The sequence below is a fragment of the Epinephelus lanceolatus genome, chromosome 15 (assembly GCF_041903045.1).
Source record: "Epinephelus lanceolatus isolate andai-2023 chromosome 15, ASM4190304v1, whole genome shotgun sequence".
Lineage (NCBI taxonomy): Eukaryota > Metazoa > Chordata > Actinopteri > Perciformes > Serranidae > Epinephelus > Epinephelus lanceolatus.
The window spans coordinates 22,372,444-22,438,350 of NC_135748.1; the positions used below are offsets into that span (position 1 = coordinate 22,372,444).

The 65,907-nt window shown below is 41.6% G+C and overlaps 5 protein-coding genes across 10 annotated transcripts; 3 read left to right on the forward strand and 2 right to left on the reverse strand.

Moving 5' to 3' along the window:
• The first annotated feature begins 491 nt into the window (after positions 1–491).
• disp2 (dispatched RND transporter family member 2) lies at positions 492–20,887 on the forward strand. Its single transcript, XM_033643653.2, has 10 exons — positions 492–746; positions 7,957–8,101; positions 8,298–8,575; positions 8,710–8,739; positions 8,856–8,979; positions 10,877–10,992; positions 12,485–12,600; positions 13,410–13,507; positions 13,768–13,926; positions 16,075–20,887. The coding sequence occupies exons 1-10, from the start codon at positions 652–654 to the stop codon at positions 19,360–19,362; spliced, it is 4,449 nt and encodes a 1,482-aa protein (XP_033499544.2). The 5' UTR covers positions 492–651; the 3' UTR covers positions 19,363–20,887.
• A 46-nt stretch (positions 20,888–20,933) lies between these two features.
• Positions 20,934–27,490, reverse strand: rpusd2 (RNA pseudouridine synthase domain containing 2). Of its 2 annotated transcripts, XM_033642824.2 has the most exons (4): positions 26,271–27,490; positions 25,669–26,130; positions 23,468–23,764; positions 20,934–23,078 (listed from the first exon to the last, which is right to left on the reverse strand). In XM_033642824.2, the coding sequence occupies exons 2-4, from the start codon at positions 26,119–26,121 to the stop codon at positions 22,272–22,274; spliced, it is 1,557 nt and encodes a 518-aa protein (XP_033498715.2). In that variant the 5' UTR covers positions 26,122–26,130; positions 26,271–27,490; the 3' UTR covers positions 20,934–22,271. The 2 variants fall into 2 exon arrangements, with proteins under 2 accessions (XP_033498715.2, XP_033498714.2); XM_033642823.2 differs by having other exon boundaries at positions 25,669–27,489.
• Positions 27,491–27,741: 251 nt separating this feature from the next.
• On the reverse strand, positions 27,742–31,797 carry pcmtl (l-isoaspartyl protein carboxyl methyltransferase, like). 5 transcript variants are annotated; one of them, XM_078175062.1, is made up of 9 exons: positions 31,676–31,797; positions 31,245–31,380; positions 29,961–30,065; positions 29,798–29,829; positions 29,577–29,681; positions 29,361–29,481; positions 29,181–29,266; positions 28,666–28,835; positions 27,742–28,533 (listed from the first exon to the last, which is right to left on the reverse strand). In XM_078175062.1, exons 2-9 carry the CDS (start codon positions 31,360–31,362, stop codon positions 28,383–28,385), a joined length of 888 nt encoding a protein of 295 aa, XP_078031188.1. In that variant the 5' UTR covers positions 31,363–31,380; positions 31,676–31,797; the 3' UTR covers positions 27,742–28,382. The 5 variants fall into 5 exon arrangements, with proteins under 5 accessions (XP_078031188.1, XP_033498716.1, XP_033498719.1 ...); XM_033642825.2 differs by having other exon boundaries at positions 27,742–28,453; positions 31,676–31,795; XM_033642828.2 differs by having other exon boundaries at positions 27,742–28,489; positions 31,676–31,792.
• A 43-nt stretch (positions 31,798–31,840) lies between these two features.
• ccdc32 (coiled-coil domain containing 32) lies at positions 31,841–34,576 on the forward strand. Its single transcript, XM_033642830.2, has 4 exons — positions 31,841–31,976; positions 32,241–32,506; positions 33,173–33,326; positions 33,797–34,576. The coding sequence occupies exons 2-4, from the start codon at positions 32,254–32,256 to the stop codon at positions 33,984–33,986; spliced, it is 597 nt and encodes a 198-aa protein (XP_033498721.1). The 5' UTR covers positions 31,841–31,976; positions 32,241–32,253; the 3' UTR covers positions 33,987–34,576.
• Positions 34,577–40,579: 6,003 nt separating this feature from the next.
• On the forward strand, positions 40,580–48,214 carry prlh2r (prolactin releasing hormone 2 receptor). The gene is made up of 3 exons (XM_033643671.2): positions 40,580–40,692; positions 43,414–44,312; positions 47,538–48,214. The coding sequence occupies exons 2-3, from the start codon at positions 43,416–43,418 to the stop codon at positions 47,862–47,864; spliced, it is 1,224 nt and encodes a 407-aa protein (XP_033499562.1). The 5' UTR covers positions 40,580–40,692; positions 43,414–43,415; the 3' UTR covers positions 47,865–48,214.
• Positions 48,215–65,907: the final 17,693 nt, after the last annotated feature.

Genomic DNA, 65,907 nt, shown 5'->3' on the forward strand with positions numbered 1-65,907 from the left:
CCCAAACAGCTAGGAGAAATTAAAAATGCACACCAAATAAAAGGTCGGATCTCAGGAGAACATTGTGTCTTATTTTTTGTCATTGTAATACAACTAAACTCGATATTTTTGTGCATTTGATCTCTCCTTCTTATTGAATAATACTGATTTTAATGTCACTGGAGATGAAAGCGTTCACCTGAGTTAACCTCTTCAGCCCTGACACCAGTTACAAGAAGCTCCACCATGTTCAGCAGCATGGCTCCCAGCAGCTGCAGCTCCCAATTAAATAATTGTTTTAATTGAACCCAGCATCGCTGCCTGTGCACCTTCATAACGAACATTAACCAGCATCTGTAGCTCCTGTCCGAGCCAATTACGTGGACACTGATGCTCACCATCCGCCACTTTGTGCTCCAGCACCGCGGCCGGTTGGACAGCTACCAGGCACGTCCTCAGCATCACCACGGCTCCGCCAATCAGCACGCAGCTCGGGGGCAGATTAACCCAAACAGCCCCGGTGCTGCTGTGTAGTAGCAGCCTCAGAAACAAGCTCCTGATCCTCGTGGACTCAGCCTGGACAGATGGGGACTGTTTGGTTAACCCGATTCAGAACAACAGGAAATTGATAGTTATTTTGTGCATGTAGTTTCACAGCGGGATCGGAGGGAGATGGAGGCTTGCTCGATGATTGGAGAGAGCACGGATGCGATAGTGATGGATGATTCTCCCATAGATGAGAGGGGGATTCAGGAAGCTTGCCAAAGGTGGGTTGCTTTTCCTTGTCTGTGGATTTCTCTGGTGCTTAGTGTGGGAAAATAAATGATATTTACAGTGGACGTGGATGTGTCTTACCCTCCTGTGGACGGTGTGAGTATTGTTCATCCAGCTGTGTTTATGCTGGAGACAATGGGATTATGCACAGGATATGAATTCTGCTGCTGCTGTTATCTTTTCCATTACACTGTTATAATTGGCATCTTAACATTATTACAGCATTAATTCCTGATTATGTTGCTCTGTTTGTACTGCTGATGAAACCAAGACATGCTGCCAACTTACTTTTAGGATTTTTATGTTTGGTAATCAACATTTTCAGGTCAAATATTATTACTTAATCTATGATATCACACTGTATTTTAACAAGATGATACACAAGAGCTAGAATACTACACACACAGTCTCTGGCTCACAGCGACACTGTAGCTGACTTTACTGTAAGATCTGTTCAGTCATTAACCTCCTGCTGGGTCACGGATGTCACCCTGTCACGCTCTCTGCTGCATATTAAAAAAAATGTAAAATTTAAATTTGCCGAGGGGCTTCAAACATGAAAGTGGGGCTTCAAACAGCTGAGGCCTGTCACCCCCTTCAGCTCAGCAACAGGCCACATACACCCTCAAGTCTTTGTCCTCTTAGTAACACCCTAGAGAAGCTCTCTTTTTAGGAAGGTTAACAGTTTGCCTCCTGCGCACAGCTACAGCCTGAGCCTTTTTTCTTATGTGTGTGTGTGTGTGTGTGTGTGTGATTGGCGGTTTTGGAGATGTTTGAGGACGTGACATTGACTGGCATCCAGAGAGTTGATGTGGGAGACGTGCTGTATAAAGGGCGAGAGACAGAGACCTAAAGGCTGACGGAGCAGAGTGTACTATGAGCTGTCAGTCTCTAGCCTGTCAGATATTTTCTGATTCTCCTCGCTGGAGTCTTTCGAATACCTTAAAGCTGTCCCCAATCAATATTCTTACATCTTAGATTAGTGTCACCAGTGTTAACTCAGCCAGTCAAACTTAGCTTTGAAGGAAGTAAAATTCTAATGCATGGAGGGTTCAGGGTCAGTGAAGATACGGGGCTTAGCCCTGAAACCTTTGGTGTCTGACACTATATGTATAAAAGTCAATTATTATCATCATTATTCATCATATTATTATGTCAAATACACTCTTGCCTTCTTCAACACACCCCCTGGCCACGTTTTTGGTACACCTCTATAATTTACTGATCCAGTGTGCAGGATTTAGGGGGATATATTGGCTGAAATGGATCACAATATAATAAGTACGCTTTCTCTATTATAAAATCACCTGGAAATAACAGTCATTGTGGTTTTGTTACCTCATAATGAGCCATTTCTATCTACATAGGGAACAGGTCCTCATGCCAGCTGTCATACTGCCATGTTTCTACAGTAGCCCAGATTGGACAAACCAAACACTGGCTCTAGATAGGCCATTTGCGATTTGCTTTTTATGCATTGTTCACCCAAGTTAGCAGCCGAACAGCATTGGATAAACACTGATTTTTAAAATGAAACTGCTTTATTCAGTGTTTTTACTGGTTTAAATCAAAGTGTCCGTTTGTTTTGGAGAGGAGGAGACCGCTGCGGATAATTTGGCTCCTGGTAAAAACCTCCTGAATGTCTGGATCTTGAGTTATCAGAGAAAAAAAAGTGAGCGCCCATTAGCAGGTGCTGGGCTAGCTGCTCATCTCTGACTATCAATCAATTCAATCAATTTTATTTATAAAGCCCAATATCACAAATCACAATTTGCCTCAGAGGGCTTTACAGCATACGACATCCCTCTGTCCTTAGGACCCGCGCAGCAGATAAGGAAAAACTCCCCCCAAAAACCCTTTAACGGGGGGAAAAATGGTAAAAACCTCAGGAAGAGCAACTGAGGAGGGATCAGCATAGCCAAACAGCATCAGAGAAACACTGACTTGTTACGTGAAACAACTTTATTCAGTGTTTTTACCGGTTTAGATCACCGGGTCCCTTTGTTTTGGAGAGGAAGACACCTATGTGGATAAATCGGCTCCAGGTAAAAACCTCCTGAACAATGAACACTGAAGGAATCCTAACCGAGAGTTCACACTTGGCACATGGGAGACGTTTCAGCTGGTTGCAATCTGCAGTACTCACCACAAGATGCCACGAAATCCTACACACCGCTCCTCTAATGCCATCCAGTACAAAACATCTGCCACAATTCTACATTCAGGAAGATTATAATGTTCAGCTTTTGTTGACACTCCCAAAGAGATATTAATTCAACTATATATTTGATACTGAGGTCATAGCAAGGGCATTTTGTTTCAATATTTGGGGGAAAAATAGCCTATCAGCAGGGAGTGTGGGTGTCATCAGCCTCACGCACTTCAGTTGCTGCAGTTGCTCGGCATCAACTCATGGTGGACATCTCATATTGAACTGTACAAGTTGCTGTATCTACTTTTTGTTTTATGGCAGACTGCAACCATTGCTTTCGAGTTTGTACACCGCCACCTTCTACTCCACCAGAGGCATTGTTGCGCCCGTGAGTTGGGTTCAAGCAGTCTGTCAAAATAAATGTCCTCTACTACTCTGACATTTTTATTGTTGAACAGTATGTAGGCTAGTAGTTAAATTTAGCTCCACTGACTAACTACAACAGTAAAATGCTACATACACAGTAATACATCAGTAATGATTATCTAATATACAGTTGTGTGACATCTGTAGGGGTCATCTTGTCTGCACTGATCAGTTTTAGGTAGGACTTTTAGCCTACTTGTATTTATACTGTGTAGTTGCTATTTTTACCTACTCTATCCACCACTGTATACAGTTTAAACTAAAGCAGTCTAATACAATATTCCAGACATAAATAAAGTTTACAGCATTCAGTTTTAGATGTTGATTCAACTTTCTGGTCATTTAGGAAGCTGATGTTTGTGATGCTGTTAAATTATAGTACTTTGTAATGCAAGGTGCTTCTAACACTTTATTTCTAACCTCATATATATTGCATGGCGGCTGTATAAGAGTGAATTCATTTCACTAAGTGTACCAAATAAACTGGGAAACAACTGTATGTAAAATGAAATGACAGCGACTTTTGTTTCAGCTCCTTACGCCGTTGCTGTTTTGATGTTTCTCAGATTTATGAGGTCATTCTGACGTCAGTGGACAATTCAAGTGTTCCTTTTTATATCTCGGGTGTGGCGAGAAACTCAGTGACACCTTCCTGGATATATTTTTGTATTCATCCACTGAAATATTAATGAGCTCCACAAATTGCTCCTCTCTTGTGTGTGTGTGCGCGCTTACATTGGTAGATTGATTGTGAAAACCATCAAAGAGGAGTAATGGGCTTAATTACTCTTCATCCTGAACCCTGATGTGAGGAGGCTGCCAGGCACGAGTTACATAGTATGTACTAATTATTCGGCATCTATTTAACCTGCTCTGAGTCGTGGATGGAGTTTATCACGCTACAGAGACAGAAACAGTGTTAAATTAGTTGACAGTGTTGACTTCCAGGTGCTTTTTATGAGTGTATTTACTCACTCCGGCGCCTAAATAGGCTAAACTAGATGACAAACATGTGCTATGTGCCTAAGAGCTGCTGAGTATAATGTGGGCTATTTATTATTTAGATCATATTACAGCTTTATTGTAACACAAAGACAAAATACTGAGGTTCAGCTCCTCGCTCAGCTCCACCGTTAATACCTCTGCTACATGTATTCAACAGACTACTCATCATCTGTGTGCCTTATTATGGGATGCAAATAAAACTGTGTGAGGTCATTTAGGCTCTGTTGACTTACTCCGTCGCCATGGTGACCAGGCAGGAAGTGCGGTTGCATCCAGTCTACTGTGGAAAAACAAGCATGTGGTAGACGACACAGACCTCACGGCCCATTTACTGAGATACAACCAGGGCATTGCTTAGTAGTTCAGTTTGGCCTGTTTATTTATTTTAGCTTGAACATAATGAGACTTTAACACTTCTTAAAAGTAAAGTTCTGGAACTAGTCTAAATAAAACTACAACAAAGGATCCCATCTGACTGTTCTCAGATTTAATAGATTAAACATTGTCTAATTTAACCCTCCATATACATTCTCCCCATTTAGGTTTAAGCTTGGAAAATTGTTTTCTACGTTGTCTAACTATATTGCATACAGTATTATCTGTATCAGCTTGTTCCAGCTCCTCATTAAAGATTCATGTTTACACTGAGTGAAATACTCATCTTCATTTATGGCAGCCCAATGTGTTTGGTATCTTTAAAACTTTAGGATATCCACTTGAATTCAAAATAAAGCTCTGTATTTATATTTTACTGAGCCCAGGAGTGGTCATAGAGGAAAAATAAGAAAATCCAGGCCACGATTTATTAATTCTATGCACGAGAGATATCTTTGTTGCCTCAATTTAGCCAAATAGTTCCCATGTTTTAGGTAATTTGTGCACATGTGTTAAGTGTATATACAGAGAACCAGCACTGCTTATCCCACATACACAGTCCCTCAGCCTCACTCCCTGCTGCTATAGGGGACTACTACTCTGACAGGAGAACAGATGGCAGCTCCGTATGGAATGCCACTTGAGTCAGGAACTGTAGCAACTCGAATTCAGCCAGTGCAAAACCAAGCGCCGGGGGTCACAGTGGGCTGTTGGCCAGCAGCAGCGCTGAGTCTAACCTGTGTAACAGCAACAACAGAAAGTTTGTCCTGGCACCAGAGGTCTGATCCCAGACCACCCTGGCTCCCTTTTGGAAACCTTCTGTTGCTGCTGTTACACAGGTTACACTCAGTGCTGCCGCTGGCCAACAGCCCACTGTGACCCCCGGGAATTTGAGTTGCTGCACCCGCTGACTCCCAGTGAAATAGCCTACTAGCAGCAACAGAGTGAGGTGGAGGTGACCTGTGCTGGCTCTCTTATCTTTTGTGCATGATTTAACAGAAACTTGGTAACAATTGAATTAAATTGAGATAATTTATTATTTCCCATGTGCACAGATTGTTACCGCTCTCAGTGACAGCTTACCTACTCCTAACTGTGGTTGGGAACACGTTGGCTTACTAACATTAATTTAGCTTTGCTTGTTATTAGCTGATAACTAGCTTTTAGCGGTCCAGACCACTCCTCCGACAGAAGGATAATGAGGCATTCGGGTGTTATTTAACAACAATGGATTTATCGCAGTCTTCACAAATAAAAACAATAAACGTGGCCTTCTTGTAAGGTTGAACAGTAGCCCTAAGTTTATCTAGACACTGTTTTCTGCTCATTACTTGTTGCCGCATGCGGTCTTCACCATGACATATTTGAGAGAGAGCTGCTTCCCACACCACATACAACAAAGCACATGTCACACAGTCACAGGTTACCCACAAGGCCACTGCCCTTAAAGAGGAAAAAGGGTGAGCCCGTAACAGGATTAAAAAAATCATAGCCTCAATTTATTTATTTGTTATCTCCTTGGTTACTCCCAGGCTCTGTAGTAGTTAACTATGTGAGTATTTTGGAATATGTTAATATAATAGAAAAGGAATGGAACAGAATGCAAGAGTCTACAGCCACGATAGCAGCTCTGTTAGGTTGTGCTATGCTTATGCTAACATCAGCATGCTGACATGTCAGTGTTTATCAAGGGTAATGTTTATACCACATTCACCATCTTAGTGTAGCGTGTTAGCATGCTAAAAGTTGCTATAGGGATGTTATTAGATTTGCAGATATTTGTTAATTAACTAAGGTCCTGGGAAGTGAAGAGATAAAAGCCACAAGTTATCACATCCTGAGGGGATATATATATAAATGTCTGCACCAAGTTTCCAGCCCATAGTCTCCTAGGAATTCAGTCTATATAAAACTGATTTCACACGATAAATACATTTGGAGGGAAACGTAACACCGAGCTAATCACTTTTCTTCTAACATGTTAAGAAAATGTTGCGTAGAATTATTGACATACCTGGCAAGTCGCAAAGAGGTTGATAGAAAACATATCAGCAAAACTTTAACACGCAATGTATTTTAATTGTTTTCCACCAGAAGAGTAATCTTGCAATACAGTATCCACTTGTAGTGACTACAGCATCATATTTTATGACTTTTTTATTAACATTTAAGCAAATTAGCCCGATAACAAACATTAACCAAAGTGCATTTGTTGCCTAAACGTAAGACAAGAGACTTTGATTCTGTATGGCCGCTGTCCTCTCCAACCACCTCCTTTTGAAGCCTACAGCGTACATGAATGTTCTGTTTTGTTACCTGAAAGAAACCATATCTTATCTCTGAACATAATCCAGGCAGTGATTATGTTGCCACAATTACGTAATTAAGAACGCAATTTAGTAATTTACAAAGGTAAATTTAATAGGCAGGGTTGAAATTTCATATCAGTCCATCCAATGGTTGCTGAGACATTTCACTCAAAAATACAAATGTCAATCCCATGGTGGTGCCAATGGAAAAGTGTGAAGATCATCCACTGGGAACCATGAATGTCTGTTATACTGAAACCTGGATCTATGTGATGGACCAACATTGCCATCTCTGGAGCGAGCTGCTAAACATTGATATTTTTGCAATCAAGTTTCCTTTGCCTGCAACATGTAGAGAAGGAATGAGAAGGAATACATTACCAACTTAAATGGGAGAGGGATTTCATTACGTGTGTCACTCTAGGGTTCTTCCAACAGCTGCCATTACTCAGGAGTCGTCATCACTCAGTCTCATGTTATCTATCCTGGACAGACACTGTACCTCTCTTATGATGGGGTCTGTGACATGATTCTTCTTTCTCTCATACCCTCCTTTCTTTTTTAATTGGGCCTCCTTACTTCCAGTAGCCACAGTGTGTTACTCAGAAATCCATTCCTTACCTCATTAGCTCGTCTGGCCCGCTGGATTTTACGCTGAATATGAGATGAGTCCAAGAAAGCAGTGAGGGTACTGAGACGTCAGTCGCTGTAAAGCGGGAGAGATAGATTGTTAAGTTTTACTTACATTACCCTCTGCATATTTGCACTGTGTCATTGACTGAACTTTTGCACTTTCAGTTTAAAAGAACTTTGCTTCTTTCTTCGGTGCTTACCTGTCAATCATTTCTCCTCCCCTGCAACCATAATTTCACATTTCTTCTCTTCTTCTCTCACCCACCTTTCCCTCCTCTCCTGTCTGTCTTTTCCTCTCCTCAGCGAGATCCCGGCGGTGTCTCTGTGCCCTCCTGACAGCGAGTGTTCAATCGAGGCCCAGTTGACAGTAATCCAGTCTGAAGGGGAGCTACGTGACAGCTGCAGCAGCCTCGGCAGACCCTCTTCCTCCTGCCAGCTTTATCACCAGGTATACCTGAGCACCCACTGCACTGTGTGCTGTTTAGGACAGATATTTGGGGACTCATTAAAACAAAATGTTAGACACAGATCCAGGATTTGGGAGGCAGGGGTAAAAGTAGTCTTTGTGTCACTCAAAAGACTTGAATGATCCCAAAAAAACTTGCCTTGTTTATGTATTTTCTATCCTTATTTTCCTTTGTTAGGTCCCCCAGGGTCCTCAGGCTGGGACCTATGATTCACCACAGGTCCGCAAATGTCCCCACTGCAGCCATTACGGTCCAATCAAACCAAACACCTGCCGCAGCTGTCACACAAACACAACAGGTCCTCATGGTGAAGGTGGTGTTGTGGTGAAAGTTGGACATAACCATGGTTCTGCCCATCAGACGTCTCGTCACGGGGCGGTGAGGTGTCACTGGCTGCATGGGTCAAATGAAAGCAGGACACAGAAACCGATGCAGCGACATGTGGTGACAGTAAGGTGTGTTTAAAGGAATAGTTTGACATTTTGAGAAATATGTTTCTTTGGGTTCTGGCGCAGAGTTAGGTATCAATTTTCTATTTTGTGTGTTATCCTTCTCAAAATGTTCTAATGAAGTTTTCGACCATTAACAGGGACGGAGGACTCTACTGCATCCTCAGAAAGTAAGTACTGACTTCACTATAAAAATCCAAAGATAATGCATGTCTCCCTCTTTTCAACTGGGATTATCCCCAGTTACCCAGTGTCACATCTTCTCCTGTGATTTTCTATGTGGCAGTTACTCCCAGCTGATAGTAGACTACCCACTGGCAGTGTTAGTGAGTTGTGCCGTGCTGCTGCTGGGATGCTCACTGGCCGGACTCTTCGTCGGTCCACTGCCAGACTTCTCTGATCCGCTGCTGGTGAGTCTCAAACACACACATACACACAGTCATAAGTATAGGGTGCCAAATGTGAAAATTTGAATACAATTTTCTCGCTGACATATTTTGAATATTTACCTAATTTTCCTCACAATTGAGACAGAAATTCATGTAAAACAACATGTTGTGAGTAACTTATCAATATGTTTGTAGAATGTAAAAAATAAATATTAAATGTAAAATCAATATGAAATCTATATCAAAATTTTAAATGTAAATGTTAAATCTAAATGTTTAGAAAATATGCAGATAGCCCACATTGCGTCTATCATTGTTCCAGCCTTCTTTGATGAAACCCTGCAGTAGGCTGTTTTAATATTTTCTAAACATTGATTCAAAATTTTGATTATATTTTGCAATTAACATTTAGATTTTGTATTTAGATTTAACACTTAAATGTAATATTTAGATTTAACATTTAACATTTAGACTTAGACTTAACATTTATCATATAACATTTTAGTTTTTTTATCTGATTAAACACAAATTTGTTTCCATATTTTCTAAACATTTTGATTTAACCTTTAGATTTAATATTTAGATTTAACATTAAGATTAAACATTTAGATTTTGACAAAAAAAATTATCTTTAGATTTAACATGTAACATTTAGTTTTAGCGTTAATATCTAGATTGAACATTTAAATTTTTTTTTCCATATTTTCTACACATTTTCATTTAATCTTTAGATTTAATATTTAGGTTAAACATTTATAAATAAATAAATAAATATAACATTTTCTCTTATATACATTTCTGTCTTGAATGTGAGGAAGGTGAACTGTATATTCAAAATATATCAGCAAAAAATTGTAACCAAATATTTATATTTCCATTTTTCCCCATATTTTCTAACATAACATTTAGATCAAGGTTTAACATTTAGATTTAACATTTAGATTTTGACAACACATTTAGCTTTAGATTTAACACGTACCATTTCGTTTTAGGGCTAATATCTAGATTTAACTTTAACCCCCCCCCCATATTTTCTTGACATTTTGATTTAACCTTTAGATTTAATATTTAGATTTAGACTTAACGTTTAGCTTTAAGATTTAACCTAACCTTTAGTTTTAGTGGTTATATTTAGATTTAACATTAACATTTTCTCCATATTTTCTAAACATTTAGATTTAATATTTGGATTTAACATTTAACATGTATTCTTTTACATATGTGTATATTGTTAGCAATGAAATATAACATATTGTTTTCCATAAATTTCTGTCTTTAATGTGGAGAAAGTGAGCTACATATTCAAAATATACCAGCTAGAAAATTGTAACCAAATTTTTATATTTGGCGCCCCATACACACGTATACAGAAGCATGAAGTGTGTAAAATGTAACCCTGCAGTTTCCCTTTGTGCAGCACTTGTATATCTTCTGTCACCCATCTGTCAGGTCGACAGTACAAACCTCTGTCACCACCTTAGGCTCAGCGTTAATTACTGTCTCTGTAATGACTTATGATCTCAGCTGGATCCTTTTACATCAGTCTTATCTCAGATTCAATGCACTGCACTGAATGAGCTCCTGCTCGCTGTCATCTTAATTAAATACATCTTCTCACCTTTGATGTGCATGCTTACAGGATAAACACTGATTAAAACATTATTCTGAAAATTCAACATGTAATTCACAACAATGCATCATTAATGACAAGTCTAAACAGATTTACATGAGAATGAGATTGCTTTATACCGTGAGTGCTGGGCTCTCTTCCTTTTAAGATCACATCAAATACTCATCTGCTAAACTAATTGAGACAACATTATATGGTGCTTGTGATGCTGATTTATTCAGTAAGCTGCTGCAGTGAGCGTCCATGCTGTCTTTAGCTTTGATGTGTGTTTGTGCACTCTCTCCTCAGGGCTTTGAGCCACGGGGAACATACATCGGAGTTCGCCAGTCCAGCTTGTCTGAGCTGCAGGAGAACACTGGCCCGGGGAGAAAACTGTCTCCTTTACCACAGCAGCTCAGTAAAAGGTCAGCGGAGGGATTCAGCAGAGTGCAGGCGTAGAACATAGAAATAAAAATTAAAGCAGATCGTAACTTAATAAGGAATATTGATACACATATATTTGTAAAAGCATGTAAAGTAAAAAACATTCTAATAAAATGTAAATTAAAAAATTCTGTCATCAATATATATTTTATATAAACAGTGATCAAACGACCAACACAACAAAGGTGGTTGTGGTGACAAACAAACTGAAAACACAAAACAAAACCCCAGACTCCATAGTTTCCCCTTAGCTTTACAGTGCTTTTTTGGCATGTTGTTGTCCTTGTTTTGGTTTCACTGCCTTTGTCTTTACTGTTTTGATTTAATCTCAGCACCAGTGTTTTCAGCAGAGAAGCCTTTATGAAGTACACAACATGCCCAACACTGAATGAAAAGCAGATGAATAGAGTTAACAAATATGTGATGAACTTAGTGGAGCATTTAGCAGCTAAAGAGACAGATATTTCCCCTGAGAGTTGGTGGAGACCAAAAACAGAGCTAAAAGTAATGAGAAGAATTGGACTTACATTTCCCGGGTGGCCAGAAACACAACTCCGAATCAGTGTTGCTCTGTGTCTGCTGGATATGTAAATAATCCAAATAATTTGCGAAGAAGTTCAGCATAACAAGTTGAAAAGGTGAAAATATGTCAGTGTTGTGTTTACAGTTTGTTGCACTGCCCCCAAGTGGCCATAAAACAAACCCCAACACACAATCAGGCGGACAAAACAATTAATGCCAACCTGGACTCACTCCAAAGTTGTCAAAATTCTGTGCTTACTCAGTGACTTGCGGTGTCAGACACTGACGAAAAAAGCCATCCTCTCATTTCGGCATGATACGCCGTTACGTTATAGTTCAACGGCGCCTGGCAGCTTTAGGGGGAAACGCATTGTGACAAAAACAAAAGTCTGGTGGTCAAGTGTATAAGTATGGTGGGTGGAGTGGGTGGTGGATGAGTTCACCAACCACTGACTTTCACCCTGATTGGTGAGGGTGTTCGCTTCCTGAAAGAATGACCCTGTTCTCTTTTCCTAAACTCAACCACGTGCTTGGGTAGGCAAAACGTAACCATGTGCCTTTGTTGTTGAAAGGGAAAAAAAAACTCAATTCGCGGTGTTGTACCAATGTAGTGTGTTTATTTTGAAAGAGGCTGTATGCAAACGGTACATTTCCTGTGAAAACAGAAGTGTATTTTGAAAGAAGACAATGCATTTAACAGGCAGAAGTTGACAGGGTGTCCCAGAACGTCAACAACCAACGCATCCGAGGTACCTTTCACATTGTATCTGGACATGGAAAGTCCATGACCAAACGTCAATATGTGACAAGGACTAAATGTGAGAATGTGTTGTTAAAGCAGGTTTTAAATGATTAAGTTGTGAGACTGATCAATGTTATACTTGTCTGGAACAAAATGTGTGTTTAATGAGGCTGCAAACGTGCCTGAGTGTGCGCTTGTATCTGTGCTAGTTTTGGCGGTGCTGTCAGTGGAGACGGCAGCGGCAGCCTGGACACTTCCAGGCTTCGCTTCAAGAGGATGCTGGCTCGAGACTCGTCTCCAGACACATTTCTCTGTGATACTCCAGGTGGGTCGGCCGCAAACAGTTCATCCCTGTCAACAAACTGCTAATTTATGATGATAAATAAATCTCTCAAACTTGCTACACAGATTATAATGACAGTAAAAATACAAACATAACTCTAATTGTAGATTTTTGCACATTAACAGAACTTAAGGTTTGAGGGATGTGCAATACTGCTGGCACCAGAATCCTCAGCAGAACTGACAATGAAGTGGAAATATTATTAAAACAATGTAAATGTGATGGTGCTTATTCAGCAGTTGAGCAACTTGCAAATTCTGTGAGCTGAAGGCAAAGCCCTCCAGCTTGTTAGGGAACAATCAGCACTCCCAGCAAACTAATGAAAACAGTACAACAACAGAAAAACAAAAGTAACAGCTTACTGGTTGAATGCAAATTACCAATAAACAGTGAGATCATATGAGGACGTGAATAATAGCTTTAAGTGCGGCTTCAAAGAGAACAGTTCGAATGTATTTCCTTGAGCAGGTTATTTTCTTCTTCAAGCTCGACTTTGAAATTGCATGCTGGCAGATCAAAGACGAGGTTTGCCTTATAAATACACAGATAGCTCCCTAAATGGATTTATTAGCAATTTCAAGCCTTGAGGTTTTCGTTTTATGAAGCCAAATTTTTATTCAAAACAGACGGGGAGGATAGAACACACAAGAATTTAGTTTCTGGCCTGGATGCACCTTTGTGCATTTCAAACTTTCGACAATAGCTCAGCCGTTCTGAACATTCCTCAACCATCACAACAAAGTGATCATCGTGTCCCTGTAAGTTGAGTCCATCTGTTTCTCTCTGTGCAGGCGAGCGTTTGGCTCAGCTGGTGTTTCGATCAGAAAACTCAGCCAGTCTCTGGAGTCTGAAGGCCATCCACGCCATGTGTGAGATGGAGCAGTCCAGGGTACGCTCTGATCTACTCAGCCCTCCATCTCTCCTTTTGCTCCTCTGACTTTCCCTTCATCTGTCATCTCTTTAGTCATTGTCGTCTGTCAGCCTCACTCTGTCTCCTCTTTTTCTTTAATGCCTTGACCCACATTTAAATGCTGAAATTAAAAGCACTACTTTATGTCCATTGCCTCATCTGAAATCAATTCAGTTTTTTTTATGAATTTGTTTCTAAACTGGGCATGTGTTCAAATATCTTTTGCTGGTCTGATACAGATTCGCTCCCAGGCTCAGTTCCAGGACCTGTGCCAGCAGCATGTGAGGGGGGAGGCCGAGGGAACGTCCAGGGGCGGCTGTTGTCCGAGCTGGTCTCTGGGGAATTACTTGGCTGTCCTCTCTAATGCCTCCTGCTGCCTCAGCCTCACCTCACACCAGGTTCTGCAGCTTTCTTCTCATCTAAAAAAATAACATACAAATGATGATATAAGCTATAATTAGGTTTTTGCAAACAGTTCACTGCAGTAGCCCGTCTTGTACTGTACAGTCAGTGAACTGTCCACAGTGCATGTTCAAGAAAGGAAATCTTATTTTCTTTTTTTTTTTGTTGAGAATCACATAAGATTGATACCACTCTCGTGTCTGTAAGATGAATATAAAGCTACAGCCAGCAGCTGGTTAGCTTATGTTAGCATAAAGACTGGAAACAGGGGGGAACAGCTAGCCCAGCTCTGGGCAACAGTAACAAAAACCCCGTTTACACCAAGCAGTACGGTTCAGTTCAGTTCGGTACGCATTTTTTCCGTTTCCACTGTGAAAAGTTGTGGATGGTACCAATGGAACCATTCCATACCATTACCATTTTTGGTCCCCCCTCTGTTGGGGTAACTAGCACACAGATCTGGTACTAAAAGGTGGAGCTGTGAACACTGCAGTCTGTTGATTGGTCAATAGAGGACGGTCACTCTGCTCAGGGCTGAGTTGTGGCTGGTTTTGTGACCACTGTTCATTCAGTTGCAAGTTTTCCACGAGTAAACTATAACTATAAAAAGAAAGGATATTTTGCTGCCTGGACCGACTGCCGGCAAAATGATGGAACGTTTACTTATAATGTTACTCAATGCATGAGTTGACAATGTGAATCCATCAGCACACCTTAAATTTCAATGTGACAACTTTAACCATTACTTTAGTTTTTATATGACAAACACTTTTAGTAATGAGTGGATCTTCAAATGTTCAAAAATATATATCAATTTCGACCTGATTATGTAAACTGTGTTCATTCAAATCCTCACTTGGAGAAAAAAAAAGCATCGCAGAGTGTCCTTCCTGTGGCCTTCGGCCAACCGAAGGACTACATGCCGCTATTTTTAAATATCCCATTGAGAGAGTCTCACTGCAGCCTGTATTATTTGTTTTTAAATTTTGGTGTGCAACCTCTTTCTACGGACAATAAACGAGGTGCAGACGTTCAATCTATAAGGAAATACAGTTAGAGCTAGACAGAGCAGTGAGTGACAACAACCCTGCCCACATTTAAGAGTACTGTTTGCAGTGGAAACGCTAGGGTCTAAGTACCATGTCTGAAGGGGTACTTTTGGTTCCAAAGGTATCATATCGAAAGTGTCTGGTTGAAACAGGGCTTAAGTGACGCGTGAAGCCTAAAAGGTTTGACTTCCTGGGTGTTAAATTACCAGGATCGTCTGCTTCTTTGGGTCCATAAAACAAATGCACTTGAGACTTATACTGGCCAAGCTGGCTACCTCCGGTTTAGCACTCTGTTAACTTACATGGTGATAAACTAATTTAATCGAACTGCTCTCCTAAAAATATATATCCACTGATTTATGGACATCTCTTTAACAGTTTAAGTCTAAAGAAAAAAGTCTTTTTGGGCCTCATGGCATCTCATGACAGACCCATAACTTCACTCTTTGGCCACTCTGAAAATTGGCTTCAAACGCCTGGTGCACTTCCTGAAGGCCTGGGTTATGTGCAGGGCTATTTCCTGGCTGGGAGCAGTGACTTCTCCACAGGTTGCCTGACAACTGGTTCTGGCCAATAAATAGTAAGGACCTCCTGCACCCAACATGCTGTAAAAACTTTCATTTATAATTGCCAACACTGCCTCCATAGTTCTCAACCAGAAAAAAACGTCAGACAAGACAAAAAAATATGACCCCATATCACTGAGATGCCAATTCAGTAAGGACTAATACTATCACATGATCTCTATATTTGGTGAAATATGGTGGGTAATTTGCAGTGAAATTTTTACTTGAGAAGTTATGGACATAACAAGTTAGCACAGAGTTACCATCATAGATGACCTCTGCAATTATTATAAATTACTAAAGATCCTAAGGTAATACTAGTCCTGTGTGAATAGGGCTTATAACATTTAATTGTCATACAGATGTGAAAGTGGTACTAATCTTCTCATCTGATCTATTTCTCAAAATGTTAAATTCTTCCTTTGAGTTGAAGTTGAAGTTGCAGGTTGAGGGAAAGTGGGTAATGTCATTGACAACACTTATTTATAGCCACGTACTGACGTTTACCATTTTCTCCCTTCAACATCAGGTGTCTGAGTCTCTGAGCCTCCTCCGGAAATGTGCCCCATACTATCACGAAGGACATCTGGTGGAAGCCTGTGTCGAGAGACCCAAACACGGCGGCTGCTCCTCCGTCCCGTCCCGCTGTAAACAGTCCCGTGTGGTGTTCCAAATCCTGCACTTCCTGGTTGACAAAGACTTCCTCAGCCCGCAGACTGTTGAATACCAAATCCCAACGCTGAAGTACAGCCTTCTGTTCCTACCCGTCGACAAAGGGGAACACATGATGGAGATATACATGAACAGCCTCGAGAGCAGGGATCTGACGTACAACAACACCACTATAACTGGCATGGACTTTGGCATCAAGCAGAAGCTTTTCAAGCATTACCTGGCCAGAGATTCAGTCTACCCTGTCCTGGCTGTTGTATCACTTCTTTTCACTATGGCTCTTTATCTCCACTCTCTCTTCATAGTAGCATTATCTGTTATAGCAATCACAGGCTCCCTCCTGACCTCCTATTTCTTCTATAAAGTAGCATTTCACCTGACATTCTTCCCCCTGGTCAACCTCTCAGCAGCTCTTATTCTCTTAGGAAGCTGCTCCAATCAGGTTTTCATCTTTGCTGATTTCTGGAATCTGCAGCTATCGCAGAACCCCTCGGCCTCCCTGGAGAAGAGAGTAAACAGAGCTTTGCAGGAAGTCGGCTATTTGATTCTAGCTTCAGGGCTGACCTCCAGCGCAGCATTTTTCTCCGGTTATCTCAGCAGCATCACAGCAATCAGATGTTTTTCTGTTTTTCTAGGAACTGCCTCATTTATCAGCTCCATCTTGACGTTGGTGTGGCTGCCGTGCTCTTTCATTCTGCGCGAGCGCTACACAGAAGCATCCTCTGCATCTGCAGCGGTGCAGGGATGGAAACCATGCTGCTCCAAGAACACAGGCGGCTTCTGGGATACGAGCTCGCGCAAGAGATGCCTTTTCACTCTCGGGCAGAAGCTGAGAGAATTAAAAAGAGGTCTCAGCGATACTTCCAATTTGTTATTTCTGAAAATCCTGCCCTGCGGAGTGGTGAAGTTTAGGTACATTTGGGTGTGCTGGTTTGCAGTGCTTGCTGCCGGGGGCACGTACATGTCCTGCATTGACCCAGGCATGAAGCTGCCCACCTTAGACAGCAGGGTTGCCCAGCTTTTCCGCTCCAGTCACCCATTTGAAAGATACGATGCAGAGTATCGTCACATGTTTATGTTTGAGAGACAGAGGAATGGAGAGGATAAACCTGTTACGATAATGCTTGTTTGGGGTGTCAAACCCACTGATAACGGGGATCACTTTAACCCCAAGAGCAATGGCTCATTGGTTCTTGACCCAGATTTCAACATGAGCCGGCCAGATGCTCAGGTTTGGTTGAGAGACTTATGTGGACGGGTTCAGAACCAAAGCTTTTATTCCCCTCCGTCACCTGAGGATAAGGATGTCATGACAGACAATATCTGTCTTGTGGAGCAGCTAATACAGTGGGTGTCTGTCAGACGGTGCTCCGAGAGTGACGACTCCCTCCCTTTTTGCTGTAATGACATCCCTTTCCCCTACCCTCCCAGCGTTTTTGAGAACTGCCTCGGTATGATGCTGGCAGAGAGGTATGCTGAGGGCCATCTGGCCCACAGCGGAGGCCTGTACTTCCAGCCAGATGGCAGGGTCGCTGCCCTCGTGTTGGCATTCAAAACCACATACCTCTACAGCTTCAACTTCAGCAGAACCAGTCTTTTCTACAGAGAAACGCTGACATGGTTTAACAGAGAAATATCAGGGGCACCACAGGGGCTGGAGAACGGCTGGTTCATCAGTCATCTGTCTCTGTTTGATCTACAACAAGCCTTAAGCTCAGAGACTCTCGTAGTAGCTGGCTTCTCAGTAGCTCTCACATTTGCTTTGCTTCTCTTGACCACCTGGAATATTCCACTGAGCATATACGGGACTGTAGCTGTAGGAGGAAGTGTTTTTGTCACCATCGGCCTCCTTGTGCTTCTTGAATGGCAGCTGAGCGGCATTGAGGCTCTGTTTATATCATCAGCGGCAGGGCTGTCTGTTGACTTTATTGCCAACTACTGCATTTCCTACAGCTTGGCTCCTCATGCAGACAAAATTGGTAAAGTAGCACACTCCACTAAAAGGATGGGATGTCCCGTAGCAATAGTTTCTGGTGCATTTTTCTCCATGGGGATAATCATGCTGCCTGCCACGGTGTTGCTGTTCAGAAAACTGGGGATTTTCCTGTTTCTGGTGAAATGTGTAGCATGTGGATTCGCAACCTTCTTCTTTCAGTCCCTGTGCTGCTTTTGTGGGCCCCAGAAAAACTGCGGAAACATCATGCTGCCGTGTTTTTCAGACCACAGTGACGGCGTGCTGTCGTCTTGCTCGGCAGCAGAGCCCGGTTCATCGTCGGCGTCGGCTGCTAACGGAGCCTTTGGCAGATCTAGAGTGAGGAGGAGTTATGACAAAGAAGCAGGTGGCTACCTCTACCCCGACCACCAGCGTCAGCAGAGACATAAGCAGACCGGAGCAGGAGGCGGCGGGGGCAGAGGGCCGGAGCAGTACGAGCTGCAGCCATTGGCCTATCGACTGAGTGACAGCTTTGAAAACAGCACCTGCACCAGTAAGCTGTCCAACCGGCCCTCTGTGCTCTCTGATGAGATCGAGTACTGCGGGAGGAGCAGCATGGACGGGGACAGCGAGGAGATGTGCAGCCGTCAACACAAGGCCCTCCAGACTTCATCTCCGTACAAAGAAAACACCCTGCGACCAGTCGGCCTGGCACAAGACGACGCAGCGAAGGACAAGCTGCTGTGTAAAACATGCAGAGGCCAGTCTGGTGGTGGGGTGAAGCACTGGAGCAACACATCCTTCTCCTCATCCTCCAGCATAGAGGACACCATCATCAGCCACACACTGGAGACCACTGACCAGCCATCTCTCTGCAAAGACAAGCAAACCACAAACGAGGGCCTCCATCCCCACCATCACTCCCAGAGCTCCTGCGACTGTCTGGAGGACTCTAACGAAACATGTCTGAGTGACATTGAACCAGGGCCGTCCAACACACAGCAACAGGAAGGAGAAGAAGCTGAGTTACAGCCGGGACATCTAAACGGGAAGAGAGACACACTGCGTCTCTCACTGAAAGAAACAGTTTACGAGAGTTGTAATAAGGGTCGCACCAGTCAGAGTGAAGAAGTTGTCATCTTGCCCAACAGTAAGCCGGACCTGCCAGATGTTTGGATAAAAAGAGACGGACAACGGGAGGATGCGTGTTGAGCGAAAGTGGAGGAATATTTGCAAACACTGTGCATTAATTGCTCTAAATTTACATATAGATAAAAAGACTGTAGACAAGCATATAGAAGCTACAAAAGGAGCACTGACACTTTTGTGTTACTCACAGGAAATATAAGCCAACTGTAAATGCAACATGTGACAGCATGTTTGTCTAATGTTGCCGTTAAGGTTGTTATATGTTACAGAATCAGAGCATGAGTGTCTCTTCAGCGAAAGGTCAAATCTAAGCATGACTTCTTAAAAACCGGCATTTTCACACAGAAGACAATAAAAAAAATGTTTTTCTTACCAAAAAAAAAAGTACTGCACCTACTTGCTGCTGCAGAGTTTGCTTTGTGCCTGGGACTTTTTACCATCTTCACAGACTGGGCTGTAACAAAACACGGTGTCGTTGCTGGCCTTTCTCCATGCTGGATCTGACCTCAATGAGCCATATACATTCACAGACTTCTGAATATTAAAAGATAAATATGAGATATACAGAGAAAGAGCTGCATTTAAGTAGCAAACTGTCACTTAACAACAGTCAGTTTTGCACTCTGGCGATTATGTGTACAGTGTGTGACAATGATGTAGAAAACCAGACAGCTGCAGTTCGTAATGTGTCATTCGTAGTGTCACAGCTTGTTTGCATTTCGTGTCATGCTGTTTATTCCAGTGTCAGTGCCAAAAATGTAATGTTTACTTACTGTACTAAAAAGGCAAAAAAGGGTTTCTAATGCGGATATACGTGGGTTTATACACTGTTGGCAAATCAAGGTGCATACTACTCCAGGATAAGTGGATGTCAGTGTCTGCCTTAGCCTTTGAAGAGGAGGAGGAGGAAGCTTTCATTTCTATTTCCAAGCAGCAGTTATTATACCATCACATGCCAATGCTTCAAAAGCAAACAATTTGTACATAGACCTTTGCAGCACTGAAAATCTACGGAACAGAGAGCCTTTATCTACACCCCACCCCACCCTACTACTGAGATCACGTCAGCTGTTTTTATGTGCAGGTTACAGTATTTATGACATGAGCAGCATGTGCCAAATGTCTTTCGACAGGTTGTTTCAGTTCTGAAACAACAGAAACTGTGTGTTTTGTGCAAAGGGTGTGTCCTTTAAAAAAGTTAAATAAGAGTTTATGGTCCTTAATATGATATTAAAGTATATTAAAAAAACAGGTGCAGCAATGGTGGTTCAGCACAAAGACCTGGACAAGAAGAGACTTGTGTCTGATGTGCCTACGAGCAGCGTTATTTTCAAGCAGCGTTATTTTCAAGCTTTCTCTTTGTAAGAAGTGTTTGCTTTTGACATCTTGACTGTATCATCACAATTCTGCAACGAGCCTTCACCTTAAAAACCACTCAGCAGAAAATAACCTGCCTTAGAGACGAATGAAATTCATCGCAGGCTTTCTATGAACGGAAGAACGTACAGGTCACCACCACTATTATTTACAGGTGTCTATGTTGTTAATTTTTCACAAAACTGAAATAAAATAAAATTTTTATTTTCCTGCAGACTGGGTTTTTATTGAATTCAAATCTTGTTTGGAGTACGGGGAAATTACAGGCTTGAAGGATGAAATTAAATTTAAATTACATCTCTGATAGCACAACAGTCCCCTAGGTAAAATGAAAATGAATTCCATTTTCTACTTATGTTTAAGGCATTAAAGGATAACTTCGGTATTTTTCAACCTGGGCCCTATTTCCCCATGTGTATGTGTGCGTATGATTCATAGGTACAATTTGTTTTAAAATTGGTTCAGTATTGAGGGACGTGAATGCAGCCGGCAGCCGCGAGGTAGATATGGGGGCAAATGCGTCCCGTATAAGTTTGCGCATTGAAAGTGCTTTTTTCGCTACTGACTGGTTCAGATCGCCAGTGCTAACTCTGTAAATAGCATACTAAGCGTTTCCCTGACCGGCTGTGTGTGACGTCATCTCGCGAGAGCTTTGCTTGTTGCCGGAAGAAAACAGAGGAGCCATACTGAGCGCCGCTCAGAGTGGCGCTGGTTGTCCTGGAGTACAGTTGAAGGTTTTACTGCATCGATTGAACACAATGGTTCGTATTTTTGCTTACCCGAATTGCAAGAACAGGATGTCGTGCAACACCCCGTACAGCTTTCATAGGCTGCCTTTGTCGGACGGTGAGATGCTGAAGTTGTGGCTAGTTGTGCTACAAATGGATGCTAACACTCCTGTCCAGACACTGCGCCTGGCAGACCATCGGGTCTGCAGTGCTCACTTCTCCCAAGATGACTACTGCCAGCCGAAGAAGAGAAGACATCCAATCCCGAAACACCTCTTCCTCAAGAAAACGGCTGTCCCACAAGTAGAGAGAGCTACAGACACAGTGGAGGTAAGGTTATATAAACAATGTTCGAAACGCTTAGTATGCTATTTACAGAGATAGCACCGGTGATCTGAACTGGTCAGTGGCGAAAAAAAGCACTTTTAATGCGCAAACATATATGGGACGCATTTGCCCCCATATCTCGTATTGTGGCCCATATCTACCTCGCGGCTGCCGGCTGCATCCGCCTCCCTCAATACTGAACCAATTTTAAAACGAGTTGTACCTATGAATCATATGCACACATACACATGGGGCCCAGGCTGAAAAATACCGAAGTTATCCTTTAACAGCTCGGAGCTGGTAGGACATCATACTTCTGCAAGCTTAATTATGTGAAACCTGTTATGCTAACAAACTTTTATGCATTTTAAACCACAGTCAGAGACGTTACTCAGGAATAACCAACAGAGATTGATCACAGCAAAATCAAAACTGCCTCAGAGCAAAACTTCCTAAATGATTTCTGTTCGGACTTTTAAATGTCTAAAAAAACAAAACATCCACAAAGACATTGACCTAAAAGTGTTTATTAGGTCGGCTCTAATCAGCCTGGACCCAGTCCTCTTTGGCCCAATCAGGTAATTGTGTGGAATATTCAAAATCAGGTCCTTTGTAGCGTAAAGCGTGGAGATACATGATGAGCTCCTTCTCTGTGGGATCTGGTCGTACCACCTTACATTCACTGCACAGGTGATCTCTTGTCTCTGGAGAGGTTGTTTCCTCTGTTTCTTTCCCACTAGATTTTGTAGGTTGAGATGTGAGTGAGGCACTGTTACTGTTCGGGTCTGTGCAGCCCTGACTCACTGTCTCACTGCTTGTGCTACAGCCTGTCTGCACCTGTGTGTCAATCTGATGGCTGTCTCCACTTTCCTTAGTCTCACAGGTGCCATCTAGTGTTTCTACTTTCTCAGATGTCTTGTGTTTCTCTGCCTCTGGTTCAATCCCAATCCCGTCGTCTGGAATATCCAACAGATGAAGACTTTCCTGAGAGCGATGTTCCTCTACTAGAGCCTGCAGCAGCTCCTCAATACTCTTTTCCACCAGCCCACCCTTCCCCCTGTGAGGACCCCAGGCTGAGGCCCCATAGATGGGATCATTGAGTATGGGGAAGCCCAGGTACTGGAGGTGGACCCTGATCTGGTGTGTGCGGCCGGTGAGGGGTAAACAGCGGACCACGCTGGTTTTCCCGTTAAAGCTGAGCCTCTGGAAAACAGTCCTGCACTCCTTTCCCTTTGGGTCGACTCGGCAGAGGCCGACCTTAAAGGAGACGACCAGGATGGGCTCCTCGCAGATCAGCTCCCCCTCTGGAAACTCTCCCTCCACTCTGCACACATACTCTTTTTCAACCTGTGAGGAAGCACAAATGTAAAGGACATTTTTTAGAACTGTATGGAAAATGCAATTCTGATGCATTAAAGTGAAAACAGACATCGTCCTCTCAGAGTCTTGCGACGGAGCTCTTTGTATTTTGATGGGCAGAGTTTCCGCACCTACTTTGAATATTTCCCCCATCCACTATTTCCACTGCTTGGAATAGTAACTACAAAGAACTTACATTGATACTGTAGCTGAGGGTTATGAGTTGTGTCTATACTTAAGAAGGTTATTAAAAAAATCAGACAGAGGCTCTGTAGTCTGAACCAGGCACAACATTTAGCTCCAAATCCACAAAACCAGCCTGAAAATGAAGGAAACGATTGCATTAGAGTCAATGGAGCACAGCTGTAATGACATACCTGTCTGTCTCTCACCAACTGGTCCAGTTTCTTCGACGTCTCCAGCGTCCTGGCGAACAGCAGCACTCCAGAGGTGAGTCTGTCCAGTCTGTGGACTGTGTGCAGCTCAGAGATGCCCCGCTCTTTACCCAGGATAAAAATCACAGTGTTGTGGCGGAAACGACCACAGGGGTGGACAGGGATGGAGGCAGGTTTGTCGACCACAACCACTTCACCGTCATCCACCAGAACCTCCAGGGGCTTGCTGACTACAGGGGGCTCATGGCGGTGCACTGTGTTCCTCATGAGGTCATTATTCTGTGGATGGTAAGGGAAGAAGAATAGTTACTTATCACTTCCTGTCGCACCTGGAACCAAACAGCACTCAGTATCAGGTGACTGTTTCTCTAACATGCGTTTAATCCATCGGTTTTAGCATTTGGTTGGGTTACATCTTTAATGAGAGGAATGGCTGTTGAGCTTCTGGCTGTACTTCTGCCATGTGACAAAAGTATTCTGTATTTACAAGAAAAGCTAGAGACATATTTACAGGTCATGTAAAAGAAAATCAATCATTAACCAGCAAACATACTTATATCACTATATAGGTCCCAGTTTTATTAGATTAAACTTGAACTGATTTTAATTTAATCCTGAGTTATAGTGTCGTTAAAGGTCCAGTGTGTAGGACTTAGAGAGATATATTAGTAGAAGTGGAATATAATAAGGATATTTTCTTTGGTGTAAAACCACCAGAAAATAACAATCATAGGGAGCTATGTAGGGAGCAGGACCTCATCCAAGGAGTCCACCGCGTTATGTAGAATTGTACCTCTGCGTTGAATCGACACCGTAACTATGGCGTAGGCTCCATGTCCACGTAGAGCCTATGCTGTAACCTAAGCCATATGTGTTACCTTTGTTAAATGTTGCTGTTGTCCCTGGCTTCATATGAGTAGAGGAAAAGTCCACTGGCTGCTAGGCTAATTTATACAATGTAAAATGCCATAGGCTTGTGCTAAAAACATTAGCATGTTGTATTTGTGGGGAAAATGTGTCCAGATAAAGACAAGTGTTTGTCTGTGAATGCTGCAAGTTATAGTGAAGCTGATTTGTGTAGTTGTGTTTGAAATTGTCTCTATTAAGCCATGTTTAATGTGTGTATGGGTCAGCTAAACTTTAAAGCACTGCACAGAAACCTACGCCGCCGACTAGTGTTTTGGAGGTGTAACTGCAGAGTGACACAGACACACCACCACACAGGTATAAATGTTCTCTACGGCGTATGCCATGTGCATAGGCCAGTGTCAGAAATTAGTAAGGGCCACGGGCCATTTGGCCCGCAATTTATCCAAGAATGCTCCCAAAAGCCATGTTCCGGGGGCCAAAATTGCCCCCAGGTTTTCGAAACAACTATATGTATTTATATTTTTAACAGTATCACCATCTGACATTAAAGTATATAATATAAAGTGTATATTTTGTTAATTTCATACCCTGGCATAGGCTACTACATAGGGTCTGCCGCATGAGTATGTTCTATGGTATAAAGGTTGCTTTACACCGTCATATTTCTATAGTAGCCCTGAATGGACAAACCAAACACTGGTTCTAGATAGGGCTATTTCCATATTTGTGTCAGCCACTCCATGATGAGCAGCATCTAAAAAACAATGATTTGGCCCACGGAACCGCTTTATTTCGTTTTTTCACTGGTTTTAAGCAGAGGAAGAGACCTCTGCAGACTATTTGGCTCACAGTAAAAACTTCCTTAGCATCTGTATAAAGATAAAAAGGGAGTACACATGAAGTTATCAGAGAAAAAGGTGAGCACACATAAGCAGGTGCTGTGCTAGCGGCCGAACAATGTCGGGGAAACACTGATTTGGAAAGTGAAACTGCTTTATACAGTGTTTTCTCAGTTTAAATCACCAGGTCGGTTTGTTGTAGAGAGGAGGAGACCTCTGTGGATAATTTGGCTTACAGTAAAAACCTCCTGAACAATGAACACTTCATCAATTCTAACCTGGAGAAGTTTCAGCTGGTTGCAATGTTCAGTCCTCACCACTAGATGCCACTAAATCCCCCTAAATCTTACAAACTGGGCCTTTAAACTTCAACTGATTTGAATTTGAACCTGAATTATTCTCATTACACCATGCTAATCATAGTGATAACACAGGGTATGTCAGACATAAACCATATGAACTGGTGACACTGACCCTGAGCACCACAGACAGGTCCTCCACAGGAGTATCGTTCAGCCGGATACGACCCTCTTTGGCAGCCTTCTGGTAATACTCAATGGACTCCGCTCTGAACTCACTCTTGAACACCTCCAGGAGGCTCTTCCCAATCCACCGACCTTTGCAGTACGTTTTAAAGTCAAAGTAATACGGACACACTTTGCGCAGGCCGCCTTCAAAGTAGTAGGAGGTCTCGTTGAAGTGCTCCTGGCTGAAGCTGACACCAGGGTTCCTCTTCTGCGGAGGGGGGACGTATCTCTCACCGGGACGGAACTTCTTCCCTCCCGCTCCTCTCCGCCTCTTGCCTCGGCCACTTGACTCAGGTTCGTCGCTTTTTCGTTTGCCACTTTCTGCCGTCACCTTGGTTGTAGTTTTCTCCTCTAACACCTCCGCCGGTGTGTCGGCGGCGACAGCTGCCTGCTGCATCATGAAGCTGCTCTGTTGAAACCACGGAGAATAAAAAGGACGATTTAAAATAGAATTAGCGTTAATGAAAGAAACACAATGGTGCTGTGTTTTATTAATTACACGACTACTAACTCCCGTTTGACCCAGAAAGAGGAATAACAGTGCATTACATTTTCTAAAATCTCTAACGGACGACCTCACGTGCATTGCTCTTGGACGAGGGGTCCTTCTCGTCACATGCGCATAATGATGACGTAAACATGCAGTCCAAATGAGCCCAATTTGTAGTTCGAACTGCTTAACCCTGCTGTTTCTTCTTCTTTTTCTTTGTACTCAAGGGCAAATCACCTTTTTACTGAGGCATTATCGCCACCAACTGTTCATAATGAGTATTTACATTAATTGATGATTATTTTCTAGAGTAACAAACTAACATGAGGTTGTAGTCATAATCCTAATTTGATTCATGTTTTGAAATGTTTGTTTTTATGTGAGAAGTGTGTGGAATTTCCTGGAAAAATTAATAAAATTATGTGTGATAAGTGTCTTGAAAGATAATAAAGTAAGGTAATACAGAGGGTAAAATGGGATTATTTTATTATTAATCTGTAAAAACTATTTTTAAAAGATAACTGTAATGTTTTGCTTCCCCAGTATTTTACACCTAAGTTATTGAAAAAAATAATGAGGATATTTTCTTCTGCAAACAATGACATTTTTTTGGATTTTTTTTTCTTTTTAAATTCAGACATTTTCTACATATTTTTGTAGCATTTTAAAAAAAATATTTTTATTACTTTTTCTTACTCTAATTTGTTTCTTGATCCCATTTTTAAAAGATAACTTTAATGTTGTTTTGCTTTCATTTATTCAAAGTCATTGAAAAAAAGGTTATTTTCTGCTGCATACAAGACATTTTTTTCTTTTTAAATTCAGATATATTTTAAGTATTTTTTCAAATTTTTATTACAGTTTTTTATTCTAAATTTATGTTCTTTATCCTCCTCATTTTTAATTTCATTTTCTCCTAATATGTCAATGCATTACCCTGTCTCTGAGGCTGGGCTCAGCCTTAGAGACAGGGTAAGGAGTTCGGACATCTGGAGGGAGCTCTGAGTAGAGCCGCTGCTCCTTCGCGTCAAAAGGGGTCAGCTGAGGTGGTTCAGGCATCTGATCAGGATGCCTCCTTGGTGCCTCCCACTGGAGGTGTTCCAGGCACGTTCCACTGGTAGGAGCCCTGGGGCAGACCCAGAACATGCTGGAGGGATACATATCTCATCTAGCCTGGGAACGCCTCAGTGTCCCTCAGGAGGAGCTGGAAAGCATCACTGGGGGGAGAGACGTCTGGAATGCTCTGCTCGGCCTGCTTCCCCCGCGACCCGGCTTTGGATAAGTGGACAAAAATGGATGGATGGATGGATGGATGGCAATGCACTGATACACCAGAGCAAATTCCTTGTATGTGAAAACCTACTTAGCAAATAAACTGGATTCTGATTTTTGTGATTAACTGTAGAACATTATTAAATTCCTGTGTCCTACTGTTGTTCTAAATATTAAACATTCCTTCCTTGTCTTTCCTGTTGCTCTCTCTGACCCTGATGTATTAATTTTCAGTAGGAAAATGAAAACAATTAAGTGTAAATTTAGTGGGTTTTATTAATAAATCGTATAAGTGTACACATAATTCAATAGTTGTTTAGTTCCAAAAAAATTAAGTGCTTCAATTAATCAGTTTTTGGCACACTGCCCCCTCTACTCTACAGACACAAATGTCAACAGCACATATCCTAAACACACAATAAATGAAACCATCAAGAAGGAGTTCTTACCACAAAATATATATTACTTTGTTAATTTACTAAATGTTCACTTCGCTCCCTCGGCTTGTATTTGGGTTTCTCTTTATGTGTTACTGCATCCATAGTCAAAGCGTTCACATAAGATTACACACAAAATCACAAATGTACCGCTCATCTGAACGTCCCACAAGCATCCAAAGAACACATACTGTAGCTCCTTCAGCTGTAGTTGCATTATTCTCATAGCTGAACTGACTTCTGCATAATTACTGCAAATCACTTCGATCTCAGACAACCTTTCTTCATCATCCACCACATTCTTATCGCTCTCTAACTGACTCAGAGGATTCTGGGAGTAAGGTCATCAGTCCAGCCGTCACTCACTCTTTTTATCACTCTTGGAAGACAATCCAGTCGGGCAAACAGAGCGAGATCCTTCTTGTACGTTGCTAGGTGACCACTCAGTGGGGCAGGTGGCCGTTAAGACCGGAGCTCAGTGAAACCACGAGGAGTGCTATGGGGCCCCAGAGATGCAGCACCAACGCCACCTCCTGCGGGGGCAACCACACTGCAGTCAGAGCTCACCTCTGGGGAGAGAAGGAAGGATAGCATGGAAATCATCAGGGACAAGCTACAGGATGGAGGTGGATGTGAGTCATGATGCAGAGAACACTACAGAGCACAGGGGCATCTGATGGAGTGATTTTTCCTTCACTGATTTTGGTTTAAATATGAAAAGTTAAGGAGTGTTTTCGTGCAATACCCAGGCCACTGACGCCTCTTGTCAGTCAGGGGGACGTAAACCACTCCCATCAAAGCTTTCTTGAGAAAGGTCCCGTCGCTCTGCCGATCGTACTGCTCCAGGACCTGACTGCCTCCGTCAGGGCCGACTGGGAGAACCAACCGCCCACCAGGCTTCAGCTGCTCCAAGAGCTGTAACAGAGAGAGGGCAGAAAACAGAAATATCACGAGGCAAATTCAGCACAGCATCGTCATAGTTAACTAAAACTAAACTGAAATCTAAATTCTCCAACTCTGGAGTCTGACTGAAACTAAACTCAATTTAAAAAAAAAATAAAATAAAATAAAAATGAAAACTAATAAAAAATATAAAACTATAATAACTCTGGAGACACTTCTGTCCTCTGCATATCAAAGTTCCTTCACAGAAAATAATTTTAAGAGACCACTGACCACTTGTAGACTTTAGATGCGACTGAATAAGTGCATCATTTCTCTTATCCTATTTTCAAACAGTAAAAGCAAACGTGTCCTTACAGCCTTAGGAACCGTAGGTGCAGCTGCACCAACATGAATGGCATCATAGGGCCCTCCGTCTGGGTAGCCGAGCCTTCCATCTCCCACTGTGGACATATGCATGTGTGACTTTTATATACTTTTGTAGCTGTGCAACATCAAAATTTGATAGATGCATGACTTAGACATCTCCTGACTCACCTACAAGTTTGATGCGTCCAGAGTTGAGCAGCTCTGCGTCGTCAGCTTTCACGTTTTTTATTGACATCTGAACCAGCTCATCGATGTGTTCAATGCCAACCACTCTTCCACTGGGTCCTGTCTATCAACAACAGAATAATGCAGCTACTGCACTCACTCGTTTACTGTATGTTACACCAACTGGTAGGAAACGTGCAGCGTTTATACAAAGCTTACCATCCTTGCAAAACAAGCAGTGAGATATCCACTTCCTGAACCCACATCCAGTGCCGATGCCCCTTCAGTTAGTTTGTCACTTAACAGCTCCAAAGCATGAGCATGCTGTCAAAGCAGACCCACAGAGAAAACACACAAACATGTACATGTATAGCAGTGAATTATGATTCATCTTAAGACATCTGCTCACATCTCAAAGCAGTTCAGTGTTGGTTACTCACCATGTGTGGTGCACTGATGGTCGCCATGTAGCCTGTGATAAGAAAAGGTCATAACACATCACAGCACACATCTGTGCTCATGAAACAACACAACAAACGATGCATTCACTCAAACGCCTGATAGCCTATTGATAGATCAGTGTGTGTGTGAGTGAGTGAATACCTATGGACTGAGGTGAGTCTGCATAAGGATTGTCTAGGGAGTAGATTCCTCTGTCTGTGGCCAGCATGGCATCAAACACTCGGTTGCTGCGGATCACACCATGATCTGGAGGAGAAAAGAGGAAGTAATGACACTGAGCTGGAGTGGAAAATGTGAGTGTGTACAGGATGAAGACTGTGATGTTGGAGCCAGTTTTCCCATTGATTTGTTTCCCCCTTACCTTTTGATATGATGGGAAACACTAATTAATACCGGCTTTTCAGATGAAAAAATGAGAATTCAAGCACTGTATTGGGCCATTATTTAAAGCTAGGTGGTATACGAGTCACATTTTGATAACTGTGTGGGACTGTGGCCACCATAACATCACGATATAGCATGCATGTGGTCTTTTCTTCATCTTCAAAACTTTACTTATTACAATTCAGTGATACAGTTTTCTGAACTTTGCAAGTGTAAACACCTTGAACCCTTTCCAACTGATGTTTAAAGGAGCAGTGTGTAATATTTTGGGCGATTTAGTGGCATCTAGTGGTGAGGACTGCAGATTGCAACCAGCTGAAACTTCCCCAGGTTGGAATTCCTTCAGCCTTCATAGTTAAGGAAGTTTTTACCAGAAGCTGAATTATCAGCAGAGGTCTCTTCCTCTCTGAAACAAATGGACTCTGGTTTAAACTGGTAAAAATCTGTGTTTCTCTAATGCTGTTTGGCACGTCAGAGATGGGCCGCTAATCTGTTCTCACCTGTTGTCTCTGATAACTTAAGTTACAGACGTTCAGGAGGTTTTTACCAGGAGCCAAACCCAGGGGTCTCATTTATAAACATTATATACGCACAAAATGAGGCCTGAAAGAGACGTACGCCACTTCCCACGGAAAAGTTGTGATCTATAAAAACAGACTTGATGGGGAAAACTTTGACCAAGGCTTACGAACATTTTGGAGACGTGAAATTGGCGACGCAGACGGTGAGGTGGAAGCCTGATTGTAGAAATTGCCGAAAATTTGTTGGTGCATGCCATTTTAGGCTTTTGTTGGTACGTACATTTTAAGTATAGTAGTTTCTCTTTTTTTTTCCTTTTTAGCTTTAAAGCTAGGTAAAATTAATAATGACTGTCATTATCTGCTTAGCTATTGTCCACATTGCAAATTCCTAGTTTATTTTAAATACAGTATAAAGGCACCAGCTGTCACACTGAAAATATGTTTACAATGTGGACCTTGAGGTTTAAAGTCAAAGATCCTATAATGTCAGAGCTTAGGTCCCTTGTCATAAGCCCATTACCCCTCAGCCTGCTGATGAGCTCTGGATGTGTTCTGCCGCTGGATATCCACGCCATGGTCCGGGACAGGATGACACCCATCGGGACTGCCACTACTGCCAAGCGCAACGCTCCGTGCATGTCCTACACTGGATCTCCCTGCAGTGACATGAACATCAGCGCTTGCAAACCTGAATACATGACACACACGTAACTGTGACGTATATTCAATAGCCAGTGTTCGCAGGTTTGTGAATCATTACAATTATTCACATTTAAGTGCACTTGACAGTTAGCCAGCGAGCTGACCCAGCTTCATACATAACCGCGATAACAAGTTAAGCATTATAAACACACAATACCACTGTACAGCTGTCAGTGTTAATGTCAGCTCCTCAAATATGCAGCACTCTCTAATAAAATAATCCCACAGAGGTCAGCAGGGATTGTTTACCTTTTGATAGTTCGCCTCCGTTTCCTCCAGCTGAAACTAACTTCCTGACTCCTTCCTGAACGCAATAGCGTCTGACCAATAAGACGCGGCGTTGCCAACATGAGCCACAGACATCCAATCACAACTCAGAACAGTTTGATGGGCAGTTACAACGTCCAGTCATATAACACTAAATACGGAAGTGGGCTATCGCTTATTAAAGATTGTGGATCATGGACACAGTTAGCTAGCGAGGCTAATCTTTAATCTTTATTCATGCAGCAGCGGAAATAGAGGTTATTCTACTGAGATTTTCACACAGGTAAGACATGTTTGTGATTTATTATGGTGTCAACCAGTTTGAAGAACAGCATAAAAATGTCAAAACAGTAGAGTGATAGCAATTTAGCTCAGTATGTTGATGTAAAATAAAGCTTACTACGCTTAGTACTTTGGAATCTGCGTAGTTGTCCTTCCTGTCTTTTATCTATGTGTCTCGCGAACTTACTTTAATGTTGCTGAAACAACAAGGCCATAAGCAGCACTGGGCTAACGCTAACTAATGCTGACTTCTGATCTAACTCAGTCACTACACCAGGATGATTGACGACTTCGAGAGCCGGGAGGTCCGGTCCAGCGGGGAGCTGTGGACCGAAATCTGCTCCAGTCTGCCGGGGACACAAGCTGAGGCAACCCCGGAGATCAACTCCGAGTTCAAAGACTCATTCCAGCCAGCAGCACCAGTCCCAGTCCCAGTGCAGGTCAATGGACAGTCAAATGGGACAAATAACAGTTCTTCCAGCGCCAAATGGGAACCCATGGAGGACTCTGAGATCTACATAGCCAGTTTAGGTACCTGCATCCTTCCTGCTTCCATGGCTGCAGGCCCCATGTCACCTTATCCTCCCTCCACCCTAATATAGCACCCATATAACATCAATCAAACTGTATGGGAGATTGTAGGAATGATAGGGTGTCGGAGTCCTGAGGGTATTTATTTTACTATCTTCTAACATCTTATAGACTAAATTCTTAATCAATTAAGTCTTCAGAATAATCAATAATAACCCTTTAACCCTATACTAATTAACTAATGGACTGTTTATGAGGAGACAGGAAACAAAACCATATAACACTGTGATGTAGGGCTACACCTAAGAGTTATTTTTATTGTTGATTAATCTGTTGATTGAATGAATTGATTAGTTGTTTGGTCTATAAAATGTTAGAAAATGGTAAAAAAAAAATGTCCATCAGTGTTTGTCAAGCTCAAGATGACGTCCCCAGATGTCTTTTTCCCCCCACAGCTCAAAGATATTCAGTTTAGTGGCATAGAAGAGTAAAAAAAAAAACAGTAAATATTCGCAGTTAAGAAGCTGAAAGCAAAAACTTTTGACTTCTTTTTCTTAAATAATTTATCACCCCTCACCCTCTATTCATCAATGTCAAAAAAATGTTTTAAGATGTGAAATACAATTTTTTTTTTTTTTTTTTTTTTTTGTCTACATTTTGGTGCAGAGAACCGCCTGAAGAAATTAAAGGGCCAATCAAGTGATGTGACCTCCAGGGACATGTTGCGCTCCTTGTCTCAAGCTAAGAAAGAGTGTTGGGATAGATTTCTGCACGACGCTCAGACCTCAGAGCTCTTCCAAGGAGGTGACATGGATGAGAGGTAGGATGGGAGGGATGGATTGTGCTGTTTTACACACACACACACACACACATACACACACACACACACAAACAAACATAATTCTGCCAGGACACAAACAGTAGGTAAAGGGTTGTCCTGCCAGATCCTGGTCTGCCAACAAATGCTTCATTTACTCTAAGCCCAGGAGTCTCATTTATGAATATTGTGTACGCACAAAACAAGGCCTGAAAGAGACGTACACCACTTCCCACGCAAAAGTTGTGATCTATAAAAACAGACTTGATGGGAGAAATTTTGACCCATACTTATGAACATTTTGGAGAAGGGAAATTGCACTATGCTTTAAATGTAGCAGTTTGTGTAATTTACTTTTTTTTTGACAGAATTACCTAACATTTTGTGCAGGAAGAAAAATGCAGGTCTCCCAGAGCTCAAGACCTCATCTCACCTTAATACCTTATGACTTCTCATGTTCCTTCCTTCCCTAGTGCTCTTGAACACTTCAAGAGGTGGCTGATTCCTGAGAAGGTGGCCATCAGTGCAGAAGAGCTGGAATATCTCCTGAGGCCGTCACAGACGAACGAAACAGCTGAACCTAACCAAACACAGAGCGAGGAGAACTCAGAGGGAGAGAGACCTAATTCCGAAGAAGATGACGCCCACAGCCCGGAGAAATGAGTGCATTAAAAAAGTAACACTGACGAAAGAACTAATTTGCCGTGCAGTCAATAAGGGTGACTTGTTACCCCCCATGCTCATTTTGAGCTGTTATGTCATAGCAGTGTTTTGGCTGGAGCTTTTGTTAACAGCCAGTCAAAGAAGCAATTACAGCCTGCCATCATTCTCTGTATCCCCAGCAACTGAGTGTTGAGTACCTTTGCAGTTCTTGTTATCCATCCCTCCAGCCCCATCACACCAGGAAAATATATCATAAAGAACTTGTAATTAGACTTGTTTGTTTTGTAGCGGAAAAATTGGCATCTAGTCTGTAGTGACTCCCATTATATCTGTTACAAGAATGGCTCTCGACTTTGAATACAAGCTGTAATGATGGACCACATGCAGCATCATGTTGTAAATGAGACTATTATGACATCTTGCAGACATTATTTTTCTGTTTTTCAAAAAAAATGTGACATCTAGAGTAGAAGTGCTTTGTGATATATTCCTGGAAATACTGTAACATATTGTGTAACATCATTATTTTTGCCATGTTGGTTTTACAAATGAAGTTTTACCCATGTTTCAATAAAAACACGTAGAATTAATTCTGTTCATTTGTCTGCAGTCCAGCTGAGGCAAGATTGCTATTATATTTAGATATGTGGCTGAGGTGTAATTAAATCTTAGAATAGACTCAGGCACTCTTGTGCGTGTGTGCGTGCTCATGTTCTTCTGTCTTTGAAGCAACAAATATGAGATTCAGACTTTGTGAATGAGGATAAATTTGCAAAGCCATGTTAGACGTTATCTGTTTTCCGTAAACATCGGTGTTGGGGATAAGTTGCAATGTATAAGGAATAGGGAATACATTATGTGATTGAGGGTCATTACAAATATAGATGTACAAATGTGTGCGTATTTGTCCACTATGGCCATTTGCATTTTGGTTTCAGCTCTGCGACCTCACTGCTAGATGCCACTAAACCCTACACATTAGATGCTAAATAAATGAGTTGTGATTAAAAAAAATACAATGCAAATTATTTATGCTATGTAGTTTAAAGTATCACTTTGTTCCCTGACATGAGTTAACCATTCATGAAAAATGAACAAAGGTCTGTTAAGACCATTTATTGTCATTTTTACAATTAAGTGGATTAAGGGCAGAGATTGTCAGCTGAACGCAAAAAACAACATAAGCATCCTAATCAATTTTTATTTTTTATTTTTTTTGCTAAGAATTTGTGAGTGCATTTAGAGTAGAAATCCATCATTAAAATATTTTTTGTGTTTGGAAAATAATTGGTTCTACGTATATGGGTCAGAGTGAGCTTTTATATCTACATATAGAGCAGGTCCTCTCCTTTCTCAAACCATCACCTACACCCCCTCCCTATCATTCACGTGGAGGGTCTGCCACACCGAGTGCCCCTCTACACTAACTAGTGGGGAGTGGAGTGAGTTATAAAACCCTCCGACAGCAAGCCTGCACCAATACTGATTTACTGACCATGTGCAACACCGCATTGTGTTCATCATGGATGACACTCTGTACAAATAAAGTACCATGACCACCCTAACAAACATAAACTGCTCAAACTAAGACAGACATTTATAGGCCTCTGAATCTTAAATATTAATCCTAATCTTATATCCTCCTCCGGTCTCTAGAAAAGTCACGTTCATTTGATTGTAGTGCTATATATTTACAATAACTGTGGCAAAAACCAAGCAGCTTCTTAACATCAGAGTGAAAATACAAAAAGTAAGTTTCATTTATATCTATTTATATCTGTTTGTATCGATATCTGTATTATCTATTTTAATAACACAATATACAAAAATTGAGGTAAACAATAGCAGCACATACAGATTAAAGATAAGTGCTACAAACACATATGAAAAACAAAAAATTGAATTAAGCTCTATTTTTCTTCATGGTTACAAAAAATTAGGACAGTTCCTCTTTATGCCACAGAGAGGGTTTATCCATGTGTTTTTCCCCTACACCTATCCCTTCAGCTGTGAAGGTGACTACAAACACAGTGACACTCTGACACACAGACAAAGTGGGAGTGAGTAGGGTTTTGGAAAGGCCGGCCTACTGCTGGCTCTAGAAAAGGCCATTTGTGTTTTTTGTTTCAGTTCTGCAACCTCACTTTTAGATGCCATTAAATCCTACACATTAGACCTTTAATAAATGAGGAAAAGTTCAATTTAATATCTACTAATTCCCCAAAAATTTGAAAACTGGTAATACGAGAACAGTTAAGTTTACCGTGATTTTACAATAACCTACAGTTCAGCTGCACCACAAACTAGATTGTCTAAAATGACCACAGAGTTGAATTAACAACTCTGTAACAGACTCAGCAAAGCTAAACGCTATAACCTTCACTTAGTCAGGATTTATCACAGTGCTGTTGCATTAATAGACTTTTAATGTTAGCTGGATTTATGTAATAAGTCGGCAACTGTGTGTTATTCTGAATAAAATCAATTCACCCTGGGAAAATTTTCTCAAACACTGTTCATCTGAATAATAGCAGCCGCAGCTCCAGTCTTTAATGAAGCTCAGTTTACGTTCAGTCAGAAAGACTTTCTTTATGCTGTATTCAGTCACTGTTCTCTCTCTATCCCACTCCCTCCACTTCCTCTTTACCACCTTCCTTGATTATATACAGGGTCAAATATGCAGCATAGTCAATATGTGGAACGTGTGATACTCAGTTTTTGTACCCCTACGTTCACCTTTGAGGGGTACCCCACCTATAAAGGGGCGTCTCCTGCCTTACCTCTCCCCAGTTGCTGTTGTACTCCATGGGAGAGGTAAGCGACATTGCTCTCATAGTTAATATCCATGTTTTAGTGCTGTTAAGCTATGTTAAGAAGTTCATTTTATGCTAACATAATTTTGTGTCGCTTCATTTTTGTAGTTTATAAGGTTGCGCTTGTTGTCAGCTGTCAGGAATAAACGGAGATCGCTTTGAACGATATCCACGGTATGGGCCTCTTCATATCAACACAATGCAGACAACACTAGAGTCCACTGGTTACACTTAATGTGCACATGAAAATAAATATTATTTTTGTAAGAGCGGGTCTCTCCTGATTAAAATGTGGATCAATTTCAGTTGAGGACCTTGACATGAAAACCTTAGGGAAACAATTATCTTGCTGTCGATCTTCCAGGACCCAGAGGCCTGAGAGTTGAAATCAACTGAATGCACAAAAGTAAAACACCATTTGTTTTCATTTTTCTGTCAGAACAGAAAAATTCTGCCAATGATCTTGACTCAATAAAGTGGGATTTATTTCACTCATTCTGGAGGATGCTTATTACGATTTCAGTGAGTGAAGTCAGTGACTTGCCGACTCTGGAGGTCTCACAGAGCTGTGCTTTGTGGCAATAGGTTAGATGATGACAGTTGATAGCGTGAAGCAGTGAATGGCAGGAAATTAAAATCCGATTGGCACCTATCCTCATTTAAAAGGTAATTTCCATCTGTGGAAGGGGTTATTAAAGAAATCCATGCGTGGGGGTCTCCTGAGAAAAAGAGCTTTAGCAACCATTTAACCCTTAATGTCATGCCTGGAAAAAAAGAAAATAATACTATCAACACAATAATCTATGTTTCATATCTACTAATTTATACTCATAGAGTTTACAATTAAATGCAATTTGCAAAGAGGTTGGGTCTGTGAATGACAATTAAACCACTCTACGCCATCCAATATCAATGATGTGAAATGCTCTGGAATCTATCACCCCCCTTTTAGAAGTACGGGTCATGACTGTGCACGGAGACCAAAAGGACCCACAAGATCTCAATCGCAGTCACCCCATCGGGACAGCTAAAGGCCCAGATGGATGCTGATACTCCTCCACCAAAGATATTCCTCCCCATAAGGCCCCCTGGACATAAACTTAATCCCAGCAGCAGCAGCTACTGTTCAAGCTTTTCCCCACTGAAGCCACAGTCAAACCTTCGTAATAACACCAACAAAAAGACATGAAAAAACACCTCTATCACAGGTCTGACCTCAACACCACTCATCTTCTATACAGCACTCCTGGGACTGGGAGACACTGGCAGGTACCGATGACAAAAGATAGTTTTCTCTGCAGGATGTTTGAACAACTTTGATGACGCGTGACAGGTTTCAGGTTGATCATTTCTGTCATGCAGGTGGCTGCAAGGCAACAAGGTAAGGACCCAGATGCAGGCAAATGACAGTGGGCCGACAGCAGCAGTTCAGGGCATTATTGTCAAGGTGAACATACATACCCTTACTGGTATGTCCAAACAGAAGAAGTATTGAGTCCATGGGGTAGCAGGAATTGGGTAGGAGATAGCACAGGTAGGCAGAACAGAACAACAAAGGCTTGAATGCAACTAGACGATCTGGAAACTGACCAGGGGAAAGGGCTGATTAAATAACTGCAGGGCTGATGAGGGGAAAGTGGAAACAGGAGGGCAGGAGGGAGGAGCTGGATGTGTGGGAGGTGAAAATCTTAGGACATCTGGTGGACAGGTAGAGAAATAGCAACGACAGAGCCGACCTGGGTAAGTGGAAATGTGACTGGAGAGAGGCAGAATTTGACAACCTATAATTCTCTTAAAATAAGAGAAAATGAGGTACGCTGCTGACTAGACCGGGGTCAAATTTTCCACCTGGGGCATCTCCTCAAGTATCAAAGATAGCTGCAGGACCCAATTAAACCAGGACAAACCAGCATAGATGAGACACATGAAACGAAAATCGATCAAACAGGGCTGTAAGCTTTCTGTGTTGGTTGACAGCAGCAGTGATTAAAGAGTTAACACCATTTACTCCCGAGAGGTGGCTTGTCCTTCAGAAGATGGATTGTCTCGTGACTCATAGTCATAGGCAGATTATGACACAATGGGCCCCTGGGCCCTGACGCATAAAAAGCCCCCTTATCCCTCCTAGGGCAGGTACAACATGCTGTTGTTCCCCCATTAAGAGTCGAAGGGCTTATATTGCAGAGAACTCAATGCATATAAAGTCCTGTAGATAAACTGAGGTTTAGGATTATGACATAATGGCTCCCTGGGCCCTGACTCATAAAAGGCCTTGCAATCCCCCTAAGGCAGGTATATCATGCAGTTGTTGCTTCCTAAAGAGTTGAAGGGCCCATATTGCAGAGAACTCAGTGCATATATAGTCCTGCAGATAAACTGAGGGGGTGGAAACACTCACTTAAAATATATCATGATGGTTTCTGTTTTGTGACATCGCCAAATGCCTTTTGACAAGAAATGCAAAAGGCTGTGGCCAAGGAGCCCCTGAGCTCCTGGGCCTGACAAGCCTGTTCAGTAATACACCTGTGTCCCTTGTGAAGCCTGGACATCTGAGAACTGGATAGCATGTTAACTGACGACTTCTACACAAACCTAAGACTTTTAAAATACCTTTTTGCCATGAATTTCCATTGCTTCTTGCAAGGGACAACAAAGGTTTTCTGATTCTGATTCTGAACATTGAGACTCTTGGAACTTGCAGGAAGATTAGGAACGATTACCTTCATCCAGCCTCCAAACACTTCAAAAAAACAGACCTCAGAAGGAAGTAGACATGAATGACCCACTTACACATGTGAAAAAGACGGACACACGTGAGGTTGCTGTCTGCGTGAGGCACACTCCAGAGGCAAGATGCAAAGGAGGGTGCAGGCAGGCCAGAGTGCTACGTTTTGCTGCATCGACCGTGACCATTATTTGTTACAAACTTCAGTTTGTTCTTATTGAGATTCCAAATTTGCAGAAAAATAATGATTAAAAAAAACCCTGCTTTACAAATCCCTAAGTGTTTTCCGTATCCTGGGGTTCATTGACGTGTCCATTATCTTCACAATCAGCCCTCTGCTCCCTGCAGGTAGTCCTGTGCTAATGAATTTTGTCCTGGATTACCCTTTGCAGATACTCACTTGGCGATTCACATGGGTCACACTCTTATTTTTTGGGGTAGCACTGGCACCAAGACTCACAATTTTGAAATTAGTTTAAGTTGTATGAATATTTAAGATGTGTACTGCTGGAGAAAGAGCGTGGTTTGTCCCTTAATTGTTCAATTTCGGCTCTGTTCCCTAATGTAGGTTTGCAGGTGTGTTTGCCTGTGAAAGTGGCCTCACTGTGATAAACCTCACAGCTGGAAAATGATTCAGGGATAAGATAATAATTCAGTCAAAGTCAGCTCTTTCATTCTGTTGCGGCGCCTTTAATGGAGTTATTTAGGATAACACGAGTGACATTATGAGAGAAATGATATTATAAAATGTGTCAGGGTCACTATAAATCGACTGTATAAAACCAAAGTGACATTATAAGTCTCAGCAGGGAGATTATAATGATTCCATGCCATTAAAACACCATAAACCAACGCAAGGTCATTATAAATTCACTATTTATTACCAGAGTAGGGCAATAGTACCCCAAGAGGAATATCATGGGAGATTATAATGATTGTTCACTGGAGGGGTGATGACAGACAAGCCGTCTTACTGGAGGTGACTCACGCACATGAAAATGTACTGTATGCTGTGAGCGAGAGAGAAAACACACACCTCTTTATTCTGAAGCGGCTGCAGGGAGGAGGTGAGGCTGCACAACAGTGGGACTCCCTGTGGACAGAGGACGCAAACAGGTGGTGGGCTGTGGATGTCATTAAAAAATGTCTGACTGATATCCCTCAGGAGGTATTTATTCCTTTAATTCCTACTTTTTGAACATGCATGCACTCTGATAATATGCATCTGAATTTATCTCAGAGAAGAAACGGTTGTTTAATTATAACATTAAGATGTAATTGTGTGTATTAAGGGCTGCTTGTGATTTCTATATATTGTATTTTAAAAAAGCAAACAGATGTGTGTGAAATATGTGCGTATCAGTTTATCACTGATCAGGTCAATGAGGCAAGGAGCTGTTTCAGACCTATTCATTTTCTGTGGTCATCTGTGTTTGACATGATTTAACCAGTTGTCCCTGTAAAACTCATATCATTTAGTGGGAGAAATACAGCGACACTGTGACAAATGGTGCAGTCAGAAGGTCTCAGCCTAAGTGGGTTATTAATAAGCACTTGCTCATGCTCTACAGGAGGTCGGGGGAGGTTTTTCATTTACAGATGAAGCTTTACCATTTTTCTTTTCATGACTAGTTTGAATTTGGCTGATCTAAAAGGATTTGTTTATAGATATTGTTTGATTTTTGTGTAGATACAGTGTAATTTGTTGCTTTTTTTGAAACAAATTAAACTGTCAAAATGAGGATGCAATGCTGCAAGAGAGCATTTTATTCTAATATAAGGGGGGGACACATGAAACAGGGGGTTTGAGGGTCCTCTGTCCTTAATTTCCTGCATTCTGGTGAGTTTTTATGCACTCATTTTCGCCTGTTCTGCATCAAGTTATGGTGAAAATATCTTTGCCAATACCAAAGTCCTTAGCTACACCTGCACACCTCCTGTGAAATCTATGCCTATGCATTGACGCACTGCAGCCAGCGATGATGCCAAATAATTATGCCATTCATCCCAAAGTACATTTATTTTGAAGACAGATGTTTATTTTATCTCGCAAATTTGAAGAACCATTCAAGTGCTCTCAGTCTCTTCATTGCTGTCAGGCGGTTTTTGTTAATGAAACAAATCTTTTGAATCGCACCCATGAGAGACAGCCTCTGCGGTCAAAGTATTATCAATCAGCAGTAACGCTCCTGTACGAAATTTTATTGTACAGTGGCAGATGAGTATCTTATTGCTCAGCAACAGCTATATCAGTGAAGTCAGTGTGGATTACATGTACAGGTGCTGCAACAGATGTTTCAGGAAGACAATTTCTGAGAATCAGTTTGACTCTGAGGATGCCGTTTCGGCTGCACATACCCACACTAAGAGGGAGAGAAGAGGTAAAAAGAAGCTCACGTAGATTGGACGGATGATTGGTTATGAAAACCTCAAATGTTTCCCAAAGGACGAGATGGAAAAGATTGGGAGAGGCAGAGAGAGGGAAAAGGGTGAGGAGTGTAGAGTGGGGAGGAGAGGCAGGTAAGATGTGAAGATAAGGCAGATGAAAGTGAGTTTTGAAGATGGACACTAATGCCCACCACACACCACAAGACTTTGAAAAGACTTTGAAAAGTCTGACACCTTCACACATCCAAAGATAATGTGAGTCCTTTCACGCTGAGAGTTTACAAAGCCAGGGGATCGTGCAGGGTCACTATTTGCAAGACTACGACCAGATTCCTTTTGAGATTATTTTTCATCCTGCTCCTGTTGGAAAAAGTTACATCAAACTCCCTTTAAGAAATACAACATGTAAACAATTCATTACACTCAAGACAGAAGTTAGCAGAAGGCATGTCGGTGAAGATTCTCAGGTCATGGTAATCTTAAGTGCTCTATCGTAGGCAAATGGACTTGCTGGAGTTTCTTGAAGACCTTTCGCCTCTCATCCAAGAGGCTTCTTCAGTTCTAACACGTGAGCTCTGAATTTCAGAGTCCTTAAGGTCACACAAGATGGCTGGGTGGGTCAACGACTCGCATGTGACCTCAACGACTCAAGGGTTCACACCCACACGGAGTTTAAAGCCTGCAACTAGTCCGTTAGAACTGAAGAAGCCTCTTGGATCAGAGGCGAAACGTCTTCAAGAAACTCAGGCAAGTCCAGTTGCCTACGATAAAGCACTTAGGAAGCTAAAGGCTACATTTGAGGATAGCGTGCTTGTCAATTTGGCATCAATATAATCTCTAAAGATAAACTGTTTTTGTGTTCTTTACATTTTGGATTTTGTCGCCTCGGCTAGCTTCCAGCCTCTGTTGGTTAGCTGCGCCATTTTAGTGGGAGGAGACGGTGAGAATTAGAGGTAAACCCCTTCAGAAATTAAGTTTTCCCACTAAGATAAGTGCTGGTTGGTGGATCAGATACACGATGAATTAAACACAGGCTCTTGTTCACTCCACAACTCCACCACTTGCGCCTCCCCAGAATCCCCTTCACGTTTGATGTCTACCCAGCTTGCTGCTCTCTATTTTCTACTACTATCTACTGGCTCTTGAAAATGTTCACATCATTGAACTTCACCATTTGTGTGAGCCAAGAAGACTAAAACACACAATAATATTAAACATGTCTGATTTTGTTGGAACATCAAGATGAGAAAAGACTGACCAACAATCGAGATCACTGGAGCACACAACAAAGCCATGATTTTATTCTGATTCTATTGTCTGCATGGTGAAATTGCTTAAAAAGTTGTTTGGTGTAAGGCGTTAATATCAGTTTGGGTTTGATCAAATTGCTGCTCAATAAATTGTGCAAATATTTCAATGAAATGATGATGTATAGTGAGATAAATATGACCATATATGCAGCAGGTTTTAAACAGTTTCTTATTTATTCTGACCCCTGCAGCTATGGACTGGGCGAAGTCATTGAACCAATCAGTGATGAACTATTATGCTCCATCCATGTCTGACTCCTCATCTACCTTCCCCTCCTCCTGCTGCAACTCCTCTCATCCCCTCTTCTCCACCTCCCCGCTCTCGGCCCCTGCCTTTTCTGGCCTGGACCTGCTGTCCGACCTGAAGCCGGTCTTCATCCCCCTCTACTCTGCCGTGGTGCTGGTCGCCTGCTCCGGCAACCTGCTCTTGCTCTTTCTCATCTGGCACAACAAGAAAAGACACAACACCACAAACTTCCTCATCAGCAACCTGGCACTGGTCGACCTTGTGATGTGCATCTTCTGCGTCCCTTTGACTGCATCCTATGCTTTTGACAAGCGGGGATGGGTTTTTGGTTCCCACATGTGTCATTTTGTCACCGTCATGCAGTCTGCAGCTGTCTACGCGGCGGTTCTGTCGCTCATGGCCATCGCAGTGGATCGTTACGTGGTTGTAGCCTATCCCATCCGCAAAAGAGCAGGTGGCCAGTTCTGCTGGGGTCTGGTGGTCCTGATCTGGCTGTCCTCTCTGGCTTTATCCACACCTACAGCACTACACACTGTCCACTTGGACCTGCGGGCTGCAGGGCTGCAGATGGCAGTATGTGAGGAGTTCTGGGATGGCCAGGAGCGAGCCCGCCTCATCTACTCCTGTTTCATTCTCTTCTTCTCCTACTTTGTCCCACTGGCTGCAGTCTCCATCTCCTACTGTGCTATATCCTATCAGCTGAAGCAGAGGACCATGTCGGGCTTGACAGCGTGTCAAGAGTTGAGATCTGCAAGGGCTGCGTGGAGCAGACGGAGGAGGAAGACCTTCTACCTGCTGCTGGTGTCTGTCCTCTGTTTCGCCTTCTCGTGGCTCCCCTTACAGGTACAGATGAGTGGGAAAGAGAGACTGATGATTTGACAGATACATGGTGAATGCACTTGTATAGCGCCTTTTTAGTCATCCAACCACTCAAAGCCCTTTTTACACAATGAGTCACAGTTACCCATTCACACACACATTCATACGCTGGTGGCCAAGGCTACCACACAAGGTGCCACCTGCTCCTCAGTTTTTTTTAAAAACACTCACACTCACACATCGATCTGTGCCACTGTGAGCAATTTGGGTTTCTGATCTTCCAATTAGTGGTTTACCCGCACTACCTCCTGAGCCACAGCCACCCCACGATACATGAAAAGATGAATAAACTCGACGCTCACTCGGAGAGCGCTGACCTCCACCAAAGGCAAATGCCCTACCTCGCAATGTTGATGAAAGTGAAAAATAATTTGTGTACTGATTCAGATTTGCCTCAAAATGTAATGGCCTCTTTCTTGGCCTGTGCTCCACCCCTACACCAAGTTTCATGAATATCAGGCCTGTAATCCTGCTGACAAACAGACAAACAAACTGCACTGAAAACATAATCCCTTTGGCGGAGGTCATGAATTCTTTAAGCCCTGACACACTGAATTGACATCAATGAACCAGTGGCAACAAAGGCCAACTGTTGCATTGCCTCATGTTGCCTGTGTCTCAGCTTAAAAGTTGCACGGGACCACACTTCAAAGACTACAGCCAATCGCCAACTAACACATATGTTCTGTTCCTGCACAAGAGGAAATTTGAGAATACACGTAATTGCTTTCTTGCTGTGAGTCAGATAAGAAGATTGCCATTGGAACCAGTGACCGGTTAGCCTAGCTTAGCATAGACAACAGAAATGGGGAAACTGCTTGCTCTGTCCAACAGTAACAAAATCCACCCAGTAACATCTCTTAAAATCACTAACTAAAACATTATATCACACTGGCACTATTTGGTCCGCTTAAAATGAACCCTGGTCCGCTTCCACGGATAGTTTGGTTCGTTTGGAGTGGTGTAAAATGGTGGAAAATGCCAGTTCGTGGTGTTATACCGACGAAGTGTGTTTATTTTGAATGAGAGTGTATGTAAACAGTAAATTTCCAACGCTCATTCGAACTCTGGTGCGGACCAAACGAGTGAACCCTGGTCCATTTGAAAACTGGGGTCTCGGTTCACTTGAACCCTGGTGTGGTTAGCTTACAGTGGGAAATGCAAATGGACTATCCAGCGGTCCAGCATTTTTAAATTGTTTAGCGAGAGGATGGCGGCACGCGGAAATAATCAGTCAGCAGATCAGTGTCGCATCAAGGTAAAAAAAAAAAACAACCTGCCACAGCAATATATTAAAGTCCCTGACTGAAGGGGATGGAGTTCCATTTTTGGTCCTGGCCGATCAATGAGCCGGGTCAGAGATACTGGATAAAGGAGATACCCCACCGTAAGCTTATCCAATGTTAACAAAACGGTTACTCTTCCTGTCTCCTAAGTGGGCGTGGTTAGCTCTCCCTCCAATCAGAGCCTGTTCTCCCTCAACCGCCCCCTCCCCACCACCGTGTTGAACAGAGGCTCTGTGGATGTCTGTGTATGCGGATCGAGAAGCAGGTGGAATGAAAATACATTCTTCCTATTATTGCAGCCTATAGCTGCACAAAGCTTGGGCATTTTTTATTTATTACTAGCTGTAAATAACTGTAAGCTAACTGATTTTACTGCCTGTTTATCAAGATCACAAGATCTCGCGAGAACTTGTTTTCTGAGACGGACAGGGCTCAAGCAAAGTTAATTTTCTCTTGATCTGTGCGGATGAAAAATGCAGCTTTAGTGTCAGAATGTTGGTAAGATATGTGGCTTGTGGAAAACGAACCCAATATTTATTTTAGTGACTATAGGGCGAAAGAATTGACCATAAATTGTGATCACGTTCATTTTCCTCATTGACGACAATACATTCAGAGCTGCCGCAAGTCTCCTATGGGGGCATAGTGCTGACGTCACTGAATCAGGAAGTGAGCTGAGTGGGGTATCTCGCTTTATCCAATATCTCTGGCCGGGTTTTCTTCTTCCTCATGGTTTTTTTCTTCCTGGTCAGTGGTCGTTTCGGGCAATATCACCCCCAAACCTGCAGCTGTTGTAACTGCGTGATACTGTCCAGGCAGTTTGGTCCGCTTTAAAAAGTGCAGTGTGAAAGTGAACCGAACCAAATGAAGGTGTGTTTTTCGGCATTCCCTGCCCAATCGAACCGTGTCCCCTGGACTATCCGGGTGTGAATGCGCCCCTATTTCTTAGCTGGTGTAGCGATCTCAAGGAGTCTTGTAGTCAAAGTGAGGTTGCAAGGCAACCAACTCTGCACCCTGAAAAAGTGTAATTTTTCTTTGACACCTTGATTTTTGTGCAGGATAAGCAAACAAGATATAATATGTTAATTGGTGAGCTTTATGCTGTTAGGGGGATTTTGTTATGTTTGAACAGAGTCAGGCTAGCTGTTTCCCCCTGTTTCCAGTCTTTGCGCTAAGCTAAGCTAACTGCCTCTGACTGCAGCTTAATCTTCATCGTACAGACATGATGGTGGTGTCAATATTCTGAGTTTATTCTTTGCAAAAAAACAAATAACCTCAATGTTAATATGACTGGCTTAAACCAGCAACAGACAGAACATTTAACCTAACTAAATATTTATATGCCGCCAGTCACCGTTCCAGTTTATTGACACTTAGTAGCGTCAGGGGGACACACGAAAGTTAAGGTGACGAAAGTCCGAGTAGGGCAGGCGGTTCACCAAACCCTGTTCTTTTTTCATAAACCCAACCACATGCTCTTGTTGTCTAAACTTAACCACGTAGGTTAATTGGTGAAGGCAAAAAAATGCCAGTTCGTGGTGTTATACCGACGAAGTGTGTTTATTTTGAATGAGAGTGTATGTAAACAGTAAATTTCCAGTGAAAACAGAAGTGTATTTTGAAAGAAGACAACGCATGTGAAAGGCAGAACTTGACAAGGTGTCCCAGAGTGTCAACAACCAACACACCCAGGGTACTTTTCACGTTGTTTCTGGACCTGGAAGGTCCATGACCACAAATGTCGATATGTGACGAGGTCGGAGTGAGAATGTGTAGCTAGATCCCTCTAAATCTTACACACTGGACCTGTAAGACAACAAAGAAAAAAATTAATTCTTGAATTCATCATCAAATGACCTGTTCCTGGGATGACTGCTGAATGCTATATTGTTTAACTTCACAGGTGGTGAATCTGATCCGTGACCTGGACACAGACTTCTCCATTTTAGGGAAGAATTACGTGAACATCATACAGGTGTCCACTCACCTGCTTGCCATGAGCTCCGCCTGCTACAACCCTTTTATTTACGCCTCACTGCATGAAAAGTTACTGTCCTACCTGTGTCGCCACTTCCTGTCCCGGAGGAGAAGCAAAGGAAAGGACAGGGGTCAGGGGTCAAGCACCCTGACAGTATCACACAGAGTGCAGCGCCTTCACACCACCACCATCGTGGCAGATTTACCGGGTGCTGTTGTGAATAATGTTATCCCTCAAGACAACTACGCTTGATTTGTTGTTTTGCTTGAATACACGCAAGAATTGTATCCGCTGGTGTGAAATGACGCAGAGTAAATTCTTCCCTGCAAAATTAATCTGAATCTTCTCAGTCTTCATACTGACAAGCAACCTGAGTGGAAAGGAAATTCATTTAAAGCACAGTGAGATTCAAAAGCTCACAAAGTGCATTGCAGAGGCTTTCATAAAACAGCCACAGTGTACAGCTGCTCATGGTCACAAACAACACACAGCAGCTCTGTCTCTTTGACGCAATTGCTTCAAGTGTAAAAACATTAGCCTGCTTTGATTCAAAGGATTTGTGCGTATCATGTTTTATATTCTAAACAGGCGTATGAAGGTTTGTGTACAGAAAATCTATTCAGTACTGAAAAATATGATGCTGTGAGCTTAAAATGTACTTTAAACAGTGAGTTTGCTCTTGTCGTTGCAGAAATACTCAATCAATTTTATATTTTTTACCTAAATGTTCATATTTGTGAGCTTTTCTATGACTCTATGGCATGCTTATGTATATAATAACATGCTGCTCTAATCTAAATGTTTATTTGCCACTCTTTTCCTCTTTAAGTGAACTGTGTATGACAGTATCTGTACAACGGTATGTGCACTACACGTGTAATCTATTCTATTTTGTTGATATTTGTTTAATAAACAGCTTTATTCAAATCATTGGTCCCTCTGCATTCACTCAATGTAGGTTAAGTGATAAAACAAGTACACGAGTTTCTGTAATAATGAATAAATAATGTATTTCTGTCATTCAGTTTGGCCTTGAGCCACCGAATGTTTTTCTCCCTTTCCACTGCAGCTGCGACATTTGACGAACACAACGGTAGGCCTAATCTGCAGCATGTTTAAATGTCAACTTTTAGACGGTGAGTGGACAAAAAAAACATCATCCGTGTCCTTCAATGTGTAGTGTGAAACAGTAAAGAGCGAATTAATCTGAGGAAATGAAAACGTTTATGACCTCGTGATCGGATTTTGGAATAAAAGCGGTTAACTTGAATTCTTTTTAAAAGTCTGTTGACAGCTGCAGGTGCATTTTACAAATTGTGTGCAAATGTTTTACATATGTTTCTGTTGTGTCCTCTTGCTTTCTTGAAACTGTCAAAAATGTTTGTTTTGCCAGTTTAAAAGGTGTTCTATTTGTATCACTCGTACAGCTGATTGTGGCTTTCAGCCCCAGCAGCTCAGAGCAGCTTTATCAGAAGATGAGTCATTTTTACCTGGAAACAAGCACGCTGGTGACTAGTGCATCCTCGCAGGGCTTCTCAGCATCTTCTAACCAGCCATTAGGCATTTTCTGCACACCCTCTTTTATGAAGCTCTGCATGGATTACATGCTGTATTTAAAACCTATATTTAAATGCGTGTCAAACAACCTTACAGAATCCCTGAAGTCCCACACAATGGCTTTTGCTCTGATATGCATCGTCAGCTGTGAGACCTTTCATGGACAGGTGTGTGCCTTGACTTAAGCACAGCTGGAGTCCAATGACGGGGTAGAAACATCTCAGAGATGATCTATGGAAATGGGAGGCGCCTGAGTTACTTTTCAAGTGCCATGAAAGCAGAGTGGGGTTAAAATAAATTTAAATGATCTTGGGTCTTTGGGTTTACTGGACCTTATTGTAGTGACTACTATCAATGAATAGAGCTGCTACGAGGTTGAGTAGGCTCTTAACTATGACGCATTCAAAGAAGTCCATGCTGAAGTCTAACGATGCGTTTTTATGATGATTTATTAAACAAACAACTGAACAACTACGGCAAAATGAGATAAAATATTGCTGATGTGATTACATAATTTCAGTAACATTATGTGATAACGGTCAACAGCAAATATCGGAGCCCACACTCACTGTCTTTGTCTAAAAGCTGCCACGCCAGTGAATGAACAGGTAAAGTAATGTGAAACCACACCCACACCTGTGCCAATTACAACCACAAATGAAAGTGACCAAAAGAACCTGTGTAGCCTACCAAATAATTAACGATGAGGGTTAAATATATATTATTCTGGCTACACTTATACTTCATTCTCCTTAACTTAGACCTGTTGTCCTTGTTTATGGACACTTTTTTGTGCCATCTAGTGGTAGTAAGACCACAATGATTTGGTTCCAGCTCCATTGCTTCGCCGATGATATCCATCCATCTCCACTGCCTCACTCTCATCCCTGACAAACTGCATAAAAGATATCAAAATCCTGGCTTTAAACCAACTTCCTCCAATTAAACTGCAACAAAACTGAAATGATCATCATTGGACCAAAAGCACTCACCAAATCCACCCATAACTTCACCCTCAACATTGACGGGCTCCACAGAATCCCACCCCCCTCACATCCAAAATATTGGCGTCATTTCCAAATCAATCCCTCTCCTTCGACCAGCACATTGAACACATCACCAAAACAGCCTTCTTACACCTCAAGAATATGGCCCGTCTCTGTCTATCCCTCTCCTCCTCAGCTGCAGAAACCCTCATCCACAACTTCATCATCTCCCGTCTGGACTACTGCAACAGTCTACTCTATGGCTCATCTTCAAAAACCCTCAATAAGTTCCAGTATATCCAGAACTCTGCTGCTCGGCTACTTACCCACTCTCGCACCGTGACCACATCACCCCCGTTCTTCATGAGCTCCACTGGCTCCCCATCCCCCTGAATCCACTTCAAAATCTTCCTCATAACATACAAATTCCTCAATAACCAGGCCCCAGCCTACCTGTCTGAGCTCCTCCATCATCACACTCCCACCCGCACACTCTGCTCTGCCGTCACAGACACAAACGTGGACAAGGTCCAAAACCTGATCACATTTTATGGTTGAAACTTGTTTATTAATGATTAATAATGTTTGTAGTTTGATATGGCAACAAATTTGACCAATTTTTAGCAACGGTAACAAGCTAAGACACTGTTAATTAGGAAGCACTCATTTGGGTACATTGGGACTTTACTGTTGTCTCATTTGAGGACAATGGGACTTTATCATCGTCGACAATGTTTAGTTTTTTAAACTTATCAGGTCCTACTGATCCTAAATAGCTAGGAGAAATCAAAAATGCATACCAAACAAAAGTTTGGGTCTCAGGAGGACATCATGTGACAATTATCTCTACTAAAAGCTAACAATCTAACCCCAGCACACACTGTACTATAACTGAAATGACAAAAGAGTGATAGGACTCTGTGGGGGGAGGGAGGTGGGAGGAGTGGAGAAGTGGGGTGTGTATGGGAGGGTAGCCCTATGACTTTGTGGATAATGGTCATCTTGTTATGGTTGTTGATACTGTCATTTCTCTTTTTTTTATTGTATTATTTTATGTTGATGTAATTGCACTTTTACTACCATATTTGATCCTACCTTTGCGCCTACTACAACATGTGATCTCCTATTGATCTCAGGGTATTATGCGCAATTGTAAAGTTCAGAAAAATAAGCCTTTAATTTAGATGTTGATTATATGTGGAATACATCTGCTCAATAAAAGATATTTAGAAAAAAAAGCTAACAGTCATTAAAAAGAAGTCTTATTTTGAAAGCTAAACATTATTTTATCGTACTCTAGGGAAAATAAACAACTGAAAACCATCTGTAGTGTTAATTAGTGTGTCTGTAGCCAAAGCAATTAATGTGTAATTACATCAGAGTATAGCACAAACAGACAAGTATCTGCACTTAATCAAACACAGTTCCTTTGTTTGGTTGTTTGGATGTCTCACACGTATTATAACTAGAAGTGCAGCTGTTGTTAACACCGTACACAACATGCAACTTATTGTATGCAAATCCCACGTCCACTTGTGCATCCGGCTACCCTCATGTCTGAATGTGTTGCGTACATCCTTTATAAGAATGCAAATGAGAGCAGGCTTAACAAAGTCTTAACATGCAAATGTCAGTGATCTTGACATAGTTAAGTACCGGTGGTTGTCTGCTATCAGTGTAAATTCAGGAGAGATGATGGTACTCTGTCTCGATGGTTGCACTAAACTCTATGCATTTGTAATGAGGAACAAACCAATCCTTAAAAGACAAAGGTGTTGTTATGATGTCTGCTCTCACTGCCTGGTGATACAGAGAACAAGCAACAAACAAATGAGACAATTCTGGAAAAACCTCACAGGGCATTTTGATCTGAAGAGCTCAATTTACAGGCTTTACATTGCTATTAGGTGTAATATTTTGTTTCTCTGTAGACTCACAAAGCTCAGCTCCAGTTCCTGTGGAGTCACAGTGTTACCTGGAGGGTGCACTGTAGGCAGAAGATTTATAAAAACAACCCAGAATAATTAGTGAGAGTTTTGATGGAGCATGAAAATCCTAAATGTCAGACAAGTCTCTGCCTAATTGTTTTGTCTGCCTCCATGCGGAGAGGATTTCGCACAAACAAAAAGAGCAACAGAAAAAACAGATCTCTGTGCCCTGAATAAAGTCATAAAGCATTCAGCGCTGGCTCTTACACAAGTCGCACAAAACACTGTCACATTTATTGTTTCTTACAACATAACGAGCACAAATGTTGCAGCACATTAGATGTTGCAGATAAACCGTGTCGGATAAACAACAGCATTAATTTGCTTGAATAATCAGAAACTTTCTGAAAGGTAAAGCCACTTTGCATGTGATTTAGTACATCGTGAATGTCTGCAAGCGCACAGAGGGCAGGAGAGGTTTAAAAGACAGGAGAGTGGTGCAAAATTGGAATGACTCAGTGCGCGGAAAGCCTCGCAGGTGTGTAATTTAAACACCAGGTCACGACCTCTGCTGCCATTGCCTACAAATGCTCTCAGCACCTCATGTAAGATAGCTGACATGACATACAGAAATCCAATTTGAAGCCACTTCCTCTGACTGGTCTGACACGGGGAAAATCTATCACTGAAGAGGCGTTTGGGAACAGGCACTTTTTTTCCTCTTAAATAAATTGAACGTTTAAACAACAGTAAATGGCTATTGATTTAATTAGTCGCAGCTCTAATTGCCTGTTGTCAATGAAAGTGTAATTAAAATCAGTGGTTAACCTTTTGTGTATGAGGCACTTCCACAGCTGATGAAGTGTACTTACTGTCACCATCGTCAAGCTCCAATTATGTTGTATGTTGTTGCTGTATTTTTTATCCATTACATTTCGCATATTAAACTCATGGATGTATAAAGAGAACTGGATAAAGCACTGAAAGCGGGGAAGATGCTCAGCACTGCATGAAGCCAAAAGAGCTTGATTTTGACAGTATGAAGTTACCCTGAACTTCGGCATCATTGGGCCCATAGAGCTGGATTAAATCCCAATACTGAAACAAATCATTTTGTGGGGGTTGTGACGCTCAAAAAAATGTATCCAGTGATTAACATAAGTTGCTTTCACAATGCAAGTTTGGATGGAAGTGTTTTTGGGCTCAACAGCATCACGTAATGCACCTGGACATTGTAATTCCACATTTTGCCACCATGTCAAATTGACCTTTCGCTAAGCCCCGCCCCTTCATCATGGTCCGACAAGCTGTGGGAGTAAGCATGGAGCCCACACTGTAACTAACTGCACTACCTGAAGAAATATTATCATATTTTTGGAAAAATGAAAGAGTGATTCCAGAGAGAAGCAGACAGAGGGGTCTACAGTCTGTGTTTGAAGGATATATCCAGGATGTCAAACTGACTCAGCAGCAACAACAGGTTAAAAAGACAAAGACAGTTAGACGTTAAGCCGAACTATAGGCTACGGATCACAGTGTAAAAGTGAACCATCACATCACTGCTGATCACCACAGAAGACAATGAATATAAAGGGAAACTTTGCTGATATTGAACCAGCTGTGTGGCATCACAGTGTGTGCAGATGAACGGAGATTGACTTCACCCCTGCGACCGCCAGTGCCTGCTGAAGTCAAACAACGTTCTTGTGCGCACAATGCGATGACACACAGCTTTGTTTCCCTGCTTCCCTTCACTGGTTCCTGTACAGCAGGGTCGGCCTTTTTTTCACTGTAATAATCATTAAAAAGCAAAAGCAGCATGTGTATACATTCAGTAGGCTATATCTTCAGTAGCTAGCTAGCTAACCCTACACTTTTCAGGGTTTGATTTTGGTTTTGGAACAGGGAAGAAACGTATATATCTTTTTCTAACCTCTCCAGGTAACGAGTATCATTAATACACGACGTGCCCCAGGCACAACATTTAGCTCCAAATCCACAAAACCACCCTGAAAATGAAGGAAATCTGAAATGATTGCATTAGAGTCGATAGCCATGTTTCCATCAGCCTGTTTAAATGCCCATCTAAAAGTATTGCATTGGAAAATTATGATGGAAACGCCAAAATTCGAATTAAAATCCCCAGATTTGCACAAACTAAAATATGCTCGCTTTAGCCAGGTTTTGGTTGATTCGAAAAAATGTTGATTTGCAAAACGGGGGATGGAAACAATTATGTTTGAATTAAGACTGACGTAGCGCACCTCTCTCCATGGTGATATCCACACTCCGGGTCGGGAAGGCGGTAATGCATTTACAAGCTGGTTACCCACCGCCAGAAAACGTAGAAGAAGAAGAATGCGAGACTTGTTTTGCTTCCGGTTCTGTGGAAAACTCGCCAACTCTCCAAAGTCCATACGTTTAATGGAAACACACAGGATTCGGATTTCTTTTAATGTGCATTTCCCAATGATTCGAACCACTTTTGGATGGAAAAATAGCTAATGGAGCACAGTAAGTACTAGTAAGTAACCTGTCTATGCAGCCCCTCAGTGGCTACAAGTTAAGGCTTATCTGCTATACTGGGTGCGTCGTTGCTGACGTCCTGGGACGCCATGTCAATTTGGGTCCATGTCATTGGTCCGACAGCCCATTGGTCCGACATCCCATTAATCTGACGGTCCGCGGTGCTGAACGGCTCCCGGCGGGCGTATTTCTACCTTGATGGTGCGCCGCCACTGGCTCTGGGTCAGCTGGGAAAGGCTTGAGGCGAAGCAGGCTTACAGCTTATGTGTTTGTCACTTTCTTTTTCATTTTAACCTACACAATGATCTTTTCCTAACCCTAACCAAGTGGTTTTTGTGCCTAAACCTAACCAGACCTTAACCACAGGGCATCATGATGATTTCGGAACGGACTTCGGAACAATGGGTTTAATATGGTTGGAACAATGGGATGTCGGACCAATGGGTAGTTCCCGTCAATTTACACGCGTAACATGCATTGCCTCTTTTCAAAATACACTTTGTTTTCACAGGTAATGAACAGTTTCTGCTCATAAGCACACAGACTTTTTCAAAATAAATTTTGATAAAACACTTTGTATTTATGTTTATTTCAGCAAAAAACATCATGGTTTGGCTTAATATTCAAACAAGAAGCAAACACTGGACTCCTGGGTGAAAGTCCAGTGTTTGACCAATCTACTTTCCAGCTGCTTAAGTTACGTTGTTTCCCAGCAGCGTTCCAAACTGACCCTGTAGGGCAGCGTATCATGCTGCTGCGAAAGAATGAATTGCAGCCTCTAAATAAGTGCCATAACAGGACATATGATCGACTCATTGTCTTTGGTTTGTTTGTACTCACTGTTTGATGATCCAGGGTGCTTCAGGCGGTTTAGGAGTTGATTGATTTGCAGGATGTATGGAGAGTTGCAGGATGAAACTGTGAACTGCTTGTCTTCACTGTCTCGTCAAAATAAAAAATAAAAAACCCAAACAAACATTCCCCAAAAGAAACGGGCCTTTTGAAAAAACAAAGGTCAGATCAGTGGGGTAATAAATGAGTTCTTCAAACAAGCTAAGCTTAACCAAACACACAGTGGTTGAAGACTGTGTGTCACCATGCCCCACACTCCTTTCACCACACTTACCTTTAATTAGAGACTCCTGAGATGGCAGGCCAGGTGATGCATTCAGGTGATTTTTTTTTAAAAAAAAAGGAAACTAGAAGAGCCTGCTAGAAATAGGTCTAACAGGATGGCTGTTCTTGTCAATGCTTGGTGGGCAGAACACTCACCAAACGGCGGTATTTGACAACTTCTGAATAAGTAGGAGGTGATTAAAAACAATAATAACAATTCACTAAAAATATAAACATTATTCAGTCTTTCAAAATAGTTTTAATCTCTCAAAATAAAGCTAGTTACATCTGGTACTGCTATAATTGGCTGACACCAACCCCGCTCAGATCTGACTGAGTGTGTGATGAAATTATATTAGCCAGTGACTATCATTTATCATTTATTGCAGACCTTCAAATTTTATATCAAAATGTAGCTGATTCCTAAATCTATTAAACTAAAGTCACACATTTACAATATATCTATCTCACACAGTTTTATAATATGTTTTATTATAATTACATTTTTAACATGAAAATCAATACTAAAGTAACACAATAATCCAAAACAGAAACAAATTAACAGGCAGGATGTCTGGCAAATATCGACAGACATTAATACAGGAAAGGCAGCTTTTCAGTCACAGCGGTGGGCCAGTCATTACTGCAGCGTGTCACTATACCACATCATAAGTATCGTTACATGATCAAATTGTTCCCTCCTGACATATATCCACTGACCATATCATTGTTCCAATTTAATCTGCCCAGTATCTTTTCACACACAGTAGTTTCCATCATTTAAACCGTCCACATATTCAGTGTAGGAGTTTGAGGCTCCTTCCAGCACCTGAGAATCATCCGAGCACAGGTTATAAGACCAGGTTTTAATATTCTAAATACAAATTTATTTAAATTTGGTGCTACAGTTTTGTCACCAAGGACACAGCCTTGGCGAACTAGGCAATTCACATTCTCACCATTTATCAATATAATGCAGAACATTCCTCCACAGGGGAGAAACCCTAGGACGTTCCCATAATGCATGCATATATGTGTCCTGCAGTTCCAATATAGATCGACTTAAAGTAGGCCCATTCTATTGACTGAGATAACATCTGTGAATAATTTTAGACTGAATACATCTGCCTCTGGCCTCTCTGATATATTCCCTGGTGTTGGAAAGCATCCCATCCCATGTTTTTCATCCGATTTACAACACAGGTCTTTCTCCCATATCATCCTTAGATTACCACAACCATTGTTTTTTATCCAGGGACATGTTTCATACCACTCTGATGCTCTGTGGAACATTGGTGGCAGCCGTACGTGGCACTCGATTAGATTTTTATCTTGATGAAAAGGAACTTTCCCTTTAATATTTCCAAAAGTGGCGTCATCCTTCAAGGTTAAATTTTTCCCTCATCCTATTATATGAACGAAAATTACCCTCTTCAAATAGATCATCTAATATTCTGATACCTTTTCTTAACCACTGAGCCCAATTAAATGTCTGCCTCTCCTTTTTTATTACATTTATTACATTGTGCCATATGGCTGAATATTTTTTTGAATAATACCAGAAATCATACATTTTTCATGCACTTCTTGCCAAACTATTCTTGAATGTGCTCGGATATGATTTATTATTTATTTACAGGATTTTACTCCTATTATTCTCATGTTTAAGTGTTTGTGTGAGAGCTTCAGTAGGTTTAAAAGGAGAAGTAAGTTCCTGTTCAGTCACAATCCAGTCCAAATCAGCATTTGTTTCGCCCCAGTATCTGGCAAGCTTTGTCATGTCAAGAGAAATACTATAATATTTTATATTTGGCAGTGATACATCCCCCTCCCTTCTTTGGCTGGCATGATTTAATTGGCAAATTGTCCATATGAATTCTAGGTTTTCTTCCATCCCACAGAAAATGGCTTATAATTTTAGTTTTATAATCAGAATCAGAATCAGAAATACTTAATTGATCCCCGCAGGGAAATTGTGATTCGACACAGTTGTTCTGATGTAAAGCATAGAGAATTGTAAGACGTAAGAATAAGAGTATGAAATAGAAGTATGTAAATATAAAGCAATAAAATAAAATACAATGAAATAAAATAAAATTAAATAAAATAAAATACAATGAAATAAAATAAAATAAAATTAAATAGAAATGATGCATTAAATTTGTAGATTAAATGTGCATTAAAATAAAATTAAAATAGAATGTGCATTATGCCTCAGTGTTTAACAATGGTACTTAAGATATTAAAATATTAAAAATAAAATGAAATTTAACTACACTATATACATCAATAGAATAAACAAGAACAGAATAAAGGTAAACACAAGAAAGATGTACAGTTATGCGCATGATAAAGTCGTAAACTGAAAAATATTGCACAGCTGAATTATTGCACCCAGTAGATAATTATGAATTATAAATTCAGAAGATGAATGAAGTCCAGATGCCTCTTTACTGACTCAGAGTGGCTGAGTTATACAGGTTTATGGCCACAGGCGGGAATGACTTCCTGTGGCGCTCTGTGGTGCATCTTGGGGGAATGAGTCTGTTGCTAAATGTGCTTCTGTGTTCGAGCAGCACAGGATGGAGTGGGTGGGAGACAGTGTCCAAGATGACACGTATCTTAGACAGCATCCTCCTCTCTGACACTGCCCCCAGAGAGTCCAGCTCTGCCCCCATGACGTTACTGGCCCTGTGAATCAGTTTATTGAGTCTATTGAGTTAATATGTTTAATTTACAGACCTTTTTTTTACTTTCAATACTATATGTTACCCTCACAATAAAAGCTGTATGCCAACCAACCCGGTCTCCCCTTCCAGACTAGCTGAGCGACTCCACAAGTATTTCCACATCCATACTGGTATCTGAGGTACCCCCCCTTGGGATGCCAGTATGCGTGGTTGGTAATAATTGATTAAAAGTACATCCTGTACTGGCTGTCGCTGCAGAAAACAGGACCAGGACATCCAGAAGAGACTGTAGCAGAGTCATAATAAACACACAATCACTGAACAATTCATGGAGCACGCGCACACACACACACACACACACACACACACACACACACACACACAACTGCTAAATAATAGCATTAGTGAAAGAGCTGGCTCCTCTTTCTGACTCCTTTCCCACACATGCCCGCTGTTACAGATGCAAATGATTTACCTGCTCATGCCACTTAAAACCTCATCACCTGATTGAGTGTTGCTAAAGGCCTCATGTATATTCATGGCAGGGCTGATTATTGAGTAAGATGATTTACATCCACTTGTGTCTGCTTTCAAGATGCTCACACCCACTCTTGTTTTTCCTGTCATTATCGACGCAGCGTTAACAGATAAATGGGATCATAATCATTTCAGGTGGAGAGAGCTGAATGAATTACAAAAGCAGAGACAAAGGGGAAAGACTCAAGACAGTGAAAAGAAAAGTGATTTTGAATAATGTGGATTAAATATTACATTTCTTTGTGATTGTTTACATTACATGCAAAAAAGGCAAATGACATTCCTGAAGTTCAGATGGTTTTCATGTATCGGAAAGGTGAGTGTGAGTCTCCTTTTTTTGCCTTGTCATAAACAGCACCTTTACATACATTTCTAATTAAACTGTCCATAAAGAAACAAACAGCCAGGGTTTTCCTTTGTTACCTATTCTGTTTGTGACATTCACGGACAGGATCTCAAGTCGCAGCCGGTGGGGAGGAATGGGTCCAATTTGAGGAATTGAATCTTTGCTCTTTGCACATGATGTGGTTCTGTTGGCTTCATTACACTGTGACCTCCAGCATGCACTGGGGCGGTTTGCAGCTGAGTGTGAAGTGGTCGGGATGAGAGTCAGCACCTCCAAATCTGAGGCATGATTCTGTGGCAGAAAAGCGTTTATTGCCCCCTCTTGGTAGAGAGAGTTAATGCCCAAAGCAAAGGAGGTCGGGTATCCCTGGGTCTTGTACGTGTGTGAGGGTAAAATGGAGCCTGAGACAGACAGGCAGTTTGGCGTAGTGTTAGCAGTGATGCGGGCTGGACCACTGTGGTAAAGAGGGAACCTGAAGGCGAAGCTTTCAATTTACTGGTCCATCTACATCCCAACTCTCACCCATGGTCATATCTCTGGGCAGTGACCAAAAGAATGAGATTGAGGATACAAGTGGCCAAAATGAGTTTCCTCTGTGGGGTGGCTGGGCTCAGCCTTACTGTATGTTCAAACCAACAGCGACCAGAGCTTCCAAAACGGTGGAAGTCATTCATTTTCATTGAGAGCCCCGCGATTTGGGCAACTTGGGTGACCTGGTCGTCAGCCACACGTCTTGGGCGACCAAAGCGACTGGAGCGGTCCGGAGGGGAGTTAAAACTCGTTTAACTTTATGATAATGAGCTCAGACGCGGTTCGGCAGCAACCAATCGGAATGCTGACGTGCTTTGATGAAGCGGGTCCCAGAGAGCCATGTAATTTTGGTTCCTACAGCACACTTCTTCCGACAATGGATACCGAGAAGTTTTTTACTTGTGTTCTTGCCCACTCAGTCCTTTATGATGTGTCGCTGTTCGGTTACAAAGACCAAAATAAAAAGAGTGAGGCTTGGGACCGTGTCGCGGAGGTAGTTAGTTGGTCTGGTGAGTTTTAAAGTGTGTAATGTTAGTAATAGAGGAGAGAATTGCAGGCTAATGTTGCGGCGTAGCATACAAGTCTTCCTTGCTTGGTTTGAATGAGATAACATACGTTTTCTGTTTTCATTGACCAAACATAACTTTCTGTGGGCCAACTATCATCTTTTTGACTGGACAACAGCAAGCAGCAACTACACTGCTTTAGAGCCAGTACTTCGCTTTGCGGCTGCTTTAAATTGACAAGCACGATAGAACGTTCAATGATTAACGTCGCGACTAGAGCGACCGAAGCTGCCAGAAATATTTTTGACAGTTGTGCTTATTGGGCGTCCGCGAGAGACTTTGCCTCTTTGGAAGCTTCTGGTTTGAACGTACAGTTCGAGATAGGGTAGGGAGCTCAGGCATCCGGAGGGAGCTCGGAGTAGAGCCGCTGCTCTTTCACATCAAACGTGGCTAGTTGAGGTGGTTTGAGCATCTGATCAGGATGCCTCCTGGGCGCCTCCTGTTAGAAGTTTTCTAAGCACGTCCAACTGGCAGGAGGCCCTGGGGTAGACCAAGAACACACTGGTGGGATTTTATATCTCATCTGGCTTGGAAACACCTCGGGATTCTCCAGGAGGAGCTGGAAAGTGTTGCTGGGGAGAGGGATGTTTAGAGTACTTTGCTCAGCCTGCTGCCCTTGTCACCCAGCCATGGAAAAGCAGATAAAAATGGATGGATGGAAACAAACATAAACAGGTAGCAGAATGACACAGTTGCTAGATGTGAGAACTGATTGAACCAAAGCAGTCATGATAACACAGGAGCTTCACAAACCGTTTCATGGTTGTAAGTAGATTCAGCTTGCATAACTCCAGGGCCGCTGAGGCTTTCCCCCTTTTTCCTTGAAGGGGAGGAAGCTTTCTGGGACCCTGCCAATAGCAATAATCATGTTCATCCTACATATAAGCAATGATAACTATGTGTTATTTTGAACCTCAATTTTCACCATTACTTATCAAAACAACAGAAAAACTGTTTTGCTGTTGTTTTAATAAAATGCTGCCTCTTTCATGACCAAAACACCCTCTCCTGAAAATGGTATAAAAAAACTGTGGGCAGCCATTCACATTTACTGATCTTAACAAGCAGAGAAAGAGCACACGTGTTGATATGAGCAAAGCAGATTTGGACAGGGCCCAATTACTTGACCTTTTCAGGAGCCCAGTCAGTCTGTGGGCGGGCCTGCATACCTCAAATGTCTTTCCACTCTTGCACAAACTGTTTTTGTTGAGCACTTCATGCAATATTTCACACATTAGTCATTAATGTTGTTCTTCAAGACCCTTGAAAATCTCAGCACTGATCACTGATGACTGCATTTGATAAAACAAATCAGTTGTCCATTCAATCTTTATTTAAATCTCAAGCAATCAGCGAGGGTCTGCCCTCATTTTCAATAGTATTTATACACGCACATGCACACACACACACACACACACACACACACATAATTAATGAGGGGAAAAAAACAGCAAAAATGGAACACAGCTCAAAAACAATTACATTCAAGAGTGGAGTCGTTTGTAGGTCACTGTTTTAAATTGACCTATTGGTGTGATTAGTTTTATTGTGTGTTGTAAAATGTTCCATGTATGTGCAGCACAAACACTAATAGATTTCACATGGTACTTTAAGCATTAGTCAATCACTTGAACGAGTCAAATAATGACTATAGGACCAAGTTAATGAGGAAGTGATATGTAAGGCCAAGTTGGCATTACGGGTGTTACAAATAAATAAAAACAAATGCCTGTCACGTCTTATTGTTCAGTGGAGGAATGTAACTAAGTACATTTACTCAAGTAATGTCTCAAGCACAAATTTACAGTACTTTTTCTTTGAGTATCTTAATTTCCTGTCACTTTCTACTTCTTAAAAGGTAAATATTGAACTTTTTACTCCACTTGAAATATTTGATAATGGCCAATAATGATATGGCTACTTTTCAAATTAAGATTTTTGCACACAAACCATATGAAAATATAAAAGAGCAGCTGAAACAATTAGCCAACTGATTAGAACATTTATTGGATTTCGATAATTGTTTGAGTAATTTATAATGCAGAAACATTTTATTGCTTCAGCTTCTCAAATATGAGGACTTGCTTCTTTTCTTTTTAATTATTTTTATGATTTTGAAAGTACTTCTAACACTTAAATATATTTCCTGATTGTACTTACATGCTTTTAATTAAGTAATATTTTTAATGCAGTACAAACAGAATATTTCTACAGTGTGGAATTAGTACTTTTACTTGAGTAAATGCATGTAACAGTAACCATCTCTGTTCCTGTTACAGATGCCCACTCAACCTTTTCATACATGATGTAATGAGGATCAGACGAACTGTCAGATCAGATATAAAAAATATTGGCTGAGTGAGCCCTCCTGTGGGCAACAACTGTTACTACGGCTCTCCACCTAGTATTTGAACTAGATATAATACATAAAAAAGTCTCCCAAACACATGTTCAAACTCATATATTATTTATTACAATTAAATATTTTTCTTATATTACAGAGGTCCATTTGAAACCATACAAATAATCTGTGCTGTGATTAATATTTCCAAGATATTTCCAAAAATGCCATGCAAAGAATATGAACATAAATTCACATCAGAAGAACCAAAGTTAAGGGTTTTTTTTTTTTTTGTTTTTTTGTTTGTACATCTGGGAATGAAATTAAATTCATGTTTCGATACCTTCCCCTCCTCTCTCCTTTTCTTTTTGGTGCAAACATTTCTTTGTGGTGATTCAAGATCAGACCAGCGTCATCTGGCAAAAATGAAAGGCATTTGGAAGGTGGGTAAAAACAACAGCTTGTCCTTCTCTTGGTGGAAAACGGGAGTATATACGACGGGTTAATGGGAACAGGCACAGAGGACCAATTAAGACATAAGTATCACACATCTTGATTAAACATAATTAGTTTGCTGAGTGATTCCTAAGGCCATAATATGGACTGCGTGTGGTTTTAAACTCTGATCCAGAACACCCAGGGGGATTTTAAATTGCTTAACCAAATCAAACCCAATGTAGATTACCCAATTTTGCTTTGTTGGATTGTGCTGTGTGGGCTTTGCTACTGTACATCCACTATCCATCAATATTCAATAAAATGCTTCAGTCAGTTGAGAAGGTTTGCTTCAGTTACAGACTTTTGGTTCGATGATACGGCATGGTGTACTCTTTCTATTTCAGCTTAATGAAGTGAATTAATATTATGAACATGTTAATCAGACGAGGCTTGTTTGAAAGTCAAATATTAATCCATTAATTAATTATACTGAATTCTATTTTTGTGATTCAACACACAAGAGTCATCTACTCAACCCTCTGTACAGGGAGTAAAGCAGAAGTAGACAGGATGTGGGCATTTTCAAGTGATACTCCACCCACAAAATCTACAATCTAATACCCCCTGTGCTTCTAAGGTGGCTGTAAATAGATCGGCATTGATGCAGAACAGCGCTTGTGGTCACCTTAAAACATGTCGCATACAGAGGATTCAAATGGTGACAAGTCTCAAAGATTTAAAACGTCTCAAACACTCCGGCAGCATAATTCATTTCCTCTCTCCCTGAAGCTCTGCCAGGAAGCTGTGTCTTGTTGTTTGGAACATAATGAGAGTACAGATGGACAGCTGAGAGCTGGATTATGATGAAGAAGTGGATTATAAAAGTTTCTGTGGACGTTTTGATACTTTTTGTCCACCGTGAAAACGTGTAGCGACTGAAATGCATTGAAACGGATGGAATTCAAGCTGACTGCAGCCGCTGTTCTTTGAGAAGCACACAACCACAAACCTTAAGGAGCAGTTCAATACTATGGGAAATACACTTAGCACTGTCTTGTTGAGAGTTAAGGCCTTTACACATCGGAGGCTTTTTTCTTTTGTGCAGTAGTTTGTATATATATTTTTTCAAACTGTTTGTTTCATGATTACTTCCACACAGAATGTGATTATCTCACGGCAAAAAAGCTGTCATTTGTTTTTCTGATCCAAGGCCGAGTTTTTGTACTGAGAAAAAGGCATAAAGACATCAACCAATCATGCTGTGTGGAACTAACGTCACGTCAATACAACTGTTGCATATTCATTTCGCATAGTTTTGATGCATAATTTTAACAGGTGAGTTGTGCATTTTCATGTCGATTATTTGTTTATTTCTCACTCCCAACTTGTCAAATATCATAGTTTGGTCAGTGGCCCTCAGCGTCAGATACCAATGCACCAGGCAGCAGTGAGAGACTGGGTGGCATAATTTTTCGAGGCTCTGAGAAACTGCCATAGTATAAAGAGTGAGGGTGTCCACGTAGGGCAGGCGGGAGGGGAGGTGAATCGGTCAAACAGGATCTGGACTTTCACTTGGGAGACCACTGTTCATTTCCTGTGTGAAACTGAAGGTAAGTTATATCAATAACTTGTGATGTATACATTATGTTTGTCACAAATTTCAAATTTCTTATTTCAAGCCAAACCGTGATACTTTTTTCTAAACCTAACCACGTGCTGCCTTAAGCACGTGTTGCCTTAACCATAGGAAGTAAACCTAAAACTAAAGGTATGTTTATTTTGAAAAGCAACTGTATGCACTTCACAAGCAAGAACTGGACATTTCCTGTGCAAATGGAAGTTAAGTTTGAAAATACACAATGCATGAAACAAGAGTAAATTGACATGGCGTCGCTGAATGTCCCAAACTGATGCTAGAGGGTACCTATAGTGTCATAGTTTGACCTGTACAGCCACTGACCAAGTGTCGGTATTCAACAAGTTGGGAGTGAGAATATGCTGTTCTGTGTGTTTCAAGGTATTTAGAAGAGACATCAATACCACACTCATGTCTGTACTCTAAATATGAAACGACGGCCAACAGACAGTTAGCTTAGCTTAGCATACAGACACAAAGATTTGATGTTTACAGACATGTTAATCAGTGAGCTTTAGAGGTGCTGGTTGGTGGATTTTGTTGCCTTTTCTGACAGAGCCAGCCCAACTGTTTTCTTTCTGCAGTCTTTATGCTAAGCTAGGCTAATCTGCTGCTGACTCCAGCTTCATAATTAGCACACAGGTATGAGAGTGGTCCCAATCTTTTCATTTAACTCTGGACGAGAAAATAAAGCAAGCGTACTTCCCAAGTGTTTAACTATTCCTTCTTTAACAGATCACTTTGAACTTGATACAAATCTTGGGCAGACTTTTGTCAAAATTAAAGTGTTGATCAAGGATCAGTTCTGTCTTTCAGTTCACATGAAAGCGATGAACCTGAGATGCATCTCAAGTCTCTAGGAATCAAGATCAGCACACTAAGAAGCTTCACAACCCCAGGCTGATATCGGTACACATTTCTAAATGAAAGGCTGGGAATGTTCTATAAGGCAGCAAGATCAAGGGCACAGGCTAATGGCAAGGTAGGTTTAAATCATCGTAGCATTCGGCATTTAAAGGTGAAGAGGCAAAGCTTTATCATCTGAGGAGAAGTGACAGGAGAATGACAAGAAGCTGGGAGAGGCCAAGGTACGTTTT

What these genes read in the sequence shown, in the direction of transcription:
- disp2 (XM_033643653.2), top strand. Translation starts at nt 652, where the DNA reads ATGGAGGCTTGCTCGATGATTGGAGAGAGCACGGATGCGATAGTGATG. An exon ending in CTCTACTGCATCCTCAGAAA is followed by an intron (nt 8,740 to 8,855) that starts GTAAGTACTGAC and finishes TCTATGTGGCAG; the next exon opens with TTACTCCCAGCTGATAGTAG. An exon ending in TCAGCCTCACCTCACACCAG is followed by an intron (nt 13,927 to 16,074) that starts GTTCTGCAGCTT and finishes CTTCAACATCAG; the next exon opens with GTGTCTGAGTCTCTGAGCCT.
- rpusd2 (XM_033642823.2), bottom strand. Translation starts at nt 26,307, where the DNA reads ATGCACGTGAGGTCGTCCGTTAGAGATTTTAGAAAATGTAATGCACTG. An exon ending in ACCTGTCTGTGGTGCTCAGG is followed by an intron (nt 23,765 to 25,668) that starts GTCAGTGTCACC and finishes TACCATCCACAG; the next exon opens with AATAATGACCTCATGAGGAA. An exon ending in AGTTGGTGAGAGACAGACAG is followed by an intron (nt 23,079 to 23,467) that starts GTATGTCATTAC and finishes GCTTCCTCACAG; the next exon opens with GTTGAAAAAGAGTATGTGTG.
- prlh2r (XM_033643671.2), top strand. Translation starts at nt 43,416, where the DNA reads ATGGACTGGGCGAAGTCATTGAACCAATCAGTGATGAACTATTATGCT. An exon ending in TCTCGTGGCTCCCCTTACAG is followed by an intron (nt 44,313 to 47,537) that starts GTACAGATGAGT and finishes TTAACTTCACAG; the next exon opens with GTGGTGAATCTGATCCGTGA.
- pcmtl (XM_078175062.1), bottom strand. Translation starts at nt 31,362, where the DNA reads ATGCACGGAGCGTTGCGCTTGGCAGTAGTGGCAGTCCCGATGGGTGTC. An exon ending in CTGCTTGTTTTGCAAGGATG is followed by an intron (nt 29,482 to 29,576) that starts GTAAGCTTTGTA and finishes TGTTGTTGATAG; the next exon opens with ACAGGACCCAGTGGAAGAGT. An exon ending in TGGACGCATCAAACTTGTAG is followed by an intron (nt 29,267 to 29,360) that starts GTGAGTCAGGAG and finishes ATATGTCCACAG; the next exon opens with TGGGAGATGGAAGGCTCGGC.
- ccdc32 (XM_033642830.2), top strand. Translation starts at nt 32,254, where the DNA reads ATGATTGACGACTTCGAGAGCCGGGAGGTCCGGTCCAGCGGGGAGCTG. An exon ending in GATCTACATAGCCAGTTTAG is followed by an intron (nt 32,507 to 33,172) that starts GTACCTGCATCC and finishes ATTTTGGTGCAG; the next exon opens with AGAACCGCCTGAAGAAATTA. An exon ending in GGAGGTGACATGGATGAGAG is followed by an intron (nt 33,327 to 33,796) that starts GTAGGATGGGAG and finishes TTCCTTCCCTAG; the next exon opens with TGCTCTTGAACACTTCAAGA.